Source organism: Cibotium barometz, chromosome 17, assembly GCF_041138505.1.
Source record: "Cibotium barometz isolate CiBa-2024 chromosome 17, ASM4113850v1, whole genome shotgun sequence".
NCBI lineage: Eukaryota > Viridiplantae > Streptophyta > Polypodiopsida > Cyatheales > Cibotiaceae > Cibotium > Cibotium barometz.
Window position 1 is genome coordinate 46,315,898 of NC_141062.1, and position 72,089 is coordinate 46,387,986.

The 72,089-nt window shown below is 42.0% G+C and overlaps 1 protein-coding gene across 1 annotated transcript; it reads right to left on the reverse strand.

The window, feature by feature from the left end:
- Nucleotides 1-19,959: 19,959 nt before the first annotated feature.
- LOC147630078 (uncharacterized) lies at nucleotides 19,960-36,462 on the reverse strand. The gene is made up of 4 exons (XM_086811702.1): nucleotides 36,215-36,462; nucleotides 35,112-35,205; nucleotides 20,448-20,600; nucleotides 19,960-20,360 (listed from the first exon to the last, which is right to left on the reverse strand). Exons 1-4 carry the CDS (start codon nucleotides 36,345-36,347, stop codon nucleotides 20,321-20,323), a joined length of 420 nt encoding a protein of 139 aa, XP_086667828.1. The 5' UTR covers nucleotides 36,348-36,462; the 3' UTR covers nucleotides 19,960-20,320.
- Between the last annotated feature and the right edge of the window lie 35,627 nt (nucleotides 36,463-72,089).

Consider the following 72,089-nt stretch of genomic DNA (forward strand, 5'->3'; position numbering starts at 1 on the left):
ATTGAACTTCCCCACTTTCTACTTCAGAGTTTGGTTGGTTTACTTAAGGCTCAAATTTTTGTGATTTTTGGCTTTGCAAAATGCTCCATGGCGGCTCAAAGGGGTAAAAAATGGCCTGCCTTCCTCTTTCTACATGCACTAGTTGTTAGGTGATGGAATCAAGAAAGTAGATGTCTGCTCCAAAAGGTGAGAGGTTACTCATGTTAACAAACCACATGCATCAATCTTGTAAACGAAAGGTTCTCAGTGGGGGCACCATTTAATGAGGGGGAAAAAATGGACGGGATGGCCTCTACACCACCCCAGCCACTTCCCTAACTCACCACAAGGGCTACTAGGGGAAGGGCTTCCCTATCAACCAAGGAGAAAGGGTCACCACCTAGCCAGACGAGGGCAGGCTAGTACACCTACACAAAGACGTGGTCATTCACAACAATGAGAACAAATGAGCAATAGAGTAGGACATGACCCCAAATGAACATCACCTCAAATACACAACCCCAACTTCCCCAAATGAAATGCTAACAAACACGTGAGAGCCATGAAAGAGGAAAGAAGTGATCTTTTATTCAAGGATTCCTCATGTACAAGCAATGGGAGAGAGTGAGAGTAAGGATACATGGAATTATTAGAACATTGGTGCCAAGTGTAAGATTTCCATGCTGTTTTTATTCACATCCTAAGTGACCTATTAGATGAATCCTTGAGAACTAATGAGGGTGGGATTCATTTGAGTGCTTACACTCCGCAGGAGTGTGTGTTTGTGATGGATATTCCATGAGATACAAGATGAAAATGAGTTGTGGATGAGTTGGGTGTGCTAGGGATGCTCCATGAGATACAAGGTGAAAATGAGTTGTGCATGAGTTGGGTGTGCTAGGGATGCTCCATGAGATGTGCAAATGAGTTGTGGATGCTTGGGTGTGCTAGGGATTCAACTGGGTATGAGGGCTGTGATTTTAGGTGAGATGGGGTGGTATTGGGTGTGGAATTGGGTGCTAGAGGGCTACTTTGGGGTGCCTTTTGGATGCTTGAGAGGGGAAAAGAGGGGGGTATTTATAGTCCATGAAGCTATGCCATAGGCATATTATTCGGCTAAACATAAAAATTCATAAAGGTGGATTGACAAGGCTCTTAAGAGGGAAAGAGTCGATGGCAAGGATACCATGCCCACTTGACCGTCAAGAGCTCCTGAATGGAAGTGACTACAAGTACCCCACCCTAGGCCCTCATAATGGAGCTAGGGTGGTGAGGACAAAGCTAGAGAGAGAAGGAATGGAATATATTTACAAGGGGTGATGCCATAGGCATATTATTCAGCAAAACATAAAAATTCATAAAGGTGGATTTACAAGGCTCTTAAGAGGGAAAGAGTCGTGGGCGAGGATACCGTGACGCTTGACCATCGAGGGCTCCCGAATGGAAGTGACTCTTGGTTCGTAGTTGTGCTGCTATTTCACTTGTTCCCACTACTGAGACAAAGATCCCATTCACCATATCTGCACCATTCACTTGGGTAATATCCCATAGAATCACCATATTTTATGCATGGATGGATGCATAAGCATGTATATACATATGTAAAGCACATATCCATGCATGTCCTTAGGTGTATGCCATAGAACTTAGAGTATATATGCATAGGTGGCTTTATCTTATGCATGGATAGATTATTTACATATATATATATATATATATATATATATATATATATATATATATATATATATATATATATACATACATACATAATACTTGAGCCATATATATATACCCATATATATTTTACATCTTTTGAAATGGTATAAATTAGGGGGTATGGTGAGCATTTACATATATATGTTTATATTTATATAGTGCATCAGTGTGTGTGTGTTTGTGTGTGTGTGTGTGTGTTATGGTGGCCGAGAGAGAGAGAGAGAGAGAGAGAGAGAGAGAGAGAGAGAGAGGAGATGTGTAAGAGGGTGAAAGGGTGGTCATTGTGAACGCCGCCGAAGAGGGGAGGGCCTCAAGGTGGCGGCCCTCCACACTTATGGACTAGCTCTACACGGGTTGCCAACCCGTGGTCTGCACAGGAAGGAGAGGGGGGCCTCTTCATCGTATATGTGGCCTCCCATTAGGCAAGGCCCCTTGATAGTCATAGATCGAATGCCAGGAGATAAGATAGACATGAGGCTGGCATCACAAAGCTACCAATCTTTTTGACTGCATAGGTATCTCCCTCATAGGTCCAGCCTCAATTGCTACCTCTAAACCAAACCTTACGACTTACAGACCATATGATGAAGGAGTTAAGGTTAACTCCACACCTGGTGTACTCTCATCATTGCAAGTAGGGAGCATTCGTGTTGATATCCCTATACATACGGCTCTTGTTCCACCTACTGCAATTGTGAGACCATCGAACCACCCCTTGCACAAGTGCTTATGCCTAATGGTAGGACATTAGAAGTAGTACAGGTTGGTAGATGCACTTATCCATGCTACTAGAGAAAAGGAAGAAGAGATCTTGACAACGATTAGCAGCCCAATACACCCAAAATGAGTCCCAAACTAGAACTAGGCAGGTAGTGCCCAATAGTCCCGATACAAGCAATAACATTGTGTCTACCTCGGGGAAAGAGCTAGGCTTGCAAATCATGCATCAACATCTCCTCAAAAATGATTGGGAGTGACGCATCCACAGAGACTCTTGTGGATTTTGCCACAAGCCAAGCTTATGGTGTTAGTTGAAGGGATTGTCCATATCTGGGGCCATAACAGAGGAGGAACGATTGCAGGGTATATGTGATTGTATATATAGGATCATTGAACATGAAAGGATCCAAAGACCTATGGCACAAGTTGGGATGTCCAAAGCAAGAATGCCCACAATGAGCGAAATGGTAACACCTCATGTGAGCCCAACAGGATCCTACTTTTGTAGTATCACCTAGCTATACCATGGACTAAACCACATCTTCTAACCCACAAGGCCATGTTGCAGGGACTCAAGGGGAGACTAGCATGAGCTTAACCTTCTTAGATCCTAGAGCTGCCCCCACCAAGACCAAAGCCACATGCCCACGATTACCAATGGTAGCCAACACCACTTCACACATGGAGCCCTCTGCACACCTGGCATCTCTAGTATTACCATTCCTAGATGGGTGACACCTGATTCTAGTGCACCTATGAAACATCCTTTTCCTAGAGTGAGTGTGCTACCAACTCCTGCTGTTGCTGTGAGACCAGCTGCACCTAATGCCCACATGACTAGACCACCTATTGGGGCGCAGTAGGACATGTCCCTTATGTAACACATCTACCCCCACCAAGGTTTAGACTAATGCATCCTCATGCAGTACCACATGTTGCACCTCCACTTGCTCCTATCATTTCTCCTATTATGCTAGCACAAGCTCTACCTCCACAGACCCAGTTGCTTTTGAACAGGCCCTGAGAAGAGAAGTTTGGCAGAAACCATAGCACCTATTTTGTGAGATATGTGTTAAAAAACAGGTAGAGGGAGAGGGGACACACACACAAGAGCAAACCCTAATGTATATTACAAACCCTAACCATAGAGAGAAGCCATCTCCCTTCTCACACAATGCATAAAGCCATAATCCATAATACACAAGACACACTATCAGTTGTGTCCACACACATCTAACCCTAGCTAATGTCCACACGCTATGACCAGCTGGACGTGGTCATTTATGTCTCACACATGTTCTTACCTAACATGCCAGCACATAGCACAGCTGGCACACACTGACATCGAGCTTGAATCTCAACAGCCCCTCTCAAGCTCATGATGCACTGCCATAGATGAAGATGTAGATGAGCTTGGGCTATCAAATCTCTCAACACTCCCCCTCAAGCTCATCCCATGTACTCCCAACATAGTACGAAAGTACTCAAACTTCTCCCTGCTAAGTGGCTTTGTAAAGATGTCAGCCACCTACTCTTCAGTCTTCATATACTGTAGATCCACTGTACCATCCAGTACATTCTCTCTGACAAAGTGATAATGGACCTCTATGTGTTTGGTCCGCGCATGAAACACTGGATTCTTGGCCAACTATATACTGCTCATGTTGTCACAATGAATGACAACTTTGCCATCAATAGGCTCACCCAAATTTACCAAGAGACTTTTTAACCATATTCCTTCACAAGTAGCAATGGCTGCACCCCTGTATTCAGCCTCTGTGCTAGATAAAGCAACTGTAGGTTGCTTCTTGCTACTCCAACTCACCACGGCACTTCCAAGTGTAAAGGCATAACCACTAGTAGACCTCCTGTCATATGAGCTACCTGCCCAATCAGCATCTGTGTAGCCATGTATATCCAAGCCTTTACCACTCTCATAAAGAAGACCATAATGTGCAAAGGTCTTTACATATCGCATAATGCGTTTCACTGCATCCAAATGAGGTTTTCTAGGGCTCTGCATAAATTGTCTTACTAGCCCCACAACATAACTCAAATCCGGGCGTGTGATAGTCATGTAAATGAGACTACCAACCATCTTTCTGTACATAGATGGATCATCCAGCTCCTCACCAAAATCAGCCCGCAACTTCACATTCTGCTCCAAAGGTGTACTCATTGGCTTACACCCTGTCATCCCATATTTTGCCAACATATCCAATGCATATTGGCGTTGCACTAACCATGTACCTGAATGGTCTTTGATCACTTCAATTCCAAGAAAGTATCTCAATTCACCCAAGTCTTTCATGTCAAACTGCCCACTCTGACATGCATCACATCTGTACCATGATCACCTGTGATAATCAAGTCATCCACATAGATGACAAGTAAAACAATCCCATGATCTGTTTTCTTCACATAGAGTGAAGAATCTGCTGTAGAAACCTGAAATCTAAGGGAGATAAGATATCTGCTCATCTTATCACTCCAAGCACGAGGTGCTTGCTTCAAACCATATAATATCTTCTTCAATCTACATACATGAGTGGGATACCTTGGGTGTACATACCCTTCTAGCTGTGCCATATATACTTCTTCTTGTAGATCACCATTTAGAAATGCATTTTTCACATCCATTTGATGCATTTCCCAACCATTTGCTGTAGCCATAGCAATGACTGCTCTCACTGTTCCCATCTTTGCCACTGGACTAAATGTTTCATCATAGTCCAATCCTTGGGTTTGTGCATAACCCTTAGCTACCAATCTTGCTTTATGTCGCTCAATGGAACCATCAGACTTGCATTTCACTTTGTAAACCCATTTACAACCAATAACATTTTTGTCTTGTAGTAATGCAACCAAATCCCATGTATCATTATGAACCAATGCGTCCATCTCAACATCCATTGCCTTCTCCCATACATGCTGTCCAATAGCTTCTGTATAGCATGTAGGTTCCACATGCTTCACCAAAGAAGTCATATATGCATAATGCATAGCAAAATCACGATATGTCAACCTGTCAACTAGATACCTGACCCTTTGGGATCTCTGCAATGCATGCGGTTCACTCTGAACACCTGTCACTCTAGCATGTGGTGGCACATATCTATCCTACCTTGCACCAAGTGTGCGTAAAACAGGTATGCCAAGCTCCTCATCCAAACTCTCTGAACTTGACGACTCATAACCTGTAATTCCAATTCCTTCAACCTTCTTCTTTCCTTTATCTAGAGCACTACTCCCAGTGCTCACACTCTCATGCCTCAAGCGTCCTGACCACGAACGTACAGTGCTACTCTCTAACTTTGCTGGCCCAGACATAGAAGTAGAACTAGAACTTGCTTGTGGCAAGTTCACATGCACATCAGCTTCAAGTGAGTCAATAACACCCTCATCCTTTGCTTTGTACCAATTAGCAAGCTCATCAAACACCACATCTCGTGAGATAACCACTTGCCTAGTTTGTGGATTGTAACATTTGTATGCCTTACGATCCTATGCATATCCAACAAACACACACTTTTCTGCCTTAGGATCCAACCTCCTCCTCCTTTCGTCAGGCACATGTACATAAGCTATGCATCCAAATACTTTGAGATGTCCAATGTCTGGCCTAAAACCTGTAAGCCGCATCTCTGGCGTACTTCCATGTATGGCTGCTGTGGGTGTCTTATTCAATATATACACTGCAGTAGCACATGCTTCTGCCCAATAATAATCTGGCATGCTCTTTTCATTGAGCATCGCCCTGGCCACTTCACAAATGACTCTATTCTTTCTCTCAGCAGCAGCGACACCATTTTGCTGAGGTGTATACCTGCAAGTCAACTATCTTCTTATGCCATGCTTTCTCAAGAAATGCTCAAAAGCATGTGAGGTGTATTCACCACCTCCATCTGTCCTCAAACATTTTATCCAAGAGCCATATTGCTTCTCTGCAAAAGCTTTGAAATCCATAAACTTTCCCAACACTTCACTTTTCTCTCTGAGAAAGTATATCCATGTCATTCTGCTGAAATCATCAATGAATGTCACATAATATAAACTGCCTTTAATGGATGGGTTTTGTGCAGGACCCCATACATCGCTATGTACTATCTCAAGTGGCCTTCTACTCATGTTGCCTTCTCTAGGAAACCGCAATCTTGGCTGCTTTCCAAACTGACAGGCTTCACAAACATGCATATTCCCATCATACTTGATAGAAAGCCTGATTTCTGCCATCATCGTGGCTAGTAGATGCATCATGAAAAGAATCACTAAGTTTGATTTCCTCAACCAGCAAGAGTGAAACCAACTCATCAAAGTCAGGTAAACCTGTACTCCAAACCAAAATGGATGTATCAAAAGATTTATACTCCTTGCCAAGACCACGTAAGGTAATGTCTACCAAATCATCATCAGGCATGGGGGCATTGATTGTTGCCAATGCATCTGCATACTTCTTTCTCTCTTGTACATAATCATGGATGCTCCTTCTATTCCATTTCACATTATGAATCTATTGTCGCAATTGTGACTTGCGAGCACTCGTGTCTGTATCAAACAACTTTACCAATGTATCCCATGCATCCTTGGGATCCTCAGCATCATGTATGTGTATGAGTATAGCATCCGAAATACATATAGATAGATAATGCAACACTTTGTATGCTCTTTCTAACCATTGCTTATGAGCAATAACCTGTTGTTGTGTAGGTTGTCAGGGTAGTTCCGGCTCTGGCTTAGCACCTATAATGAGATTCCAAAAACCTTTTCCCTTCTGAAAACTTTTAATCCTGTACTTCCATGCCTGGAAGTTCTTCCGAGCCAACTTTTTACCGACAATTTGTACTGGATTATCCGACATATTTGCTCAATGTAAATGCACCTTCCGCACACGTCCGTCCAAATCTATAAACGAGACTTCCTCAGCTCAACCACACTCCAATGAGTGTTCCAGATACTACAAAGTAGTCAACAAACTTCAATTTTGATGTAGAAAATCAAACTGTATGCATCCAAAATGAACTAGCTCATGCAGTCCAAGATACCCTGCTTTGATGCGCTTTTCGAGGCTCCAAATTGCAATGTAGTGGTTCAATCAAGTGTGGATAACTTGCATTGACACCTAAACAACCTCAATGTTGAGTATCAACACCAACCAACATGCGTACATATCAATTTTGTCAAACCCCCTTCTTTGTTTTGAGAAAAACCAGAAAAACCAGTAGTAAATTTGCTCTAATTTCTTCAATCCTTGTCCAAATTGAGCAACCAGGCATTCATTAGCTTAGCAATGATGTCCACTAACTCTATGTAAAAGGAATTAGACCAATTGTTTAAGACCAATGAGTAATTGATCGATTAATCACACTCTGTTTCTCTGCAACCAGTAGAAAGCTTGTTTAATCAGCTCATTTCCAGCTCCATAGATGATAATTGCTCAATCCAATCATATAGCCTCCTTCTCAAGTGTATATAGAAACCAATTGCTAACCCAATTTTGGAATATGTCATGCACCCAAGTTGAATTATGGCCTCCACTCAGTAAAAGTATCACAAAATGCTCTATTTCTGCATTACAACCTGTGCTGCCTGCTGTAGAGGGATTTAGGAGTGATTATGTTGCTAATTGATGATGCTATCAGATGCCTAACACACCTAGGCAAGTGTGCAATCCATCAATGCTCTGGTTTTTGCCAAAAACTTGGTCCAAATTCATCAAAATTTGACCTCTTTTTCTCTGTTTTGTGAGAGGTCAAAAACCACACGCATTTGCAAACCCTTGCTAATGCTTCTAGGCCTCAACAGTTGGCTTTACCGACTCCATCACAACCCCACAAGCCATAATGCCTACGGCCACATCTCAACCCAATGTTGATCAAATGACCACCGTCAAGGTCCCCATCGAGTTTCAGAATGCCCTCCTCTGAAGTTTCCTCATCTCAACCAAGTAGTGCCCTCAAACATGCCATTGCCCGAGCATTGGCAAATTGTGCCAAATCTTTCCATAGATATGGCACATCACTTGGAACATGTCCTTGCTCACATTCCTTCTACCAATGATGAATCATACATCACTAGCTACATGCAGATCCTTCGATGGTACCAGAGTTGGTGGGGTATACTCTTGCATCCACACTATTTGACGAGCCATGGATATCTAATTACGAGGTGCTCTATTGGGACTTGATGCACTTCATGGCATTACATGTCTTCCCTTATGTCTTCCCTTATGTATTCATTTTACACTAGGATCATATTGATTTTTTCTATCGAGAGTATCGCATATAATTTTTAATTTTTGTTTGGATTCGGGTGGTGGTCCTCTCGCCTCGACATATATTTTGCCCTCTTCATTGGCATGGATTCATCAACGTTTTACTCTAGAGCTATTGATGGAGGTCCTCTTACTTTGACATATATTTTACCCTCTTCATTGGCATGGATTCATCAACATTGTAATCTAGAGCTACTGATGGAGTTTCCCATTTTTATTTGGGATCTAGACGGATTCTGCCATGTCCTTGGAACTTTTTTCCCACAGGGTTTTCCCCCCTTGGACAACCATCTCTCCTTTATACATACCTATATTGTATTCCCCTTTAGCTTATGCTTATCTAGACACCCCTTTATCTCATCTTCATCTACACACTTCGGTCCCATCCCCTTTCACATCCAAGGGATCGGATGTGCTTTCACAAAGGTGGGAGGATGTTAACCCCTATTCTTATCCCTCACCTCACATTTAACTTCTTGTATTCATCCAAGGGCACTTTTTCCCATGAGATTTTTCCCCTTGGATACCCCACATTGCACTCATTTGTGTGCACACATTACACATAATTTGTATTACTTTATGCACATATTTTGTGTGCGCTCATTTGTGTGCACACATTACACACAATTTGTATTACTTTATGCACATATTTTGGATGGTTTGAGGGGTGATGGGTATGACCACACCTTATTGGTTGTAATATGTGGGATCACTCTATGCTTGCCATGTGGCAAGGAGAAGAGCCTCATTTTCCTATATAAAGAAGCATAGGGTGAGAGGCAAGGCATTCCCTCTAGCCCAAGTTGGAATCCACCACATTGGTGTCATTTCGGGAAATCTCTCTAGCTCTTTCTTTCTAGGTGAGGTCTTTCATTATAAGCTCTTACATGTGAGAGATGCTTGCATGCTTGTGTGGATAACATTCTTGGTGGCTTAGGCTACTATTGCTTGCTAGGTTGAGTTTTGAATTGGAGCTATGGTATATGTAAGATGCTTTATTCTCATGTGATGAATGTCCTTAGCTTGCATGTGATACGAGAGATGGGGGTGCATTTCCTTGTACATGGAGAGGGCGCCTAAGTTGAGATGTACCTTTTGAACATTATAAAAAATTGGGTGAGAGAATTGGAGTTTGTCCTTGTTTTGTCTCATAGAATCCTTACATGAGTTATTACTATCTATCCCATTTATGTTATTTCATTCTTCTCTTGTTACCTTATCCATTTCCAAGTTCATTCTTGTTACCTTATCTTCTTGTCATCTTCATCTAGTTACCCTTACCCCCTCTTCCCTCCTCTCCTCCTATTTCCCCCCTGGGGTGTTAGAGTGGCATCAATGGTTGCATAGTTGCCTTCTATGCATCTTCCATCGATGCGTGGACCCTCGGAGTTCTAGTCGCCTAATCAGTTGCTTTAGCTGTAGCCTTAGCCTGTTGTTCCTTCTGTGCGAGTTCACGATTTTGTTTCCTTCTAGCGGAGCGGCTTGGTTTTGGTTCATGAGATACTTCCACCTTAGCTATATCGATTGGGGGGGTGGTCTACAATACTTGACCTTTTATAACTCCTCTCCCCAATCATCTATAAACTTTCAATGTAAGTCAACTACACCCATGTACTGGAACCATTGGGTGGTAGTGGTTCTTTCTTGTAGCCTTTTATAAGATGATTCACTGCATAGTGTTTATGTCTCTGCCATCTTTGGAGATGCTCCTTAGCGTTTTGATGATGAACTTCATAACTTCAAATAAAAAATTGGGAATCTGTATTAGATTTGGAGCTACTCCATGCAGTTTCTTTGCTGGATATTGTGGGCTCTGGTTTTCTTGTGGTGTCTGAGGAGTTGGTGTCACTTTCAGTATCTCTTTCAGACCCCTCATCACTATTGGTGCTTGAGCTTGGGTCATCTCAAGTTCACTATAACCTATCCCCTCGGTAGCAGAAGGTAGAACATAAATCATTCATAGAGGCACGACCTCAGGGAGCTCCTCACCATCAGGTGTAACCCATGTAGATCCTCTAGCTCTTAAGCTATCAATTGTAGCCATCATATGTATCTAGTTTAGATCAACTTTAGGCTCAATAGCTTGTTTGTCAGCATTTCTTTGCTGGATATTGTGGGCTCTGGTTTTCTTGTGTCTGAGGAGTTGGTGTCGCTTTCAGTATCTATTTCAGACCCCTCATCACTATTGATGCTTGAGCTTGGGTCATCCCATGTGTGGACTCAAGTTCACTATAACCTATCCCCTCGGTAGCAGAAGGTAGAACATAAATCATTCATAGGGGCACGACCTCAGGGAGCTCCTCACCATCAGGTGTAACCCATTTAGATCCTCTAGCTCTCTTAAGCTATCAATTGTAGCCATTATATGTATCTAGTTTAGATCAACTTTAGGCTCAATAGCTTGTTTGTCAGCATCCTTGAGATATTTAGCAATAAAGTTACTAAAAGAGAGTGCACCTCACCAACTTATTGACGAAACTCTTTATAGACTAGGTAACGACAATGACATACTAAGATGCTTCCCCAGGGAAGATGAATACTTATACATCATTGAACAATCACACCAAGGGGTGGCTAGTGGACACTTCGCAAGAGACGTTACAATAAGAAAAAATACTCCAATAGAGATATTGGTGGCCCATGCTCTTCAAAGATCGTGCACTATTTATCAAGGGATGTGATGAGTGCCAACGTTGTGTGCAAAGCCACAAAAGAAGGATGTAATGCCACTACATCCTATCAGAGTAAACCAAACTTTTGAGAAATGGGACTTAGATTTCATTGGTCCTATTAGTCCTACTGCACGTGGCACACAAGCACGCTTCATCATTATTGCCACATATTATGTAACCAAATGGGCTGAAGCATATATAGGGTTCACCAAGGGCTAGGGTTGGGCCAACCCTAGATCCCTTTTTCACCCACATGCCCGCTTTATTTGGGGTGTGTTCACACCTACATGATCTCTTTCTCTCACCTTTTATCACTTGTACATCATATAGTTCAACATCAAGAACATACACTCACATTGTCGTGTCTCTCCTACCATAGACTATGATAGTCCTGTCCCATAGCACCTAAATTAAGTTTTATACTGCAACATAAGTAGGACGTTGCGTACAACATGTGACGCCTCTCCTCTAGTGGTGCATAAAAATAGCATGAGTGGGTTTGGAAAGGAGGAATACTTAGCTGCCCGATAGTACCATTCTTGGCAATCCGGGTCTAGGATAGGGTCATTCGTGTCGGTCCACAAAAAGTTCATGCTCATGACATGTAGTCAGCAGAGTCATACTTCATTCTTCTATTTGATATGTGCTCCTTCTCATCATCCTTTTTTAAAATTATTTTTTTAAATTTGTATGATTAGTCGGATTTTTAGTATCATGTGTATAGTTGCTATATTGCTGTACATTTTTGGTTCAAGCTATATTGTCGTGGGTTAGCTTTTTTCCAACATGCTTCCTCTACATGAACTTTATCGGGGAGAAAAACGTGGAGGGTAAAAGTAATGATATTAGCATAAGTCCCCTCTTCTTGCTTTCTATCATAACTTGACCTTGCAAAAGGTATTGTAGGTTTTTTGTAACCATCCCTTTCAACTTTGCTCCATCAATGTTTGCTAGCTAGGAGTACGCTTTGCTCCTTGTTATGGCGGGTCAACTTCCAGCTTTAATGGTGGCAAAGGGTTCTCATAAGACCAGATGGAGCTTATGGGTTCACCCTTATAGTAGATGAGTAATGGAGTTGACACTTACATAGTGGGTTGCTCTAAGGAGACCAATAGGATTGGGGCTTTGATTGCCAACAATGGTTTTGTAACCTTTAGTGATGTAGAGGCTTCACCACATCAATCAACATGTCTCATGTGATAGGGTTTCTCTTTGGGATCCAGACTTTTCTAGGAGTTGGTAGTGAAGGTTCTTTTACAATAGCTTTTTCTTTGTTGGCATTTGAGCTATTGAAGCCTTTATCCATCATTGATGAAGGAGGTTTGGGAATTTGTAACTGCCGGCAGTGAGACTAGTGGTATACTTTTATGTTTTGGTATCCAAACACAATGGTTATTCTCATAGTAGCCTTGAGCTTTTAATAAGCATTTGTTGGGGATCCATTTTGGGATAACTTGTAACATGGACTTCTTGCGCCAATCCTTGTCTTGAGGTCCTCCTTTCTTGAGGAGGTATGGATTGAGAAATCTTGGGAAGCCATTCCAAGGTAGATTTGGGTTACCACTTTGTAGCTCTTCGTATCTGTTCATTCTTTTGATATGTAGGTGTCTTCTATGTGGAGGTAGAATAATCAAGAGTTTTTTGAATAATGGACGCTGAAGTGGAGGGGGTTTCCATAGATTTTGTGGATGTTGAAGGTTTCTCCTCTTTGTGACTCTCGATAATAGTAAGAGGTGGCAAGGGTTTATGCGTAGATTGTTCAATTGTGATTTCACTCACAGAGACACACTATGGACTAGTCAATCATACATCCTGCAGCCTTCATCCATGTATAACCAAGTATTATTGGTTCAGGTAATGTTCTAGGCATAACCAAGAAGTCTCCCACCAGTTGTTGCTGCTTTGCCATCACAATATATCTCTATTTGTAATAGCCCAATAATCTTGGTATTTCTACCATGGATACCTTTCACCTTTAATTAAGGAGGTATCGACGAGTTGGGGCTTTCCCAATTGGTTTCATGCATTGAAGGAAATTAGATTGTGACTAGCATTATAAAGAACTTTACCATAAGGGCTAGGAAATTGAATGGGTGTTCATAGAGGTACTATGTGCTCCTCTGTGTCCCCTTCAACCTCTCCCATAAAGGCTTGTGCAGTAGGTATATGGTTTCCTTCTCGACGTTATTACAATTTTTGCTCATCTTTTTCTTGCCTCCTCTTGGGCTTGGGTCTTCTTTTGAGCAACCCTTTCCTTGGTGACTTTCTTGTCATGAGAAGCAAGTAAGGATTCTTTGGTAAAAGGTCCATAGTATTTTTTAAACTTACTACCATTAAGGAAACCAACAACTCCATCAAGATTCTTAACACGTATAGTATCTTCTTGTGGAGTAACTTCACAAACCCTAAATGGTCCCTTTCCATTATATTTAAGCTTTTTTTTTCACTATGGATCCCATACATAGGTACAAGATCTCCTACCTTGATCTCCTTGTTCTTGAGATTTCTGTCAAACCATTTCTTTCTTCGGTCCTTTTTAGTCAGCATGTTTTACACTACAATTTGTCTCTCCTTGGTGAGTTGTTCTAAAATAAATAGCCGGTCAGCCAATTCATTACCATCAAGATTTTCACTTCGGCTACCCTTAAGCTAGGGATCATGAACTCCCAAGGCATTTCTGCCTCAAGTTCATATATCATCTTAAAAGGTGTGCAACCAATAGAAACTTTATATGATGTGTGATAGGCCCATAAAGCTGTTGTGAGCTTAGACTCCCAACTAGTGTGTTGAGCTTCAACAGTCTTTCTCAGTATTGAAATAAGAACCTTGTTGCTGCTCTTTGCTTGGCCATTTGCATGTGCATAATATGGCGTTGACTTATGGTGGTGACGAGGGATCATGAATGTATTAGTGATATTTTTGATTACATCATTGATGAAATGCTTACCTCACTAGCTCAAACGGACATCCAAAGCATGTAATGATGTTCTCATAGAGAAACTTAGTAGTCACTATGGCATCCGCTTTTGGTGAAGCTCTTGCTTTAACCCATTTGGTTATATAATCTGTGGATTTGGCAAGCTGTGTTTGGCATGTTCCCTTAGTCCTATATCAGAGGGGGGAAACATCATCAACAGGCGAAAATATATATTTCCGGCCATCTTCTGTCTCTGCAATCCGTCGTCGTTTTCGTCGCCGTCTGTCCTTGCGTTTTTCCGTCGTCGTCAACGTTCTATCCAATGGTGATCGCCTTGTATGGTTGTAAGCAAGAGCTTTGCCAGCCTTACAAGGGCTACAACAACACAAGCTAGCCCCAAGTGCATCAATCCAAAAACACAAGGAAGACGGACACCGTCCAACACCTGCCACCATCGTCGGTAGCGTTTCCCATCGTCGTCCATTCAAAAGCACTGCAGCAAGCTTAACCTCATGCCCATTGTGCACAGCAAACACCACGAAACATTCAAGGTTGACGAGTGTGGCCAAAATGACAGCAACGCCGATGTCGTCTCTCCAGTTCCGTCAACAATCTCCGCCCATTCTGCGTTTCAATTGTCGCCGTCCGTCTGTGCCTCTGTCGCATTGTGTATGGTGACTACTGCAGCTTAAGCAACACTCTTGGCTGCTACTACAACACACGAGCAACACATCGTGCATTAACGCACAGTAGCGTTTTCAACAAACAGAAAGGGCGATCCAAAGGTTTCAAAACCTTACACTTTTTTTTTCTCTCATCCAAGTTTTTTTTTTAAGAAAAAAAAAACTCTTTCTAAAGGTTTTTAAACCTTTCTCTAAAGGTTCTTTAAACCTTTCTATGAGGTTTTCTTCAAACCCTTTTCTCTAAGGATTACAAAGCCAACCGATTCACTTGCTCTTGTTTATCAAAATCAAGAGGTGTTCTTTGTTCATCAAATCAAACTTGAATTATTATTTTCCGCCTTGTAAATGGAGTATATGTTGCTCTATCTTGCCATCAACTATTGCTTCCGTTGTGCATACTCTCCATAATTTTGACACCCGAGTGGGAGGACCCTATCAAAATAGACCTACACAGGAACAGCTTGTAGATCAGTGGAGGAGGGCAAGAAATTATGGACTAACGCTGTCACTTTTTGGAGTAACTCATTGTCCCTTCTAGAGCATGGTGAGTGATTTTCGAGATAGGTTAGTTCATGGTAGCTACTTAGCTTACTTACCTATAGTACCCATGCCATTTCACAATGAGGATGCACTCAGACCGTTGCCTAGTATACCAGAGGACAAATATATATATGAAGCACACCCAAGTGAGGAGGGAAATCAACCTAGTGATGAAGAATCGGAGCATGCTTACGCACTATGGTTATCTAACGATGATCTTGCTAGATGAGTATTTAATTATTGAGGTGCAGTTGTGTAGAGCAGATCCAGAATTACAATATGCGATGGATGTGCAACCTCGATATGGATAGGATTTTCCTCATTGCCCAGGTGTATTCTAACCCATCCTCACCTTTTTCTATTGTTTAAATCTTTTTAAGATTCTCTGTTTACTGTTTGTTTCAGTGCTTGCTTGCATTGTTAGTGGTCTATCAATTTTCTAGTTATTACTTGGATAACCATTTAGGCTTTGGTCCTAGTTCAATATTCCTTGAGATCGACCTTAGAGTGTCTATCAATTTTCTAGTTATTACTTGGATAACCATTTAGGCTTTGGTCCTAGTTCAATATTCCTTGAGATCGACCTTAGAGTGTGCCAAAGGAGTATGCCAAGTACTCTACCTTCCTTAGTGTGCCATCTTTAGTTATAATAGAGCCTTCTAACCTCGTGAATGCTTGTGCTACTCAGATTATCGTAGGAGATGATGTTGCCGTGCAGCCACACTCCAAGCTCCACTACGTCGTCGCCCGCTGCACTAAAGTCTTTCTATGGTGCAAGGGCTTCCCAGTCTCACCAAGAAAAAATCGATAACCAAGAGTACCCTAACTAGACAAGGAAGGTGTGATGCCCATGCAAGGATGTGCTGACAGCCACCATTTGGCACGAAGCCTAACCGTGAGCGAAGATATGCCAAACGAATACCCCAAACAACAAAGCTTTACCCAAAGCCCGAGCTCTATTGTATCCCCATTAAGCTGTTAGAAGCCCAAGGATTCTTTAAAGAGAACCCACCTGTCTGCGTCCCAAAAACCTCACCATCCACATAACCTCAAAAGCTAAAAAGACCCAAGCAACAACCTCAATACCTAGTTCCACCCTAGAAGTCTAAGCTTCGTTGGATTCAAATAAAATGGCTAAAAGAACAAGGATTCTACAAAGAAAACCCCCACATCTAAGTGCCAAAATAAAAAAACCCGTACCCCGGACCCTCGCAAACGCACCCTCAAACATCAAATCAAAGTGGGTGTGGAGACTCAAAGCCATGCCTCTAACACAAACCCCAAAGCTTAAGCAAGAGTGGAGAGCAATGACTTCCACCTCAACTCAAGTTCCAACACCAAAAAAGTCGTAAGAGCCCGTGGACTCCGAACAGCAAGAGGTCACACCTTGCCCATGTGCAGTGGCCTCTCTTCAACTCAATGGTTCGTGCTTAAATGAAAATCTGGAAACCTCTATCTCCTGATTTGGTTGCTCAGCCTTGACCAATTTTGAATCAGAGAGGACGAGCTAGTGCACCCACATGGAAAGTTGCAAACTGCAGCTCAAGGTAAAACCCAACAACACATGCTTCGGCAAGGCTAAGGTAAGCTCTTGACTTAAACAAAAGTGTGTGCCCCCCTCAACTTGGTGCCTGTCACGTATTCACAAAAATAACCAAACATCTCCATTCATTGGAAGACAATGGAGGATCTAATATAAGATTCATCGTTGTCCAAACATCATCTATGATTAATTTTCTCATTGATGCTTGAAAGACATCCCAAAAAGTATATAAAGGCTAGCATTGCTTGCTTTGATATCCTTTGTGCACCTCACCTCATACATAGTAAAAGATTGCTAGTTTTCACATGTCATGGGTTGGAAGGCTCTCTTTTGATGCACTACCATCACTACAATATAATGATGAACTTTCCTATGTATGTATATGATTTGTTGAGCTACGACATTTTTAAGAAAAGACGACAGTTTGCAAAGTTTTCTAGAATGATGTTACATCGAATAGAGGGTTTAGTGGTAGTTTGTAAAAGCAACATGAAAATGTCTCATCTTTGTTTCGTTCAAAAGGTGTGATATAGCTATGCAAGAGAATACAATGTGCGGTGTAGAGAACACTCACTAGAAGTAGAATCTTTCACAACACAAAAACTATAACTCAAATTGCACAATAAGAGAGATAGAGAAGAATCTTGTATTACTAAATTTATACAAAAGATGGCAACTCCCCACACCTTGTGCTTCTGTGTGAAGGGAGCTTCAATAGGCTGATCTGGAACTGCTACCGTCCATTGTGTAGACTTGGCCCAAAAAGATATACTACAACTACGTGTTACTCCACCTCCCATAGCCATCTGTGCTCATCTTGGGCCCGGTTTAGGCCCCACAATGTCAAGATGATAGGAAGGGTGTCCAAGAGTAAAGTTACCTACTCCATGTGTGGACCGTTATGAGTTGTAGCATAGTAGCATGTAGCCTATTTGGCAAGTGTGCCATACCTAATCCAAGCCCTCTCTAAACCATGTCTTATAGGCCACCTTCCAATGTGAATACAAGGATGCCGAGCACCTGTGCTGCTCAACCATAGCTACTCCTCATAATGGGGGACCATACACACATAAGCTAGCCAATGCCTAGACAAGGTGGAGAATTGATATCCAACAAGCTACACAAGAAGTTTCCCCATCTATTATTACTAGACTAACCTTGGAGTCAAAGAAGCGTCGTTTGGTATGCACTTGTTAATGTGATGGAAAGGACTATCTCTCTAATGATACTAATGATGCATCTCCTTGAGCTAAACAATTTATAGAGTTTTGGGATTGCAAGTGTGATCTCCTGTATCATCATGAAGTAATTATCCACCACTTGTATTAAAAGCTTGGACTTGGATTTTCCCAAGTTCCGAAAGACATGCGTATCTAAGTATTTATATAAAAAAACATCAAGGCCTCTTCTACTTCATATCCCTCACCTCCAAACCTATCAAGGTGGCTTAGAAACTCATCTATGTCCACGCCAAAGACTTTGGTACCTTACTTCAATTGATTAGTGCTTTGTACCTCGTCTACGAATCCTTGCAATTGTAGGATTTTCCACCTGATCATCTACTCTTATAATGCTTTTGTGGCCTCATCCTCCACCTCTAACTATTTCAACTTATTGATTGTGCGACAATAGTCCACTAAGCAATAATAGTCTTTTATAGATAATTACCTTGAACAATGCTCTCCCCAAGTGAAACATATCCAACTTAGCCTATGAAATTTAATGCATTGTTAATGCCTCACCTTCTTGAAGGGATTGAGAACAAAGATGTCATCTAGTGTAGCATGATCCCGTCTTAAGCCGACTTGGCTCATGGCTCGAACCTCTCAAATACAATACATTACACAACCAAAAATTTAGCCTAGACAAGAAATGCCCAATTATGATAGTATTTTGAGATATTTTCCTTCTAGACACAAGTTTCTTTTTTTTTTTTTCATTCTTACATCTAAAAAGTCTTAAAAGTCCTTTATATTTCATTTCCTTACAATTTTATAGGTTGAGGTTGATAATGGCTAGAGTGGTCCAACATAGTACAAGGAAAGGAACCCTTTGAAATTTTAGAACTATCAACCTACATTGAATTTGCAACCTCAAAAGTGGGAAGGTAAATGACTAACAAAAGCTAAAGTATAAAGTTTACTCATAATTGTGCATCTCTTGCTCCCATTCTTATAAGAAACCAAAATACTCTTGACAAGTCACATGCCAAGAACAAGAACCTATTTCGAAAACAGAGAAAACATGTGACTTAAGCAACCAAGACTATTAACAACTTCATAAATAGGAAGGCAAAGGACCACAAATGGCTACAACCTAGAATACTTGCATGGGATTGTGTTTGAGCTGCATGCAAAGGTTTTCTTAAATTTTGGTTGAAGAACCGCCTAGCATCCATCATCTTCTTAGTGGAGACTATCGAGCTCCCTAGAAACTCTAGAGGTGTCAAGAAGGTTTTTCATCTTACACTTTCAAGATCATGAAAAAAGACATATGGTTATTTGGGAGGAGAGGATTAATGGGCTAAGGAAGCTTGTTAGCTTGAAAGACATGAGAAAATGATCAAGTAAATTCTGCATTTTCCTCTATTAACCGAAATAAATATAAGCGGAGAAAGATTTACACTGCGTAACTATGCTGCCAATCATTATTTGACCTCTCGGCTAGGAAATCATTTTTGTGCAAAGCGGACTTGTCAACTGCAATAACCATAATTGAAGCCACTTTGCCTTGCACGAATGGTTAGGCATTTCCATCTTGATGCGTGCATATGTGTGTGTGTGTGTGTGCGCGCGCGCGCGCGCGTAAGAGAGAGAGAGAGAGAGAGAGAAGGGGGGGGGGGGGGGCAGGGTGTGCAAGTATTTGTTTTGACATTTATTTGCGTTTGTATGACAAAGAAATGGGTAACACTGGAATGATTTGGCAAGCGTCCCATTAGAAATTGGTGGTATACACATAACGTAAGTCACTAGAGAATGGATGCAAATGGGATCTCAATAGCTGCTTCTTTACTACATCTATTCAGCATAAGCGACTATGAGACATGCACTCTGTTTGTTATAATCCATGCCTTCTCTTTCCTCCGAACTTTCAATCCAGTACAAGAGGCTTGACGTGCAGAAAAACATTCTTCAAGTTTCGTTGAATTAGAATACAAACCTTGACATGCTCAGTAGAAAGGGGTTGAGACCAATCTGTATCTAGACATAACACTCAGCATGTTGCAAGACGCAGCTGTCTCTTCACTTTCTACCTGTCAAGTTCTCTTGTTCTATTTCAGTACTCCCCGGTCCGAGACGTCCAATATATCAATCCACTGCATGCCCAACAAAAAGAAAAAAAAGGTGAGGCTGCAATTAACCCTTAAAGAAGGAAGATAAGACTGCTATTTTAAAGTACATGCCTTGCTAGAATAAAAACGCATTGCAAGACACCCGCAACCCCTGTCCAGCTAGATGCACCAGAGTCCACAAGTGCATCTTGGATTAGCAATCCTACAGACCCCGCCAGCGACACAAATGAGATTACATAGGCCAGAAACAGCCACGTCCTTGACCTGCAAAATCCAACACACCCCTCTTATATTCTATGCATGAACTAGCGTGTCGGAGTGCAAATATTTGTTCCAATCCTTCACACCTTAATAAAACAGCCAAAAACAATGCAATGTACATATTGAACCCACTGGTGAGCTATATCATCGGCTTAAAGTGCAAGCTGGCCGAGTGAGCGCCACTGCGAATAGCACAGCCACTCCCCATCCTCCCTTTCTTCCTCTCTGTTTGCGTCCAGCATTCGAGACTCCCATCACCATGGTGAAACCGATCCCGTCAAGTGGGAAGACTCCGTTGGACACCCACACGCTTAATAGCACAACTTTAAAACCACAATTTGAAATGGACAACTTAATACAACTTGAATTTGAAAATGAAATGAAATGGAAAGATGGACACCAGCACTGGGGCCGGAACGGGCCGACCCCCCCCCTCAATATATGATATATTTATTGGGAGTTTTAATAAATACAATGCTCCATGGGTTCCAAGAACCAGATGATGTCCATGTACATATGAAAACAGTACCAAACAAAATAGGCTCGAAGTCGAAATTTGATGTAGATGCTCGAAGCAGAATGACCACTAGTGTGGTCCAGTCTCTACGGTCCTGTGCTTTCACTGGACTCCGCGGAGAGCGCCTCACTGGTGTTCCGAGACCACGCACAAACAGGCGCTCTCGTACTAACGCCTCGCTCTCCCGATCTCAGCACCTTTGGACCGAGGTTCGCCAATAGAGCTTGGACTACCCGGCACCGAACGGGTGTTGGCCGTATAGCGAGTCGGGAATCCCTTAGATTTTTAACACAAAAATGCTGCATCATGTCATAATACCAGTTTTCCTCTACTCCGGATGATGTAACTGTGAACAAGTTGGCATCTGGAAGCTGATCCTCTACACCCTCCAAAGCAGGTTCTCCAGAATCTAGCATTTTCTTTTCCAGGTATGTGTTGAATGGTGAACTCGAATTCTTGAAGTAGAAGCATCCATCTTGCCATTTTCCCTACTAGGAAGGCTTTGTTCACCAGATAGATGAGAGCTTGATGATCCACATGGAGAACAAATTTGTTTCCCGGAAGGTAGTGCCGGAACTTACTCAAGGCGAAGATCATGGAGAGGCCTTCTCTCTCTGTTGTACTGTAATTTCTTTCCGCTCTCGTGAGAGCCTTGCTGGCATAATGTATAAGCTGCATGTACCCTTTTTGTTTCTCTTGCATGAGTGCATTGCCTACTGCTCTATTTGAGGCATCTACATAAACATGAAATATCAAATTCCATTCAGGGTTGATCATTACCGATGCAGAAGACACCATGCACTTCAGCCAGTGAAATGCCTTCTCACATTCTAGGCTCCATTCATATTTAGCATCCTTCTTTGTTAGAGCATATAATGGATATGCTACATGAGCCAACTATTTCAGAAACCTTGTATGCCACTTCACTTTGCCAAGAAATCTTTCAAGCTGCTTTATGTTCTGGGTAGCAGACATTTTGGTTATGGCCTCCACCTTATCTATGGCCAATCCTTGGGCCGACACAATGTTCCGGATTTCACTGCAAATGCACACTTGGCCAGATTCAACTTCAGCCTTGTGTCCCTACATCTCTGCAAACATAACCTTAAGTGATAAATGTGTTTAGCCTTATCCCCGGACACACTGAAATCGTCCACAAAAGCTTTCATAAAATCTGTCAGGTAGTTGTAGAAGATTTCCTGCACCATTCTCTGGATAGTTGCTGGTGCATTCTTCAAGCCAAACATCATGACAGTTGCCACAAAGACCCCCCATTCAATGATGAAGGTAATCTTTTCCCGGTCTTCCGGAGCCATCTTCACTTGATTATATCCACTGAAACCATCTAAGAAGGAATGCATCTCCATTCCGGTAACCTCATCAAGCAGTGAGCTCGTGAAAGGGAGCGGAAAAGGATCTGAATTAGTTGCTGCATTTAGTTTGCGATAATCCACACATATTCTGATCTTCGTGTTCTTTTTGGGAGCTACTACAATCGGAGATATCCATGCAGCTTTTTCTACAGGTACAATGAAACCTGCCCTCAATAGTCTGTCAATTTCTTCTTTTACTTGTTTTGCTTGTTTTGCATAATTTGGGTTCATGCTCTACCTCTGTTGCCTGACTGGTACGGCTCTTTCTTTCAAATTGATGTTGTGCTGGAAGAACTTAGGGTCAATGCCCTCCATGTCTTCATATAACCAAGCAAAGACGTCTTGATACTCCTTTAGCAGTGATACTAGCTCCTGTTTGAATTCATCCTCCAGTTCTAGGCTGATCTTTACATTCTTTTCTTCTCTTCCTTCCCCTAGATTTACTTCCTGTAATATGTCCGGACTCACCTTAGCTATACATTGTTTTCCTAGTTTTCTTTCTGCTTCACTACCAATCCCGAATCTCCAGATTTCTTCTTCATGTTCCAGGTCCGTGCCCACTTAATTTCTTCCGTAGCTTTTTCCTGCAGGGTCTTGCTTAGCTTCGAGCTTTCTACTTGCCGAAAATTTGCTTCTAATTTTATTGATTGATTCCACGTTTCCAGCCGTTGTTTTAGTGTGTTGTCTTATTGCTTCCTCCACATTTACCATGTACAATGGTACTAAGTCTGGGTGTTCACGGAGTATTTTAGTTTCTTCATCAGCATCAAAACCTTCTGACATGTTGTATGTTTCGGCATGGATTGGCCTCTGAGCGGGTTTTAGTGGTCTCTTAGTATCCGTGAGATCAACATATACCTTCCGCTTAGACTTTCTGATGGTAATTCTATTTATGTCCCAATCCTACTTCACCTTTGAAGCAAATATAAAACACAGATGTAGGCCTAGGTACAAGACCTGTAAATGTTAGAAACTGATGTTTATTGCTGAAATCTGAGCACGAGGGAAGCCCGTAGGTGCTGTACAATGGTGAGAAGCAATAGCAGCTGCTAGACCTCAACTGAATGCTGAAAAATGAGATGAATTGAGAGAAAGGGAGCCAGCCCTTATATACTCCCTCAGGATGCTGGTCAACCAGCTGTAGCAAGCCAACAGCATGGCAATAGCATAAAATGCTACATAAAATGCCTAAAAATACCAAAAAATGGTAGAAAAATGCTGAATAACCTCTGCTAAGATATGCCAATGCAGGGCCTCATAAATGGCCAATACAAGCATGAAAAAGATGATGTAGACCCTCTGGAGATGATATAATCCAACACCTCCTCTTCAGCGCCAGAGGGGCGGTCCAATACCAACACGCTGAAGTAACACCTCCATAGTAGCTCTCGGAAGTGGTTTGGTGAAGAGATCAGCCACATTGTCCTTGGTAGAACAGTAGGCCAGTCGAAGAAGGCCCAACTCGATCCAGTCGTGTACAAAATGATAATGCTGCTTTATTACTTTAGAGAGAATGACTGTGGACTGTAGATAAGCCAAACGCAAGATCTCGGAGGATCAGAAGCCTGGCTGAACTGTACACGGCTGTAGAAACACCTCAATGAACTGATCTCAAGCCTATGCACTCTTCCCAAGGGCATGAGGAAGGGCTACACACCTAAGGTTGAGAAAGGACTGTGGTGGACTGTTCTAAGCTATGTAAATATGCTGAAAATGCTTATGAATGATATGTTACCTTCACCAGATGACTGTGGCATGTATGGATGATACACAGAAGGCGGAGGCACTGCTGTAGGGCTGAAACGCAAGGTGGAACTGCTGTAGAACTGTAAACGCAGGGCTGCAGGGAACTGCACACAGGCCGGCTGTGATATATGCAGAAACGCAGAGGTATATGCTGAATTGGGGCCTATGGAGGTACTGAAAGGCTGCGGGTATGGTCTGAAGGGACTGTACTGCTGTATGGCACTGCTGAATCTGCTCCGTTGGAGTACAAGGGATGCTGTACTGCTGCGTTGGACTGCTAGGGCTGGCTGAAGCAGAAACGCAGGTTCTCAAGGGGCTGGAGAAGCAAACGCAGAAGCTCCAAGGGGCTGGATGAGTCTATGGCTGCAGGCGTGGATGCTCCTAAGGCTGAGGATGAGAGGCGCCTGGCTTCTGAAGACTGAATGCTGAACTAAGCTCTATGCAAGCCTATTTATACTAACTAGGGGCTGGTCAAGTTGGCTGGTCATTTATTTAATAAAGTTTATATTTATTAATGACATTAAATGCTAAATAAATACCATAAAATATGGAAAAAATACCTGATAAATCCTAGTAAATTCCCTAAGGTTTCTGGGATGTTCTAAATGATGCACACGCATATGAATGCATATTATGCAGGATACAGAGTGCTTTCTGATGCAAACCCTAAGGCTTCTACTGACTCTACATGCATGAATGATTCTCTTTAAGTGGGTTAAGGGACTTGACTGACTGACAGACCCGCTAAGGCTGAGGAATGACCTACGTAGCTCGTGCCTAACTTATCCTAGACTGAGGATGTACAATGGGGTCACGACGTACAACAAATATCATCCTACTGGGTTCTAATAATGTACAAATGTTGCACTGCTGATGATGAGCCAGTTTGTCACCATGCATTGAGTGCAGAGTGCATGTGACAATCGGCTTCCCTATTTTCAATGTGACGTGACCTTTGATTTACATCATGGCTGCTGCCTCGGTTTAATGAAATTAAGGCGTTTGCGCCATTTTCCCACCTTACCGTTGCGAGTGGAGATTTAATGATGCTATGGCACTTGTCCTTCATGCAATCATCCACGTGGCTCGAGCTGACACATGTCTGGTCACTTGCTCTTTTGTCATTCGGACTGTCATTCGTTGCAGTACCCAAAGACTGGCCACTCTTCTGCAGTCTTGAGATTTATATGATCTTCCGCATTGACTTCTACTAATGAAATCATGCCACAACAATTGCCCCGGACTGTCTCTTGATCTTCCGCTTCTTCTCCTCCTGGCGGAACTTCCACCAGATGGCCTTTGTACTTCCTCATCCTGAAACCATTGACCGTTTTCGTGAAGGGCGTTCCATCTAAGTTCACTAGGGAAAACGCATTTTGGCAGACCATGTCTTTCACTTTGAATGGTCCTATCCACCTGATCTTGAATTTCCCCGGATGGAGCCCCAGTTTGGCATTGTAAACTACCACCACAGAGTCACCTTTTTCAAAAATTCTATGCTTGAGATGTCTGTCTGTCCAAGCCTTCCTTCTTTGCACTATTTCTGCTTTCAAGAAGCTGATTTGTCTTTCTTCTTCTAAGGCTAGGAGTTCCTATATTCTATGCTCCCAAGATTCTTCCATTGGAAGCTTCTCTTAAATTGCTATTCTAAGACTGGGTAACCACGTATTCCATTGGCATGACTACTTCCAGAACATAAACCATTTTGAATGGCGTTTGCCCAATAGCGACCTTGAAAGAATGGATGAGATGTAATGTGATGTGTAACGGGATGTGAATGAATGAGATGTGATGTCATGGGAATCGGGATGTAAATGAATGATATGGGATGTGAATGGATATGAATGTGTACGTGAAAATGGATGTGAATGTGTATGTGAAGAATGGATATGGATGTGTATGTGAAGGAATGGATGTGGATGTGGATGTGGATGTGATGAAAATGGATATGAATGTGTATGTGAAGAATGGATGTGAATGTGTATGTGTGAAGAATGGATATATGTGAAAGAATGTCTTGGTAAGCACCTTGTTGGTGGACTTCGCCTGACCATTGCACTGTGGATAGTAAGGCGAGAACTTCTTGTGATTAATCAAGTATCTTTTCATTAATCCCTTCATCACCTTGTTTATAAAGTGTGATCCTTGGTCACTGACTATTTCTACTAGCAACCCCTCTTTTGCGGAGTTGCTTTTCACAACCTTGGCTTCTGGCCACTTGGTGAGGTAATCTATTGCCATGATGATGTATTCACATCTGCTGCCCTTTGTGGGTGGTTTGATGGGTCCAACAAAATCCAATCCCCATTTCATGAATGGCGCTAGGGACAATATGGGTGTGATGGGCATCCTATCGGAATTTCCAGGTTGGCCCATCAGCTAACAGACACAGAGTTCCTTGCTTCCATGTTGGCATCTCTCATGACAGTTGGCCACCATAGTCCTGCTTGTAATTTCCAGGCTGTTACTTTGCCACCCATGTGTCCTCCGGGGATGCCGCAGTGTGCTTCCCTTAGCACTGTTGGCTGTTCATGATCCAGAACGCATCTTCAAAGAATTTGATCTATGCTTCTTTTGTAGAGTTGCCCGACCGGCGATCATTGTGAAATTTCTGCTTCTTATGGCAATTCTGTTCTTCCTGTCAGCAGTATATCCTTCCTGAAAAGACCCATCTTCCAAAAACTGCATCATGTCATAATACCAGTTTTCCTCTACTCCGGATGATGTGACTGTGAACAAGTTGGCATCTGGAAGCTGATCCTCTACACCCTCCAAAGCAGGTTCTCCAGAATCTAGTCTGGACAGAAAGTCTCCACTGCATTTTCTTTTCCAGGTATGTGTTGAATGGTGAACTCGAATTCTTGAAGTAGAAGCATCCATCTTGCCATTTTCCCTACTAGGAAGGCTTTGTTCACCAGATAGATGAGAGCTTGATGATCCACATGGAGAACAAATTTGTTTCCCGGAAGGTAGTGCCGGAACTTATTCAAGGCGAAGATCATGGAGAGGCCTTCTCTCTCTGTTGTACTGTAACTTCTTTCTGCTCTCGTGAGAGCCTTGCTGGCATAATGTATAAGCTGCATGTACCCTTTTTGTTTCTCTTGCATGAGTGCATTGCCTACTGCTCTATTTGAGGCATCTACATAAACATGAAATATCAAATTCCATTCAGGGTTGATCATTACCGATGCAGAAGACACCATGCACTTCAGCCAGTGAAATGCCTTCTCACATTCTAGGCTCCATTCATATTTAGCATCCTTCTTTGTTAGAGCATATAATGGATATGCTACATGAGCCAACTATTTCAGAAACCTTGTATGCCACTTCACTTTGCCAAGAAATCTTTCAAGCTGCTTTATGTTCTGGGTAGCGGACATTTTGGTTATGGCCTCCACCTTATCTATGGCCAATCCTTGGGCCGACACAATGTTCCGGATTTCACTGCAAATGCACACTTGGCCAGATTCAACTTCAGCCTTGTGTCCCTACATCTCTGCAAACATAACCTTAAGTGATAAATGTGTTTAGCCTTATCCCCGGACACACTGAAATCGTCCACAAAAGCTTTCATAAAATCTGTCAGGTAGTCGTAGAAGATTTCCTGCACCATTCTCTGGATAGTTGCTGGTGCATTCTTCAAGCCAAACATCATGACAGTTGCCACAAAGACCCCCCATTCAGTGATGAAGGTAGTCTTTTCCCGGTCTTCCGGAGCCATCTTCACTTGATTATATCCACTGAAACCATCTAAGAAGGAATGCATCTCCATTCCGGTAACCTCATCAAGCAGTGAGCTCGTGAAAGGGAGCGGAAAAGGATCTGAATTAGTTGCTGCATTTAGTTTGCGATAATCCACACATATTCTGATCTTCATGTTCTTTTTGGGGACTACTACAATCGGAGATATCCATGCAGCTTTTTCTACAGGTACAATGAAACCTACCCTCAATAGTCTGTCAATTTCTTCTTTTACTTGTTTTGCTTGTTTTGCATAATTTGGGTTCATGCTCTACCTCTGTTGCCTGACTGGTATGGCTCTTTCTTTCAAATTGATGTTGTGCTGGAAGAACTTAGGATCAATGCCCTCCATGTCTTCATATAACCAAGCAAAGACGTCTTGATACTCCTTTAGCAGTGATACTAGCTCCTGTTTGAATTCATCCTCCAGTTCTAGGCTGATCTTTACATTCTTTTCTTCTCTTCCTTCCCCTAGATTTACTTCCTGTAATATGTCCGGACTCACCTTAGCTACATTGTTTTCCTAGTTTTCTTTCTGCTTCACTACCAATCCCGAATCTCCTAGATTTCTTCTTCATGTTCCAGGTCCGTGCCCACTTAATTTCTTCCATAGCCTTTTCCTGCAGGGTCTTGCTTAGCTTCGAGCTTTCTACTTGCCGAAAATTTGCTTCTAATTTTATTGATTGATTCCGCGTTTCCAGCCTTTGTTTTAGTGTGTTGCCTTATTGCTTTCTCCACATTTACCATGTACAATGGTACTAAGTCTGGGTGTTCACGGAGTATTTTAGTTTCTTCATCAGCATCAAAACCTTCTGACACCATCGGGACAGCAGCCCACTCTCTGTTGCACCACCACCACTCGGGACGGCAGCCCTCTCTGCTTCTTACCACTCCAAGTACGCAGCACCCATGTCACCAGAGCTTGCACCACTCAGGACGGCAGCCGTCTCTGCTGCTTACCACTTCAGGTAGGCAGCACCCGTGTCACCAAAGCTTGCACCACTCGGTACGGCAGCACTCTCTGCTTCTCTCCACCCCTCAGGTCAAAGCACTCTTGTCGCTAGAGCTTGCACCCTTCAGGTACACAGCACCCTTGTCACCAGAGCATGCACCCTTCAAGTCTTGCAGCACCCTTGTCATCAAAGCTTGCACCACCACCACCACTCCGGACGGTAGCCCTCTCTGCTCTTCATCTACCACCTCAGGTACAGCAACACCCTTGTCACCAGAGCCTGCATCACCTCATCTTCCGCTGCCACTACCACCTTGGAGTGCCTCTGCATCCTCTGACGTGAGCCTTCGACACCAACCACCTCTCGGAGTGCTTTGCCTCGCATCAATGCGAGCCTTCGACATCGACCGTGCTTCAGCTCCAACGTCATCTCTACTTCTGCACCGGTCTTTCTACTCAGAGTTACCTCACATCAGAGGACTCTTGTCACATATGTTCACTCACCATTATATATAGACTCACTCACATATTTCATGCTGTGTTGTTTTGCTCTGAATTCTCGTACATCCGGTCCTCTCGTCCTCTTGCCCTCACATGGTATCAGAGCTATCGTGAGCAAAGGGATTGAAGACCTCGAGAGCACACAGCATGGTTCGTCTACCCGCACTCTCGGAGGACCAATTCTTCTCACCCGAAGTTGTTTCTCTAAACTCTGATCTATACCATAGGGAATGGGACTTCTTACTCACTGGAGAGCCCCATTCAAGATCTTACTTTGGGAGACAATCAACCCAAGTACAACCACTCATCTTCACCACCTTTGCCATCAATATCGCCCTCTCTGACTTTATCAGATTTTGTTTCTAGAGGGGGATACATTCCTTCTACCAGTGTGTCAGTGGGACCTTGGCATCCATCATCTTCTCTCATGGTCCCCTTTTTGACTTGAGAGGAGGTGTTTGAAAACAGTATTTTTCCTAGCCCTAAAAAGGAAATTTTTCTAGGTATTTTTGGATTTATTTGGGGATTTTTGTCTTTGCTGCCATCACCCTGGATGTGGAACCAACCCCAGTGAGCTGGAGTGCTGCCGGAGCATAGCCTGAGGTAGAGACTTCGTAAAGACGTCCGCCGCATTGTCCTCCATCGAACAATAAACAAGCAAGATGCCACTAGCCAAAATCTTCTCACAAACAAAGTGATATTGTATCTCTATGTGCTTGGTCCGAGCAATAGCTATACAGCTTTGGCTATCGCACTGGATGACCGTGGGTTCCTTCTCTAGAAACCCAATCTCGCCAAGCAACCTCCGCAGCCACACAACCTCCCAAGCAGCACCACAAGCAGCCTAGTACTTTGCCTCTATAGACAACACAATAGTTGGCTACCTCTTGCTACTCCATGAAATAGCTCCTGAGCCAAGGGTAAATCCGTAACTTGATGTAGATCTCCTCGTGTCTGGATCTCCTCCCCAATTTGAGTCACTCCAACCTTGGAGTGAGACTCCATCTGTCGTTCCCCCTCTAGTGTCATAGAAGAGTCCAAGATCCTTCGTACCCTGCAGATACCGAAAGATCCGTAATCCTGCGTCCCAATGAGTCTTCAAAGGCGTCTACATGAATGAGCTCAACAGCCCCACGAGAAAGCTTAAGTCCAATCTGGTGTTCAGCAACCAAATTAATGAACCCACAAGCTTCCGATACAGAGAGGCATCAACCTGCTCACAAGGATCATTCACTGTAAGTTTGGTGTTTGGGTCCATCGGTGAAGTGATAGGCTTGTAGTTCTCTGTCCTAAAGGTCTCCAGCAACTCATGAACATACCGCTGTGGTTTGCCAAATCTCCAATCCCAAGAAGAAATGGAGTAAGCCTAAGTCGATCATCTCAAACTCTTTTGACAAGTCAACCATTGTCACTGCTATGTGCTCCACATGACCGCCAATGAGAATGAGATCATCCACATAAAGAATAATCAACGTGACCAAACGACGTTCCCGAAAGAGATACAAGTTAGGATCTGCATTTGATCTTTGAAATCCTGTCCGTAGAAAGAAGGAATCAATCTTCTGATTCCAAGCCTCGAGAGCTTGCTTAAGACCATACAAGGCCTTCCGCAACCTGTAAACCATCCCCTTTGATCCCGGAACCTCAAAGCCTAGAGGATACTCAACATACACCTCCTCCTGCAAGTCACCATTAAGGAACGTAGATTTTACATCCATCTGATATACGAGCCACTGCTGAGAAGAGACAAGGGAAAGAACTGTCCGAATCGTGGTCATCCTTGCTGTCAGTGCAAAGGTATCCTCATAGTCGATGCCAAGCCGCTGAGCATAGCCCTTAGCCACAAGTCTGGCTTTGTGCTTGTCCACCAACCCATCTGACGTATACTTGGTCTTAAAGACCCACTTGACACCAATGATTGACCGTTTTGACGGCCTCGAAACCAACTCCCAATTTTATTCTTCTCTATGGCATCCAGTTCCACTTACATGGTTTTCCTCCAAGTCTCCTAAGAAAGAGCTTCCTTTACGGAAGTGGGCTCTTTGTCCCGAATGATACAAGACATCAAAGCATAGTTCACCTGTAACAGCTCCTCTGAATGACTTTTGTCACGAACTCTGTGCGATCTTCAAGGTCCATCCTCTGTGGTCCACTCGGAGGGAAGCTCCGTAACACATGACTCCCGAATGGTGTTTAACAACCACTTAGGTACTTGAACAGAACGCAGAGCCTCCTGCTGCTGCTAGGGCGCATCTCCATCAACCTCTACAACTGACTGAGGCTATCTAGTTGGAACAATAGATTGGGAATCATCCTCATACTCATCTGGTTCTCCAAGAAGTGGCGGCTCATCAACAATGGAAGCTGGAACATGCTCATCAAAGACAACATCTCTGCTGACGACAACCTCGTTCCGCTCCGGGTCATACAACTTGTAGCCTTTGGAAAGAGAATTATATCCCACAAACACAAGCTTCTGGGACTTGGAGTCAAGCTTTCCCCTTTACTTCTTTGGAATGTGAACATAGGCATCACTCCCAAACACACGGAAATGGGAGACATCTCGTTTCCTGCCAAAATAAGCCTCAAATGGAGTCATATTTGGTACTGAAGTCGTCGGAGATCAGTTGAGGATATGGACAACCGTAGCCATAGCCTCTCCCTAAAGTGGACAAGGAAGATCACGATGCTCCAGCATCGTCCTCGCCATCTCCACCACAGTCCAGTTCTTACGCTCAACTACTCTATTCTCTGAAGGCAAACCTGTATTGGCCATCTTCATGCCATTTTCCGCACAAAACCGCACAAAAGCATTGGAAGAGAATTCTCCTCCTTTGTCAGCCCGAAGAGTCTTTATCTGCAATTCAGACATTTCTCCACCATCACATGCCGCTCCTTGAACCGAGCAAAAGCTTGGTCCTTATGGGAAAGGAAATAAACCCATGTGAATCTGCTACAATTATCAACAAGCAAAATACAAAGAACCTCCCCAGGATGGGGTCTGCATAGGTCCACACAAATCAGTGTGTACCAACTCCAAAGGTTTCGAAGCCCGCTTGGAAGCCTGCTTCGGAAAAGATTCCCTGTGTTGCTTACTACGAATGCAAGAACTACAGCGTCCCTGCCTGCTGCCAACATCTGGCAAGTCATCCACCATCTGGTCCCGAAAAGCCCGCCGCAACGCATCCACATTCAAGTGGTCAAAACGGAAGTGCCACAAGTCACCGATCTAAGTGCCTGTCAGAGAGGAGAGTGCTGAGAGTTTGTAGATACCGTTCTCCACTCCGCCTTCCCATACAACCTAGCCTGTTTCTCTATCCCATAGAGCAACAGAATGCTCCTCAAACTCCACCCGGAAGCCAGTCTTGCAAACCTCATACAATGACAATAGATGAAAACAAAGTGCAGGGATGTAAAGAACACGAGAGAAATGCTTTCCCCCTCTGCCATCGGGAATAATCTCCATCCTACCCTCACTATGAATCAGTATAGTGGAATTGTCACCAATGAAAATGCGACTTGACTGCCGTTTAAGATCCTATAAGAACTCACGGACAATAGTCATGTGCCTGGAAGCACCATTATCAAGAATCCACTCCCGAGTATCCCTGGCGGTAAAGCCAACTGCCTCCTCGCTCGAAGAAGATGAAGCATCTGTGTCCAAAATCTCCAAGTGCACAAAGGCTGAAGCCTTTGCAGCTAAAGCTAAAGAATCAGCACTCTTCCCGGTATTCTGCTTGGGACACTTTCTCCAATAGTTGTCTTTCTTGCCACAATCGTTTATAGGTCTACTCGGCCTTCAATTTCTCACGGTCTGAATTGGGCTTCTTCTCAGAAGACTTCTCCAATAAAGACTTCCCTTTGCCCATATTGTTGTTGTTACGGCCTTTCGACCGCTAGCTAGTCAAGGCCTCAGAACCTCCGCCCTGTGGAGGGTTCGTAAAACGCTCTTCTTAGTCCAAGACCATAGGCACAAGCTCCTCCCACGTGATGGTGCTGAGCCTACTACTGGTGATCAAAGAGGAGTAAAATGCTCAGTACTGAGAGGGCAAATGAGACAACAACGTGATGGCCATGTCCTCTGAGATATCTCTTTCCCTGCCTGAAGAACCTCCTACTGAAGAGCCTGCAACTTGTTGATGTGCTTCCGCATCGTCGAAGACTTTGCTGCAGGATTCATCACCCGCATATGCACTTCCAAGGAGATCCACTTCATGGGTGATACCCTGTTACACAGAGAAGCCAAATGTTGCTAAATCCCTCTGGCCAGCGTCATATGTTCTATATGGTTAATCACTTGTGGTGTGCAATTTAGGAAGATGAAAGAACGCACACGGGCATTGACACAATCCCATAACTGTGCCTGAGTCTCCTGTTCTTTCCGTATAGAGGGTAACTCCCCGTCTTCCAACTCTGGCCGTGGAACACCAACTACAATGAAATCAGCCAAGTCATAAGATCCCAAAACGGACTCCATCATTACCTTCCATATGCCGTAGTTGTTCTCGTCCAACTGTTAGTCCACCGGGAACATGGGGAGTGTAGGGATCTTCACGTGCTTCTTAGCCATCTCAAGCAAGTCTACCATCTCAGGGGTTCACAAGGTCTTGTGAAGGGAGGGTAGGTGGGAAAAAAGAAGAAGAAGAGGCTACAAATAATATGCAAGGTGGATGTCCAACGGTGATGGTGGCCGCCTTCTACCCGATCTCCAAGTCCCGAACAACCCAAGCAATCTCCAATCAACACCTCAAATCAGCAAACCCTCAAGGTCCCACTGTCTCCAAGCTTCAAGCCACACCTGGGACTCTGATACCGTGTCAGAATGCACGGCGGAAATGAAGACAACTGCTATAGAGAGCAAAACGCAGATGAGAGAGGGAGAGAGAAACTATATAAACTCTATATATACACTAGAAAAATCCCGGAATGGTACAATGACAAGTGTGGGAGACAAGGGCCATTTTATATGGCCCCAGGCTGCTGGTCAGCCAGCCCAAAACAGGCCGACAGCAGCATATATGCTCACGACCAGCAATAAGCATAGTCGGCCAGGTGAAAAACCAGTCGGCCACTACTGCAGGTCAGGTCGGGTAGCACAGTCCAGTCGGCCAGCACCTAATACAGCTGCCAGGCAGAAAACAGCCTCCCACACCTAGCAAAAAATGAGAAAAATACATGGAAAGTGAGGAAAAATGGGGGAACACCAAAAATGGGCGGGCACACCCACAACAGAGGCCCTGGTGTAATGTATAGACAGGAGATGACTGCTAACGCCCAACACCACAACAACAAACAACCACCACCCTTATTTTGAGCATCGAGGTCACAAAAGCCAACTAAGTGCTCCACCCTTCCTTGCAAACCCGCTGACAGCAGATGGAAATCCGGCAACAGTGCAATGACGCCCCCCGCAGTTTGCTGATGTGGCAAAATTCTCTTGCTTTAGATGCTGCTGAAGTGGCACTTTTAAATTGATGGTGCATTCAAATATTACTGATGTGTCAAAATCTGCTTACTTTTACCTTAATATTAAAGGTATCTCTTTGTAAGGCTGAGATTTGCGTGGTGACCGTGAAGAACAGTTACGGGAATTTGTGTGGGCAGTATAGTTCAACCCTTAACAATAAGCTCAATAAGGAAGGACTCCCACATTCAAACAGAAAGATATGAAGGATTGAAGGTACCTGCACCCTTCGCCTTCGTCATACGGTGAATAATCCTGAATCTCATCCCTCCTCACACAGTTGAACATCAGTGCTGCAAATGATGCAAAAATGCCTGGAGAAAAAAAAACAGTAAAACATAATACAACAGACACACCTGGCTTAGAACTTCAATGTTGTGCACAAAGGCAGACCCTGTGCTTTGTTTGATGCCCTAAGAGAGTATATCTATGGCCCCAAGTGGTATAGAGGCATTGACTTTTATCTTTTAAGGTTTATATAACCACATGAAAACAGAGGATCCATTGTAATATATAAGGAAACAAAAGAAAGCTCTACCAAAGATTTTTATAAAGGTCTATATAGCTACATTAAAGCAGGGGATCCATCCTAATATGCAAGGATAGAAGATCGTGACGATGATGGTGATTACGATGGGTAAGGGAACTGGGGCACAGCTCTTTCTGTGATATGGACTGAGGATACTATTTCCCAATCCAGAGAACTCGCTTGGCCTGTGCAACATCCGTTGATGGAGGTTCAAACTTTCATTTGGCAGTAATTGGCTAGCAAATCAGGTGACGGTGACCATGAGGTCAATGATGATGATTTATGCTGGTGACGTCAGTGACTATAATGGTAGTGTTGACGGTGACTAAGGCGATGCTAATGACGATGGCAATTATCAGGATATGCTGATAACTATTGGGATGATAATAATATTTGTGGTGATGATGAGGGTAATGACGGTGGTAGTGTCGATGTTTTGACGATGGTGATAAATAAGATGACAACTTTGACTATGGTGATGATGATTATAATTGTGATGATTTATGGTGATGATGATGGTACCATAATGACGGATGATGATAATGAGGATGCTCATGCTATTGGTGACTAATGGTGATGGTGGTGATGACCCTCAGTCAGGTAGCGGCCAGGATCAGCAGCAGGCACGTGAAGATGGTGATGGTGGTGGTGGTGATCAGCAGCAGGCACATGGTGATGGTATGATGGTGATGGTGATGGTATGATGGTGATGGTGGTGGTGGTGATGATGGGCATGGTGATCGTTTGCTTCTTTATTATAAGGGACGTGAAAGGAGGAAGGTGATTGTACGGACCTGGAAGGTAGTGCAGGAAGGAGACAGAGGAGGAACTGCAGGCGACTGCGTCCACCCAGAACCACCATCCAGCTCCGAAGAAAGCCCCAGCGAGGCCCGGACCGAAGATGGCCCACAGCTCCGCCCACTCCATAGCTTTGTGGTTATGATCCAGATGAATGAATCGCTCTGATTTGAGAAGATCAAAGAGCTCCCTCTTTCTCTGCTAACCTTCGAAAGCAAGAAATAGCGTATGTACACTAATTTTAAAGTACTTATTTTTTAGTTTGCCAGGGTTCGAACCCAGGACTCAGGCCATTAATTTCACCCAATACCAAAATGAATAAATAAAACCTTTGCAATTAACTTGTGAGAGACATGGATGCCCCAAGACATGATTCTCACACTCATCAAAGACATGAGAAGCATAGACATGCAATGTCTTTACAAGTTGGATAGGTATGATCAATTGGCATATAATGCTTGTTTAGTTATTACCACATTACTCTAAGCACACCTAGGTGTATCCATTTTGAAGGTAAAGTCAAAGGTTTTTATAAGCTTTAGACACTTTGTTTCTATGGTGGCTGAAAATGTGTATGTATGTAACGTTGGCACCCTTCGTAGAGTTTGAGGGGGGGAATATATATAAAAGGAGTGTATATATGAATGAAAGAGGCATAAAATAGATTGTGCTGTAGAAAGGACTTGCAACCCTTCTCGCCAGGCCTAACCAAAAGCTTTGTTGCACTACAAAGAACATGGAATGGGATGAGAGAGATTGCACACAGTCCTTGTTAAAGGCATGGACAAGGCAGGCATGCTTAAACTCCTGGAGGTGATAGTGCAATCGACTTGCATGATTCATATAATGATTGATTTTTGCTAAATATGCCAAAGCCATCTAATCTTTAATTTTGTTTTCCAGGGGGGGCATTGTGTGGGTTACGTTCACTACATTACTAATTAGAATAAGTTTACCCTACATGTCCATTGGATATGACATTTTGTTCTTGCCCCTCCTCCTTCATTTATGTTTGTAGTGAGCTCTTTTGTTATCCACATCTTTGTGCCCTTCAAGGTTTTCAATTGTTCAAGAATTTTAAGCTCATGTGATTTGGATTTGTGGGCGGTTTCCTTTTCTTTCAATCTTCACTAAATAAGTTTTTGTAGCTACAATTATGTTGTTTAGATGGAGAGAGAGAGAGAGAGAGAGAGAGAGAGAGAGAGAGAGAGAGGAGGAACTTCACCTAAAAAGAATGGATACAATCTGAGTTAGGGTAGGGGCCTACCCATTTTTTATAATGTAGAAAAATGATAGGGCAGGGTATTAGGGGGAATCACCAAGGTAGAGAAAGAGGAGGCTTTATACAAGGATTAGTTTTATTGAAATGTTTGTTTCTTGTCTTTGTTTCAACCATAGCTAGCTAGTCTTTCAACTATCCATAGGCATAAGACTTTTCCTTAGGAAAATGCACACAAATCTTCCTAATGTTATCAATTAAAAAGAGAAAATTGGAAGAGCCTCTAAGAGCAATTAGTTTAACTTCCCATATACACAAGCTTCATATACATTAAACTTCTTATGGACATGCTAGTAGTCACTTAAGTAACTTATCTTATTGTAATTTTAGAAGAGTAAATTTTTGTGTTCTTGAAGTAATCATGGTGTAATTTTCTATCTCCCACTTTTGCTTGGCATTAAAGGCTAAGAGCTGATATAAGGTTTTGTGCCAAATTCCTTAGTAATGACCTTTACATTGTTGTTCAAAATGAAAACTCTATTTTGATCAATCTGAACGTGCTAGTGGCTACATAGATACAAGGTTTGTTCTAAGTTTTGGTACTTAGAGAAGATTTAACAATGTTTTGGCAAAACCCTTTTTAGATATAAGAGAAGTTATATGTGTTTTCTTTTCATAAACATTTGGTGTAAGTTTTCAAAACCCTTTTTAGATATGAGAGAAAGTATACGTATTTTCTTTTGATTAAACATTTGGTGTATGTTTTCAACATGTTATCTCCCATAAGCTTTACAGAAAATAAAACAATCCAAATTTCATAGCATGGCATAAGCTCGTCTTTGATATGTACATGTTATTATGCCACGAAGCCATTTTTTTCTTCAACGTTATGCCTATTTGTAATGCTAGATGCTCATGATGGCATAAGTCTATGCCTAAGGATGTGCGTAGGCCAACATTTTGTATGGTTTAAGAGTTAAACAATGATATGGTTGGGATTCTTTGGCTGACATTAACTTGACGTGACCAGCTACTCATTGTGGTCCTATATGATATGTCATGTATTGGTTGTTAAGGAGCCCTATCTCGTTAGCATCTGATAGTACATGTACTTAAGATGGTGATACTAGTTCAGCAGATCTAACTATGGCATCCCCCTCTGCACCTCCAAAGTGGAACAAGCCATGTGGGATGGCATCAATACATAGGCACATGCATTGGTGGAGCTTTCCATGAAAAGGACCATTATTTCTCATATTCAGTCATGTAAAAGTGCAAACTAGTCTTGGGATGTGCTTGTTGTGCACTTTACCAGGTGCATAACAAGCGTGCCTACTTACGCAAGCAGTTAGAGTACACACTTCGGCTTCTATTGAAGAGTGACCCCAATGCCATTACATTTAATGAGTTAGTTGTAGTGCTCTTGTAAATAAGAGTAATCTCAGTAAAACCAAACTATTGTGCATGTGCAAGATTAGGCATTTGTTGCCAATCATAAAAAAGATAAAGGCAATGCCTTCAGTCAAGTGGCTAAGAGAAAGGCAGAATCATCTTCTAACAAGGATGCCAGGAAGGGGAGTCGTGGGCATGAGAAGAAAGACAAATGCAACTATTGTTTGAAGCCAGGAATCTACACCAAGTGCTAAAAAGAAGGAGTTAGCAAACTATGTACAGGATGGTTGGGCAATCATTATGCATTGGAGTTATGACCCTTCTATCCATGATGTATATGCATTGGAGTTATGACCCTTCTATCCATGATGTATATGCAAGTCAGTGACATATTAACATGTCTGGTATTTTGATAGTGGTGCTAGTAGAAAGTAAATTACTTCTAAACATGATTTGTTTTCCTCCCTTGAGTTTGCTTCTAAGGAGGCATAGTCACATGTGCACACAACTCTCATATTCAGTGAAATGAGTTGGTAAGGTTATGCTTACTTCTACGAATGGTGGGAGAATTACCCCTTAGAATTATTGTTTGTGCTAGGCGTTAGAAAGAACTTATTATCAGCCTCTGCTCCATTGCTAGGGTAGGCTTAGTGGTGAGTACATGACTAGAGTGGTTAGATTTGTTGTCAGCCTCTACCATTACTAAGGCAGGCCTAGTGGTTAGATTTGTTGATGGAACTGTATGGTACATTACAAGAGTGATGGAGCCATCATTGTGGTATTTTGTACTCTAAGCCATTGTCTTTACAAGTTGGATAGGTATGAGAGATTGGCATATAATGCTTGTTTAGTTACTACCACACGTGCTATAAGTGATGCGCAACTATGGCATGCCAACTTTGCTTACTTCAATTTTGGCAATTTGTTGCATCTTAAAAGGCAAGAGATGTTAATTTTTCTAAAACTTGAGGCCCTTGTCAAATGTGTATGTGAGGGATACACTTTGGGTAAGATTTGGGCTAAGATGCAACAGGTATCATTCCTGAAAGATTGATCAATAAGGGTTGTCTAGAAATTGCAGCATATATATAATGATGTATGTGGTCCTATGATGAGGACACAATCGATTAGGGGATGTCTCTACTTTGTGAATTTTATTGATGACTACTCAAGGCACACCTGTATGTATCTATTGATGATGGTAAAGTCGGAGGTTTTTATAAGCTTTAGACACTTTGTTTCTATGGTTGAAAATGTGTATACATGTAAAGTTGGCACCCTTCATATAGATCGAGGGGGGAGTATATATAAAAGGAGTGCATATATGGGTGAAAGAGGCATAAAATAGATCCACCCACCAGAGACCTCAGCGAAACTTTGCAGCCCTGTCGTACAAAGGACCTGCAACCCCTGCTCCCTTTTGCTAGGCATGACCAAGAGCTTTGTTGTGCTACAAGGAACATGTGATGGGATGAGAGAGATTGCACACAGTCCTTGTTAAAGGTATGGACAATGTAGGCATGCTTGAACTCCTAGAGGCGATAGTGTAGTCAGCTTATCATGATTCATATAATGATTTTTGCTAAATACATCAAAGCTATCCAACCTTTACATCAAAGTCAGAATAAGTATACCCTATATGTCCATTGGCTATGACCTTTGGTTCTTGCCCCTCCTTTTTCATTTGCAACTTTTTTTTGCTATCCACAACTTTGTGCCCTTCAAGGTTTTCAATTGTTAAAGAATTTGAAGCTCATGTGCTTTGGTTTGTGGCATTTTCCTTTTCTTTCGATCTTCACTCAATAAGTTGATGATGTAACTTCAATTATGTTGTTGAGAGAGAGAGAGAGAGAGAGAGAGAGAGAGAGAGGGGGGGGGGGGGGGAGGAAGTTCCACCTAAAAAGAATGGATAGAATTTGAGAGTAGGGGCCTACCCATTTTTTATATTGGAGAAAATGATAGGGAAAGGTATTAGGGGGAATCACAAAGGCAGAGAAAGAGGAGACTTTATGCAAGGATTAGCTTTTTTTTTTAAACTTTTGTTTCTTTTCTTTATTTCAACCATAGTAGCCACTCTTTCTTTCAACTAGCCAAAAGCATGACTTTTCCTTAGGGAAATGCACACAAATCTTCCTATAGTAATCAACATGTAAAGGTTAAAGAGAAGCATATGCCTTGAAACTACCCTCTTGTGGAAAGGTTCCTAGTGCTACCATACAACCTTTATATACATAAGACTTCTTATGAACAAGGTAGCAGTCACCAGTCAAGTAGCTTACCTTATTGTCATTTTAGAAGAGTTACCTTTTGTGTCCTTTAAGTAATTGTGGCGTAATTTGCTATCTCCCACATTGGCTTGGCATCAAAGGCGAAGAGTTCATATAAGGTCTTGTGCAAAATTCCTTAGTATTGACCTTTACACTGTTGTTTAAAATGAGAACTCTACTTTGATCAATCTGAACGTGTAAGTGGCTGTATAGATACAAGGTTCATTCTAAGATTTGGTCCTTAGAGAAGATGTAACAATGTTTTGGCAAAACCCTTTTTAGATAGAGAAATTATATGTGTTTTCTTTGATTAAACATCTGGTGTAAGTCTTTAAAACCCTTTTTAGATATTAGAGAAATCATAAGTGTTCTCCTTTATTAAACATTTGGTGTAAGTTTTCAACATATCTCCCACAAGCTTTACAAAAAATAAGACAATCCAAATTTCACAACATTACATAAGCTCATCTTTGATATGTATGTGTTATTATACTAGGAAGCCATTTTGGCTTAGAGCTTCAACATAATGCGTATTTGTAATGCTAGGTGCTCATGATGGAATAAGTCTATGCCCAAGGATGTACCTAGGCCAACATGTTGTATGGTCTAAGAGTTAAACAATGATATATTTGGGATGCTTTTGGATGTAAGCTTGATAGGACCAACTACCCATTATGGTCCTATATGATACATCATGTATTAGTTGTTAAAGAGCTTTGCAATGTTATTATTTGCATTATTGAGGCATGCTTTGTCTCATTAGCATGGGAAAGTACATGTACTTTGGATGGTGATAATAGTTCAACAGATCTAACTATAGCATCCCTCTCTGCACCTCTAAAGTGCAACAAGCCATGTGAGATGGCATGGATACATATGCACATGCATTTGTGGCACTTTCCATGAAAAGGAGCACTATTTCTCATATTTAGTCATGTAAAATTGTTAGGTAGTCTTAGGATGTGCTTATTGCACTTTACCAGGTGCATAACAAGCATGCCTACTTACGCAAGCAGTTAGAGTACACACTTCATGGCTTATGCCAAAAGGGTGACCCCAATGCCATTACATTTGATGAGTTAGTTGTAGTGATCTTGCAAGAAGATTAATCTCAGCAAAACCAAACAATTATGCATGTGCAAGATAAGGCATTTGTTGCCACTCGTCAAAAAGGTAAACGCAATGCCTTCTCTCAAGGTGGCTACTATAAGACAAAGGCAAAATCAAATTCTAGCAAGGATGCCGAGAAGGGGATTCATAAGCCTAAGAAGAAAGGCAAATGTAACTATTGATCAAAGCCAGGTCATTGACACCAAGTGCTAAAAACTATGTGCACGATGGTTGGGCATTCATTATGCACTTTAGTTATGGCCCTTCTTTCCATGATGTATATGCAGGTTAGTGACATATTAGCATGTTTGGTATTTTGATAGTGGTGCTAGTAAGTAATTTACTTCTCAACGTGATTTTTTTTCCTCCCTTGAGTCTGCTTCTAAGGAGGCACAATCACATGTGCAAAGAACTCACTTACATACAATGAGATGAGTTGGTAAGGTTGTGCTCACTTCTATAAATGGTGGGATAATTACTCTCTTATAAGTCTTGTTTGTGCTAGGCATTAGAAAGAACTTATTGTCAGTATCTTCCATTGCTAGTACATGCCTAGTAGTCAGTACATAACCAAAGTGGTTAGATTTATTGTTAGCCTCTACCATTGCTAGGGCAGGCCTAGTGGTCAGATTTGTTGATGGAAGTGTATAGTACATTACAAGAGTGATGGAGACATCATTGTGGTATTCCGTACTCTAACCATTATCTTTACAAGTTGGATAGGTATGAGAGATTGGCATATAATGCTTGTTCAGTTACTACCACACGTGCTATGAGTGACGGGGAGGTATGGCATGCCGGCTTTGCTCACTTAAACTTTGGTAGTTTTTGCACCTTGAAAAGCAAGAGATGGTGTCAAGTTTGTTAAAGCTTGAGGCCCTTTCTAATTGTGTATGTGAACGATATATTTTGGGAAAGATTTGGGTAATATTAAACAGGTATAATTCCTAAAAGATGGATCAATAAGGGCTATGTAGAAATTATAGCTTATATATAACGATGTATACAATCCTATGATGATTGAGAACACCATCGATTGGGGATATCTCTACTTTGTGAGTCTTATTGATGAATACTTCATGCACACCTGAGTGCATCCATTGAAGGTAAAGTTAGAGGTTTTTACAAGCTGTAGACATTTTGTTTCTATGGCTGAAAATGTGTATGTAAAGTTGGCACCCTTTGTATAGATCTAGGGGGGGAGTATATATAAAAGGAGTGCATATATGTGTGAAAGAGGCATAAAATAGAAGCGCTCCCTCTCCTCCATGGCCACAACATCTCCTCTCAATAATCTTTCACCTTTGTGGCTGCAGCCACCCAACACAGGCCTTAGTGGAACGTTGTTGTGTTGATGTAGGAAGGACCTACAACCCTTCTGCTAGGCTTGACTAAGAGTTTTGTTGCGCTACAAAGAACATGATGCGATGGGATGAGAGAAACTGCACACAATCCTTGTTAAAGGCATGGACAAGGCAAGCATGCTTGATCTCCCGAAGGCAATAGTGTGCAGCTGGCTTGCCATGATTCATATAATGATTTTTGCTAAATAAGTCAAAGCCATCCAATCTTTAATTTTATTTTAAGGGGTGTATTTGGTGTGTTACTTTCACTATATAACTAATCAGAATAAGTTTACCCTACATGTCCATTGGACCTTTGGTTCTCGCCCCTCCTCCCTCATTTGCGTTTGTAGTGAGCTCTTTTGTTATCCAAAACTTTGTGCCCTTCAAGGTTTTCAATTGTTCAAGAATTTTAAGCTTATGTGCTTTGGTTTTGTGGTGATTTCCTCTTTTAATCTTGACTTGATAAGTTGGTGTAACTTCAATTATGTTGGGGAGAGAGAGAGAGAGAGAGAGAGAGAGAGAGAGAGAGAGGAGGAACTTGCACCCTAAAAAAAAATGGATAAAATATAAGGGTAGGGGCCTATCCATTTTTTATAATGGAGAAAAGTGATAGGACAAGGTACTAGGGGAAATCATCAAGGTAGAGAAAGAGGAGGCTTTATCCAAGGAATTGCTTTTTTTTAAAATGTTTGTAAATCTTCCTATAGTAGTCAATAAAAAAGAGAAGATTGGAAGAGCCTCTAAAAGCAATCATTTTAACTTCCCATATAGAGCAACATGTAAAAGTTAAAGAGAAGCATATGCCATGAAACTACCCTCTTTTGGAAAGGTTCCTAGTGCTACCATACAAGCTTCATATACATTGGACATCTTATGAACATGGTAGGAGTCTACCTTATTATAATTTTAGAAGAGTGAATTTTTGTGTTCTTTAAGTAATCGTGGCATAATTTGCTATCTACCACATTGGCTTGGCATTAAAGGCTAAGAGCTCATATAAGGTTTTGTGCCAAATTCCTTAGCAATGACCTTTACATTGTTTTTCAAAATGAAAACTCTATTTTGATCAATCTAAATGTGTAAGTGGTTGCATAGATATAAGATTCGTTCTAAGATTTTGTACTTGGAGAAGATTTAACAGTGTTTTGGCAAAACCCTTTTTAGATACAAAAGTTATACGTGTTTTCTTTTGATTAAACATTTGGCTTAAGTTTTCAAGAACCTTTTTAAATATGAGAGAAATTATATGTGTTTCCTTTGATTAAACATTTGGTGTAAGTTTTTAACATATCTCCCATAAGCTTTATGAAAAACAAACCAGTCCAAATTTCACAATATGCATAAGCTCATCTTTGATATGTACATGTTATTATACCAGGAAACCACTTTTGGCTTAGAGTTTCAACATAATGTGTATTTGTAATGCTAGATTCTCATGATGGCACATGCCCAAGGATGTGCCTAGGCCAACATTTTGTATGGTTTAGGAGAGTTAGACAATGATATATTTGGGATGCTTTTGGATGACGGTAGGCTCGACGGGCCAACTACCCATTGTGGTCCTATATGATACGTCATGTATTGGTTGTTACTATAGGGCTTTGGAATGTTATTATTTGCATTGAGGCATGCCCTGTCTCGTTAGCATGGGATAGTACATGTACTTCAGATGGTGATACTAGTTCAACAGATCTAACTATGGCATCCTTCTTTGCACCTCCATGCCATGTGGGATGGCATGGATACATAGGCACATGCATTGGTGGCACTTTCCATGAGAAGGTCATTATTTCTCATATTTAGTCATGTGGGATGGCATGGATACATAGGCACATGCATTGGTGGCACTTTCCATGAGAAGGTCATTATTTCTTATATTTAGTCATGTAAAATTGCCAAGTAGTCTTGGGATGTGCCTGTTGCACTTCATCGGGTGTGTAATGAGCGTGCCTACTTGCACAAGAAGTTAGAGTACACACTTCAGCTTATGCTGAAGGGTGATCCCAATGCCATTACATGTGTTTTAGACATTGATCATCCACCTGGGTTTCGTACTTGCCATTAGCATGGTTGGTGAGATTATGGTTGATATGCTGCGAGTGGATGACAGGCTGTGTGACAGCCACTTTGGAGTACTATAGTTATGGCATAGTTATAGCACCAGCTCATATAGTCGAGTTCACACTCCGACCATTCTATGTTATTGTACTCTTATCTTTTTAGTTATATGGTTGTAGAGGATAGAAGAAGTTTTAGCCACCATTAATCTCTCTCTTATGTCTTTCTCTCTCTTGTGTGTGTGTGTGTGTGTGTGTGTGTGTGTTTGCTTATAAGGAACTCAAGCTCTCCCTCTCCCTCTCCCTCGCATTATCTTTATGGCATCAGAAGAGTTGGAATGGCCATGGCAGTTTCAGTGAATGTTGGTGCGACGGCCGTGGTAAATTCATAATGGCTAGAGCAAATTCATAATGGCTAGAGCAAATTTGAAGTCCTAAAGGTGGCCGTGGCAAATGGAAAATTCTAATGGTACGGCCATGGCATATGTGGAATTCTAATGGTACGGGTGTGGCGTATTTGGTACGGTTGTGGCACTTCATTCATCCTTTTTTTTTAAAGGGCACCCTGAATCAGGTTTTGTACCCATGGGCTATGTTTCTAGCAACCCAAGGTTTTGTACTGAGGCGGCGTGCCCAATTTGCCAAAGTTAGGAGCTAGTTCCAATTTGGTGATGACAAGGTGGGGACGTTCTATTCTTAGAGGCAAGCAGAGGCAGATGACAAGAGAGTACCTAAAACTAAAGAGGTTGACAATGGCTTTGGAGTGCTCCGAGTTAGCCTTACCATAATGGGGGGAGGAGTTGCTGACGTTGAGGGTATATCATGGGTAAGGTTTGTCGGTGGTGGCAGAATGGGGGTTAGAGTGTCATTGTGAAGCTTTGTCCTGGTGGGTAGTCTTTGTGGCAGAGGCTTTTGCTTACCTTTGTCCTGGGTAGTCTTTGTGTGTGGCGGCAGAGGCCACCTTGGGTTTCCATTGGAAGGGCGATGACTGTTGAGTGACATGAGGTGGGAGTTGGGGTTGGGGTGATTTGGGGATTCAAATATGTCGATTGCCCTCTCATAGAAGTGTTGGGCTTGCAGTAGAGGTTTGAGAATCCACCTAAAGGTTGGTTTTGGGCACGATGGAGGTTTGGATGATGGGGATGCCATGGAGAATGTTTGGGTTGGCATCTATCCTATACCTTCTAGGCTTGTGGTTGGCGAATTGGTTGCCTACGAGGTAGACGAGGAGCTTTGGGTGCTGGTGGATGAGGGTGAGAGTGAGATCGTCAGGGGATCCATAATGTAGATGTGCCCTCATAAAAACCCTATGTAGTTAGGAGCTTCTTAGGCAACCAAGTTGGAGAAGGCGTGCATGTGCGTATGTTAGTATGGTTAGAAGTGTTAGTGCACTTAGTTTTCGATGGTGGATTGGGAGCTTGTGTGATTGGAAGGATGTTGGAGTGGGTTGCTGTTGAGTGGAGGCCAGTTGTAAGGTTGCTGTCATTGCGTCCCAATCGATGTTGTCTGATATGTCCCATCCAACCCCATCCAAGGAGTATTTTCTTGTGCATCGTTCTTGCAGACATTACATAGAACTTCCCTTCCAAGGGATTATTTCCAATGTGAAATAAAAGCGTGACTGTGCCTAAGTAGTGAACATGCTGTGATGCCACTGTTGTGACTGTTGGTGGCAGGGGTATCTTTCAGTGAGTTCCCCGAGGGAAATCCATGTTTCGTGAGACATTAAATTGTAATTAGCCCGTGTGTCTACAATAGATAATTTTTGGATGAAGCTTGTTGGGGTGGTCATTCCTAACCCCACAAGCTTCACCTCCCATTCTTCCTCTTCAAGGTTGACCACTTGGGCCATGTTGACCGTGATTTGTCTCTGCCAAAGCTTGGATTGCCTTTCTTTGGCCTCTTGTTGGGCAGCTTGTTTCATATTCTCATGGTCCTTTTTGCATTGTTTTTTAATCATGGATGGCTGTTATTGCAAATGGTTCAGGAATTGTTGTAGACACAGACATTTGGCATAATAGAATTGGACATGTGAATGTGCAGAGAAGCATTATATGCACGCGATGTGAGGTGGACCTTGATACGTCCAACCTCGGTCCTCACCTAGATAGTACTATATTACCCCTTGGAGAATCTATCTCGCAGAGACCGTTGCTTTGGTCAAGGAAACTGTGGTGAGACTGCGGAGCAAGCCCTAGTTCTAGAGGAGGAATTCACAACCTTACAAGACAAGCTAGAGGCTGAAAAGGATACCCTTGCTGCTGCTGGAGTGATGGAGGAGACCAAAGCACCAAAAAAGGATGAGGCTAAGTCCTTGATTGACCTCTTTGCCCCCACCAGCACTTTGGCAAAAGAAGACATTGAGCAAGAGGTAATAATCGACCTTTTACAACCTAGAAACATTTGTAATTATGTATAGGAAAATATTTTGATTTTTCCTTTGATTGCAGAGGGCGGTTGAAATTGACGCATTTGCTGGGAGAGGCGGCAGCAGCAGAGCAGCAGAGACCAGGCCAAGGTCCATGGACATGATGCTGCGTTGGTGCACTATCTTGGTCGACTTCCTGTGGATGGCATGGCCTTTTTGAAAGCCCTCTCTAAGGTGCTCTGTGTAGCCTCTATGGCATAGAGCACCAAAAGTATAGTTTTGATTAAAAAATCCCTTGCCTTTGATGTTTTTGGTTGTGGATTTAGGGGTAAGCTTCTTACTCGTATAGGTATAACCAAAAGCATAGGCATAGAGGATTCTCAAGAAATAGCCCAATCACTCCTTGAGCACACTCTGCCCAATAACAAGAGAAGGAAGCTCAATATTGTAAGAAAGCTTTTGTAAAGATGATGTATCACTTCTTATTTATGAATACAATACAATTTTTGCAAACTTATTTTCATCAAGTATATCATTGTTTTTTCTAGTTTGTACCATCAATGTTTTTGTGAATGCATCAGAAATGACCTTGGGAGCCTGGGGGAGCACTGCCAGAACAGTGCGAATTTTGAGCCTGCACCGCTGCTGTAGAGCCCAAATTCACACTGGTTTGGCACAGCTTCCCCAGCCCTTTAGGAGCAATTCTGATGCATTAGATGACAAATAATGTATTTTTACATATGATTAAAGGTATTTTTATCTTGTAAATTACTATTTCTCATAATCAATGTACTCAACTTGATTATAAATGCATCGAAAATGATTCTGAGTGGCTGGGGGAGCAGTGCCAGAATAGTGCAAATTTTGAGCCTACATTGCTACTGTAGAGTCCAAATTCACACTGTTTTGGCATAGCTTTCCCAGCCCTCTAGGAGCAATTCTGATGCATTGGATGACAAATAATGTATTTTTATACATGATTAAAGTATTTTTATTTTATAAATTATTGCTTTTATAATTAATGTATGCAACTTCATTATAAATGCATCAGAAATGATCCTGAGTGGCTGGGGGAGCAATGCCAGAAAAATGTGAATTTTGAGCCTGCACCGCCGCTGCAGAGCCTAAATTAGCTTTCCCAATCCTCCAGGAGCAATTCTGATGCATTGAATGACAAACAATGTAATTTTACACATGATTAGAGCTGTTTTTATCTTATAAACTATTGTTTCTCACAAATTAGTGTACTCAACTTTATTATAAATGCATCAGAAATGATCCATGAGTGGCTGGGGGAGCAGTGCCAGAACAGTGCAAATTTTGAGCCTGCACCGCCACTGCAGAGCCTAAATTTGACATAGCTTCCCTAATCCTCCAGGAGCAATTCTGATGCATTGGATGATAAACAATATATTTTTACACATGATTAAAGGTGTTTTTATCTTATAAACTACCGTTTCTCACAATTAGTGTGCTCAACTTCATTATAAATGCATCAGAAATGATCCTGAGTGGCTAGGGAAGAAGTGCCAGAACAGTGCGAATTTTGAGCCTACATCGCCATTACAGAGGCCAAATTCGCATTGTTCTGGCACAGCTTTCTTAGTCCTCCAGGAGCATTTCTGATGCCTTGGGGGGTGACAAACTGGCACATGATAGACACTCCATGTTAAACAAACATGATGACACCGAGACATTGTAAGAGAAACTTAAAATTTTAATTATCAGAAGGTTACAAATGAGAGCCAGATAGGCTTGTTACAAAGGGGGGTTTGAAACAAAAGAGTTGCTTCAAAAAAAAGGTTAACATCTAAGATCTCTAGATCGTGTCTCGCTCGCCTCGAATGCGCCGAGCTAGTTGCATGTCCTTGGCAGATATGGTAATCCTCTTTGCATGTATTGGAAGGAGGTTGGTGTCTTCAAAAAGCCCAACAAGGTAAGCCTCAGAGGCTTCTTGCAATGCTTCAAGGGCAATCCCCTGCACACGAAACTCTGTTCTATATCATTGGAGAATCTCCTTCACTGTGCAAGCGAAAGGGGCTCTTCTGATCAGCAACTCAGTGTTCCTTTGATAAAAGTTGATTTCTTGTAGAGTCCTATACCCTTTGTGCATCCTTCTCCTTGGAGCTCTCTGTGTTGTGTTAATGCATTGTGGCGAGGTTGGGACTTCCTTGGCTTGAAGAGCTTGACTTTTCTATGCTTGCACGCACTTGCATGAACCTCCTCTTGGTCTCTCTCATAGTCTGAATCCTCCTCCTCTTGTTGCTGTGGTACCTGTGTAGTATCAAGTTCTTCTCGGGTAGGTAGGGGATCCTGTCCTGGTAGTAGGGTCTTGCCACCTATGGTGCTGCGCAATGTAGGAATGTTTCACCAACCCAGTCGAACTGCTCATCATCGACCTCTCTGTCTTGATCTCTGGGGTGGCTGCATTGTGGGGTCTTCTTCACACGCTTGCTCGCAATAGAAGGGCCTGCATGTGTATGCGCTCGTGTTGATGTGGGAGGAGGGTGGACTCTGGTGATCCCATTGGGCATGTCCTAGAATCCAAGGGGTCACTCTCTTCCGTGGTGTCGCCAGTATGTGGTCGTTGGGTGCCTTGCACTGTGTTTTGTGAAGGCATGGTAACACGTGCAGTGTTCTTGATGCGTGCCATATCCATGTAGTACGACTATGCTAACGTGGTGATGTGCTAGTGTCCTTATGTGGGTGTCTACGTAGATCTTGAGCTCAAGCTCTAAAAAAGTGAAATGAAAATGAAGTGAGAGAAGGAACTATTAATAGTTTTTTTTAAGGGAAGAGAAAAAAACCTAAACTTATTTTCTTAGCCTTATTACATCTAGATTTATGCTGGTGTGTGCACAACCCAATGCCTCCCTTGTCTCCTCATTTCGTGCACGCCAAGCACCATGCCTATGGGGAGCATTGGTCTGCAACCATTCAAGCCGAGCATGACTTTTTGCAGCCTTGCGTGCCTCTTGCGCAAGGAATATGAATGTGTAAATCAACCTTCCGTTTTCTAGCTTCACAAGGGGCTACACACACAGCTTGCAAAGGCTCCATAGCTAAGCAGAGGAAGAAGCTAAAGCACAGAGATCCTCATTAGGGAGGGGGGAGAGAGAGAGAGAGAGAGAGAGAGAGAGAGAGAGAGAGAGAGAGAGAGGGAGTGAGAGAGAGAGACTGTTAAAACTTTGCTGTTGCATGTTTCTAAGTTACAGAAAATGATTTTTTTGATATACAAATATACTGACATGGAGTTTTTCATCAATAAATTATATTTATGAGAAAAATTAAAAAATAATAATTTTTGGGGTCTCCACAATTTCGGGATCTCATGGATGTAGTGGTTCCTGACAGTTAGTTATGTTTATGGGGTTGTGGGGACCTGACACAGTTAGTTATGGATGTACTGGCTCCGCACAGGCTTCTGACGTGACCCTTGAATTACAAACTTTTTGGAGGGAAAAAATTATTTTCATCATACATATTGGTTGGGTGGTGTTTTTTCCACCTCAAAATGTAAAAAAATAAAAAATATTTTTTTTTAACTTTTTGGGACCCACCTAAACACGAGAATGTTTTGCTGATGTGGAAGGGAGTTAATGAGAACGGAGATTTCAAACTGACAAGAAAGATTCAATTTGTAGAGAGTGAAGATAAAAAATTCAAAAAGTAAGAGAGAAAGTATAAGAAAAGTCAAAAAGTAAGAGAGAGAGTATGAGAATATTCCCTTTAAAAAGTGAAACTAGGGGGTATGGCTGATGTGGCAAGGCAAAAAATAGGGGTCATCATAGCCTTTGTCTCCCTTAAGCCCAGCATTTTAAGCTCTAATCCCTTAAAATTAGGAATCCTTTAGGAGGCCCTGTTTGGGTCCAAAAAATTTCCTAATGAATTGTTTGTTGGTTCTACGGATTCTAGTGGTAGGGTGGTGGCTAACCCATGGGCCGAGGCTGGAATCAGTAGAGTTTTAATAATAAAATTGAACAATAGGAATACGCTTAGAATTCAAATAGTTAAATAATAACCTGAAGACTTCTCAAATGAATAGATCAACGGTTGTGCCGCCTGATTCAATTAGGAAAAAAGCATTGATTTCTTCAAGTTAAGTCTGTAATAGTTTTCCTTCTATTTGGTTTAATCAGATGAAGAATAGTTTAGTCTCTTGACCCCGTTAGAAAATTCGTCAAGAAATTCAAAAAGGTGGAATCGTCCCCATTTTTCGGGCAAGGAAAATTTTTGCGGTTTCGGTTTCGGATTGATCACCAGATTAGTCTCGTGCCCGGACATTCAAGGACGAGGCCCCGAGTGGGAAACCCTACCCCGCACAAGAGGAATCTACTTCCGCTGTGCCAACCGGGAATCCGGTGCACAGAGGGGGCAGTGGATCTCACAGTTGGTATCAGAGCACTGTTGTAAACTTATGAAACAGCAGCAGAAATCGCCTAAAATTCTAAAGTAAATCCACGAAAAAAATATTTTCACTTGCTAAGATTATGTTTGAAATAAATTCATAAATTGAATTAGATTTTTAGATGGATACCCCAAATCTGTCTAGCATTCCTAGACTTTCCCAGAGTCAGGATATGATCGCCTTTGCCTTCGAACATCTCGTTAACTCCGCTACAACCCGTGTAAGCAGAGTGAGGCTTGCCCGTCACTTTGAGGATCTATACTTTCCTGATCCTATAGAGCGACGTCGGTATATGTGGTTCTCTAGAGGAAGATGTATTAATATCAATATCAGTGTCAGAGACTCAGGCAAAATATTTCCTTAGCCATGATCTTGATAAGGCTAGGGGTTGTTCATTATGTACAACTCTTTAATCATTCACCCAGGAATTTTAGAATTTCTTGTCGAGTTTTTAGGCTTCTTAGCTGCTTTATCCCTAGAAGTAGAATTATAGCACCTCTTTCAGTGATGAATCATGTTTATCATGGCATGTCTCCTTAGCAGTTTCGCTTCTTTATGTGTACGCGATTGAGGCAATGACTTTGGAGCCTTGATGCTGTATGTACATATCTCAAACTTTTGATAATAAACGATGTTTTGTAAAAAAAATCTAAATTATTTTCATGATTATGAATATGATTAATAAAATTATCTGAGTAAATCTTGTTTGAAGAAGTATGATGAAATAATTATCTGTTTAAAGAATAAATCATAAAAATTAAATAATCATAAATCTGTTGTCAAAGTTAAGTTGATGAAAATCTTTTTTTGTTAGAATCATGAGGCGCACGGCTGGTGCAAGGCAACTGATGATGAGGAAGAGTTAGATCCGCATGTTCGTAAAGCCCTGCATAAATCCCAACCTGGTCCCTTCAAGGGTGAAGGGGAGCAGTTAGGTGAAGTAGTGGAAAAGTGGATTGAGGCAATAGAAGAATACTTTGATGTAATTGGCTATAATGAGAGAAGCAAGATGGCTCTCGCCAGATTAAAGATTGTGGAAACAGCCAGGGTCGCATGGAGGAACCATTGCGAGACAAACCGTCTCGACAGAAATACCCAGACCTGGTCAGATCTTAAAGCATACCTCAGGAAAAGGTTCTGTCCTCCGGGCTTCCTTGAAACCAAAATGAATGAGTTCTTAGAACTAAAGCAGGATAGCCGGACAATTGAAGAGTACCATCAAGCCTTTGCCCTTCTCCTCGAATATTCCCTACAATTGGATGAAGAGCAGCTGATGGCCAGAATCGTTCGAGGAATGAACGAGCCATTGGACACCTTAGTGAAGAATGCCAAACCTATCTCAATGGCCGAAGCTGTAAGAATGGACTTTACCAAAGCCTTTGTTGTTAAGATTCCGCCGAAGCCTGCACCCTCTAACTTTAAAAGATTCCAAACCCCGGGAAGTACTTCAAACTTTTCACCCCCCAAAGAGGCAACAAGGCCCAAATCAGAATCAGGATACTGGGAGATTCAGAAGTGAAGGAAGACCCTTCCCACAGAATACTTTCTCAAGAGCCCCTCCTATTTCAAGGATTCAAAGGGATGATCTCTGAAGTGAGAACCGGTGTTTTGGATGTCAAGGTTTTGGTCACCAGCTGAAAGACTGCCCAAATCCTGCCATGTCAAGGGGACAGGGAAGTCAAGGACCGAGAGTGCAAAGACTAACCCCTTCGTATCAGTCAAAGACCAACCCCTTCGTATCAGTCAAATCACCATCTCGCCAAAATCAAGGCAATCCCAGGAGAAATCTAGCCTAGCCATCTGCCTCTGTTCAGAGTAGTCTCAGAACTCCTTCCCAGAACTGGGGTAACCAAATAGAAAGAGTTCCACCCCAATTTGCAGCAGCAGCAGCTAGAGCAGTCACAATAGCAGAAGTAGTGGAAGAGGAAAGAGGACAGATTTATGCAACAATTGAAAACCAAGGGCCAAATCATCAATTCTCCGTCATCCATACTCCAGCTGAGTATCAGGGTAAGCCGAGACAGATCGTATTCAATTCAATCTAAATGGTAATATAGTTCAATCTAAATGGTAATATAACTGACTGTCAGTTCAATCTAAATGGTAATATAACTGATTGTCAGTTTAGAGTCATACCTTTGGGAGTTTTCGACGGGATCCTTGGAATGGATTGGCTCCACAAAAATCAAGCTGACATTCACTGTCATAATGGAACTATTTCCTTCCGTGACCTTCACGGAAACAAAGTTCAAGGAACCGGTTTGCAATTAGTAAAAGCTTCTAAGTTGCTAAAAGGACTTAGAAAGAAGCAGCTCATTTATGTTGTCAAAATGAATCCGGTAGTCACAAAGTTAAAGGCTAAAGAGCTAGAATGGTTAAGTGAATATGATGATTTATTCCCAGCAGAGCTAACTGAGATGCCTCCGATTTGGGACGTAGATCATGTGGTAGATTTGACCCCGGAGCTCAGCCGCCCCAATAGCCCAGCGCATGTACAAAATGCTAGTCCTGAAGCCATCAAACTCAAGGAACAGCTTAGACAGCTGTTAGAACAAGGGTTTGTAAGACCCAGTGTTTCACCTTGGGGAGCGCCAGTTCTCTTTCAGAAAAATAAGGATGGAACGTTAAGACTCTGTGTGGATTACATAGGTCTCAACCAGCTGACAGTTAAGAATAAATATCCTATCCCCAGAATTGATGAGCTTCTGGACCGGCTAAGTGGAGCCCACATCTTCACAAAGATAGATCTCAAATCAGGGTATTACCAGATCAGGATTAATGATCAAGATATCTCAAAGACTGCCATCAATACCCGCTATGGGCATTATGAATTCACTGTCATGCCATTTGGATTGACAAATGCCCCAGCTACATTCAATCGCCTAATGCAGGACATTCTCAGGGAAAACTTGGATGATTTTGTTCTTGTTTTCTTTGATGATATTCTGATTTACTCAAAGAATGCAACTGACCACCATGAAGCTCATGTCTGCCGAAAAGTTCTTGAGATTCTAAGGAAGCACCAACTCTTTGCAAAAAAGAGCAAATGCACTTTCTCTGTCGAGACCATGTTGAATACTTGGGCTTTCTGGTATCTAAAGATGGAAATTCTCCAGATTCCACAAAAGTCCAAGCAGTCATAGGTTGGCCTGAACCAAAGACAGTGAAAGAAGTCAGGGGATTCTTGGGATTGACTGGTTGGTATATAATTTTTATACCAAAGTATGCTCTCATAGCTTCCCCCCCTGACTAATCTTCTCAAGAAGAATACCTCGTTTCAATGGTCTGCCAGGTGCCAGAGTGCTTTTGATAAGCTGAAGACCACCTTGGTAATAACCAATCCCATTTTGAAGTTGCCAGATTTTTCTCTACCCTTTGAGGTAGTAACTGATGCCAGTGGTTTTGCCCTAGGAGGCGCACTCATGCAGGAAGGTCATGCAGTGGCCTATGAATCCCGAAAACTCAGAACACATGAGAGGAACTATGCTGTCCACGACCTGGAGCTACTTTCAGTAGTATATGCCCTGAAGTTGTGGAGACATTACCTACTGGGTCAAAGATTCACTTTGATGTGACAGATCATTAGAGCTTAAAGTGGATCTTCACTCATAAGGATCTCGACATGCGCCAAAGAAGGTGGATGCAGACCCTACAGGAATTTGATTTTGAAATCAATTATCGCCCAGGCAAAGAAAATGTGGTAGCAGATGCCCTTAGCAGAAAAGCCTCCTTGCTTGCAATTACTGTAGTGTCAAATCCTTCGATTATTGAAGCAAGAGAGAAGATCATGCAGGCCCTAGATTCTTTGGTCCTATTGCTACCCTACTTATATAGAAAAGCAAAACTCCGCAAGAGTTGAACCGAGCTCAAGGGTACAGTCTGGATGATGGAATTATGTATTATAATCGCAAGCTATAGATTCCCAATGATGAGGGGACTAAGGGTCAAATTCTGAATGAAGCCCATGACAACCTTATTCTAGGTTTCATCAAGACCTACATGTCTGTAAAGAAAAGTTTTTTTTTGGCCTGGTCTAAAAAAGCATGTACTTAATCATGTACATCAATGTCTGAAATGTCAGAAAGTCAAAGCCAAGAGAGTAAAAATGCCTGGGAAGTTACATCCATTAGACATCCCCCAGAATGTATCAGTATGGATTTTATTACTGGATTACCTTCAGTGCAATGAGGTTACAACTCCATCTTCGTTGTAGTTGATAGACTAACCAAAGTTGCCCATCTGATTCTAGTAAAAGAAACCTACACTGCAGTGGATGTGGCCAAAGTGTTCCTCAAAGAAATCTTCAGATTGCATGGCCTACCAAGAAGAATAGTAAGTGATCAAGATCCCAAATCCACGTCAAGATTCTGGACTGCATTTTTCGAAGCAGTTGGAACTTTCTTGGATCTCAGCTCAGCTTACCACCCCGAGACCGACGGTCAAACAGAAAGGGAAAGCAAGTGACAGGCAGAGAAGTTATGCAAATCTGTGTCGCTTACTTAGAAGTTTCAAGGAAGGAGATAAAGTGATTTTTTAAGGGTCACACCTCATTATTTCTTGAAAAGTCTCTTAAGGGATTTGAAATTGAATAGAATAGAGTGTGCTGCCTGAATCAATCAAAAGCTTGAATTGCTTACCCTGGTACTCTGCTAGAGTCTGGAAGACTGAGAATTGACGGTTAGTCCTTTGATGCTCTATTGCTGCATAGATTTGTCCTTTCTCTTCCTCCACTTCTTCAGCAATAGTGATAGCTCCGGCTGCTGCAGTAGTCTGAGGCAGAACTCTGTCTCTTTGGTTATTCCAATTCTGGGAGGGAGTTGGGAGACTGCTTTGCGTGGAGGCTGCAGGTTGAGCTGGCACTCTTCTGGGGTTACCCTGATTCTGGTCCCTGATTCTGGTGCGGGGACCCTGATTGGGCTGATACGAAGGAGTCTATCTTTGAATTTTGGGTCCCTAGCTTCCTTGGCCCACAGAAGGAGATGGGCAATCCTTGAGCTGGTGCCCAAATCCCTGACACATCCAAAGCATCTGTTCTCACTTCGAAGCTCTTCCCTTTGCATTCTTGAGAGAGCCGGAGTTCTTGAGAATGTACTTCCTTCATTCTTGAAGCTTCCTGTCTCCACATTCTGGTTAGGACCTTGGTGTCTCTTTGGAGGTGGAAGGTTGGAAGAACTCCCCGGTGTGAAATCTCTAGAAGGATGAGGGAGCTGGCTTTGGTGGGACTTTTATGATGAAAGCTTTGGCAAAGTCTTTCACCATCCTGATGACAGCTTCTACCATAGATATTGGCTTGGAATTTTTGACCAGTGTGTCTAAGGGTTCGTTCATTCCCCGAATGAACCTGGCCATGAGTTGCTCTTCGTCTAGAGGTGGTGAATGTTTGAGTAGAAGAGCGAATGCCTGGTGATATTCTTCGATGGTTTTGCTCCCCTGATTCAGCTCCTCTAAGAATTCATTCATTTTGGTTTCTAAGAATTCGGGGAGACAAAATCTCTTCCTCAAATAGGTTTTGAGATCGTTCTAAGACTGAGTATTTCTGTCCAGATGGTTGGTGTCACAATGGTTCCTCAAATAGGTTTTGAGATCGTTCTAAGATCGTTCCTCAAATAGGTTTTGAGATCGTTCTAAGACAGTATTTCTGTCCAGATGGTTGGTGTCACAATGGTTCCTCCATGCCACCCTGGCTGTTTCCACTATTTTTAGCCTGGCAAGAGCCATTTTGCTTCGCTCATTGTAGCCTATGACGTCAAAATATTCTTCCATACTTCCACCCATTTCTCCACAGCCTCGCCCAGGTTCTCCCCTTCACCTTTGAAGGGTCCTAGCTAAGTTCTGTGAAGAGCCTTACGAACGTCGGGGTCAAGCTCTTCATCTTCAAAGGTCTGGCTGACGGCCACGGTTTCCTCGTCTCATGATTTTGTAAAAAATGATATATCATTAAATTTTTATTTTGATATCATCCACGACATCCTAAGGCTTAGGAGGTTTCGAAAATATTTTATAAATGATCTTATTGGAGATCTATGACCGGTAACAAATTTTTCTTTATCAGTTCGTCCATAAACAATCACTTATGCAATAGGGAATTTTTCTCCAAAAAACGTTTCTTTATTTATATAAAAGTTGCAATATTATGTACATAGAGTAGCTCGGCTCCAGAAATCAAAATCTCCTCGGGAGATGCATAAGACGGCGGTACTAGGGCCATAGCCTAGGGCCATAGCCATGCCCTGATACAAATGTTCCCTTACTGCCAAGGGAGCTACTATCTTCTCCTTAGGAATAAAGCGACTAAGGAGTCTATAGATTTGGCATGAAAGTCTGAAATTCTGAGGCGTTGAATGATATAAAATAACGCCATGTATCACCTTCAGCTTCATCAGACTCATTGTCAATGAGAGATTCTGCCTCAGCATTTCACACTGGGCGCAACAACAAGAGGCATGGACATACTGCCCTACAAACCTTTTGTGTTGCCATCTCTCCGCTGGGTCAGGAAAATATAGATCCTCGAAATGGCGTGCGAGTCTTGCTCGGCTTGTTCGAGTTGTAGTGGAAGAGATGAGATGCTCGAAGGCGAACGCAGTCATGTCTTGACTGGGTGAGATCGGGAATACCAGATAAGTGTGGAACTTCCATCTATAAAAATAATTTCTTTGATTAAAAGTTCTTCATTAATGAAGCTTACGGAATGAAAATACAATATAAAAATGCTTTTTCTGAGTTTTTATTATCAATTTATGATAAGAATTCGTTTGTCCTTATTAGCTTTCAATAAAGCTATGATACCAGCTACTGTGAGACCCCTGCCCCCTCTGGGGCTCCTGCCGGCCGGCGGAAGCGGTGTTGGCCTCTCGCGCGGGGTAGGGATCCACACTCGGGACCTCGTCCACGGATGTCCAGACGAGAGGCTAGCTGGGGCGGTTCCTCCCGAGCCTGGAAAGACTCCCCTCACCCGGAAGGCACGGGCGATTTCGCCATGGGAAAAATCTTCTAACACGGAATTATTCTAACAAGTCAAAGTCTTAACTAGGTAAATTGATATGACTGAACCTAAAGTCACATGGTCAGATCAAGAAGAGACTTGCACTTGGTCCGTAGAATCACCGCTTTTTTCCTCATTTACGAGGCACAGTCGCCGCCGCTAATCCCCTCCCATAGAACAAGGTCTTTTTAGGATTTAATTTAATTAACGTAACTAATCATATCTAATTGTTTCACAGGAATCCTCTGATCTAGCCTATGGGTTAGCCAACCACCCGACCACTGTATTGGTGGGATTCCTTTATAAAGATTAGGTTATGTTTTTTCTCGGGTACCGAGGAAAAGAGTTCCCTCGTCCCCAAGCAGGCGATTCATGCAAAATTTAAGATAGGCACGTACACACCCAATATGAAATTGCCATTTATAACAGATTCGACTGGCTTTAAAACAATCCTTCAATAGAAATCATAATATTTATGATCATCATTTTTCAAAATTCTGAGTCCATTGTATTACAAAATGACTCTTCATTGAAGACCAGCTAGCCAACCAATGAGATCCAGTATCAAAATTTGGTTCCCAAAAATCTTTCCTTTTAGTCCATCCGAAATCTTCCTTGATGTACGCATGGGTGTCCTAGCAACCGCGAGCCCGTGCATAGTGTGGTCAGAACCCTCTAGGATCCTCCTTAGGTGTCCTAGCATTTCACTCAGGGACCGCTTTGTCGATCCTCACCCATCGTACCAGAAGCGCACCATTTTAACCGTACTGAGGCTGGTCAAGACCTCGGCAGGCTTTGCCACGAGCGACGCCCCTTGTTGATGACTCCGCGCCAGCTGTTTTAACGAACCTGCTCTTAGTAAAACATATGCCAAATGCTTCCTCCAGCATTCTGGCAAAAATAGTCCTTTGAATGAAAAACAAAGATTCTAATGCAAGTAAAATTCCCGGTTTGAGATTGGTTCCACAAAACCCTTTTCTCCATAATTCCCGGTTTCATAATGAGGATCCTTGATCTCTCATGAGGGTAATCTACCCATCATTGTCTGTTTGTCCAACTAGATTCTTGGTGAGTTCGGTCAAAGGAAAAACTATTTTAGTTTCGGTAGTCTATTCTTTGTATTTAGGAACTAGAATTGGTCACGAAGTTTTTTGCTTGATTCAGTTCGAGAGATGGACAAGTAGGTTTACTGTCCGTCCCTCTCATAGTCTAACCAAATTCATTCAGTTTAGTTCTAACAAGGATTTCCTTCAGATAAACATCTAGTTTTGGGTAAAGATCAATTTAGTGATTTTTCCAATTTAAATATCCAAAGATATTCTTTATGCCACATAATTTCTCGACCTTAATTCATTAGGTAGAATTATGGTAGAAATTCAATTCAAATCCATCTTTTCTTAATTATCATGAAAATTCTTCTTTTGACTAAATACCAATATCTAATTTTCTTGAATAAACTTGAAATACCTCTTTTTCTCATTTAATGATTGCAATCTAAATATCATGGGAATTTCTCTTTTATCACATAAATTAAATCTATCCATGCATAAAATAATTTCTCTTAAACATTACATAAAAATATCCATTAATTCCATTAAACTAGAAATTCCACTTTTCTCATTCAAATGATTGGACTCCAAATATGATGGGAATTCCTCTTTCATCATTTAAATTTATCTATGCAAAAAGATAAATTTAACTAAATTTTCTCTTAAAAATTAAATAAAAATCTCCATTAAGTTCTTTACACTAGAATTTCCACTTTTCTCATTCAAATGATTGAATTCAAATTATGGTGGGAATTCCTCTTTCATCATTTAAATTTATCTATGCAAAAATATGAATTTAACTAAAATTTCTCTAAAAATTTAAATTGATTTCTTTACACTAGAAATTCCATTTTTCTCATTTGAATGGTTGAATTCCAATTATGGTGGAAATTCCTCTTTCATCATTTAAATTTATCTATGCAAAAAGATAAATTTAACTAAAATACTTCTTTAATTTTTAAGTAAAATATACATTATTTTAATATTCCAAATTTTCTCTTACTTCATTGGAATACATGGATTTCCATTGTCATGGGGATTTCTCTTTTATCATAAAATGAATTACTAGAAATTTCTCTTTTTCCTAATTAACTAATTATGCATAAACATAAAAATTAATTTTTTCATGGTTATGATGAGAATTATTCAATTAATCTAGGATGATTAACCCTAGAATATAGTAGGAAGTCCTCTTTTCATATTATGTATGAAAATGATTTATGTGTTAATTTTTTTAAAATTTTACCATAGCTCCGCTGCTATTATTGATAATTTTTAATAATTTTGAAAGCATAAAGTTTTAATAATACAATATGATAGAATAACTATCATTAGGATCAATATCCAATTATGGACTTCATTCCTAAGTTTTTCATAAATTAAATAACATAAAAGCATTAAAAAGCCACTTCTTTGGTCTCCAATTTGACAAGCATAGAGTTTACTCTTAGAATTAAGAATTGCTCCATGAGAAGCATCATTTGAATATAGAATAGGTCATAGGAATGACCATTCTTTGGGGGAGAGAGAGATATGCTTAAAAAACATTTTAATTTAAGCATAAATGTAAAATTTATAAGATTTATCACTAGAATTCATTAGAGAGTTCAATTGCATTAAAGAGCCATTCAATTGAATGCTTCTCAAGCTTGAGAGGGGTTGAGAAGTGAGAAACATTTTGAGATTTAAGAAGAAAGACCATAAACCACACTGTACCCCTTAATTTGCTTAATTCTTTAGTCAATGGAGAGGCCCCCAACCAATCAATTGGTTTGGTATGTTGATGAAGGCTCCAAGGAAGGTTGAAGAGAGAGAGAGAGAAGCTCCAATCTCTTCAATTTGTAGAGGATTTTTAGAGGATAATAGAAAATAAGCTTATCTTAGAGTAATACCGACATAGTTTAGTTCACATATGAGAATACAAAAGAATGAGGGTCTATTTATAGGTGAGGCAGGCCACTAACTAAGTCCAACTAAGTTTTAGAATTTTCTAGCTTCAGTTTGGCTGAATTTGGACAAGATTTGGACCAGTTTGGCTCCCTTTTTTATTTGGTTCCAGGTGAGAGGAGAGGTAAAAATATCTTATTATTTTTTAGTTTAAAACTCCTCCACATGTGAAATAGGTGCCTCCTTGAAGGCCCCCCTTTTCCTTACCAAGGTGTCAAAAATGAATGATTACTCCAAAATATCTCATTTTTTTAGTAATATTTCATAATTTTTAACTAATAAATCTTGTACTCAGTCAACTCTTCATCTTATGTGGGCATTTACTCATTTTTTGGTATTTTCTTTTATTCATTGGATTTATCTCATTCCAACACTTGGATTAATCTTATTGGTCCATATAAGAACCTTAATTGGACCATAATCTAAAATTTTCAAAAAATCTTGACCCTTAGGCGGCTAAGGTCTTCTAAATTATTTTTAATTAATTCCAATTGCTCCTTGGAAAATTTATTTTGATTTTCTATTTCAAGGAAATATATTTTTGATATTTGTAGACTTTATATGTCTAAAAATATCCCAATATTGAATTACCACTCTCTAGAAATTTTTATCTCACTAGGCAAAACAAGGAAAAATAATATTTTCTTGTATTCAGAATAGGGAATGATTGAAGTAAAGGCTTATTCATTATTCAGGGGGGCTGAGGAGGAATCTTACAAAAGCCGATCAAGTGCAAGTGACTTGAATGTCGAACTTGGCATACTTGATTATTGTGAAATCATTCAGAACATCATCAAGGTTGCTTTTAGATGGTTTGACATGTTTATCTTTGATGTGAAGTGGTTGAAGGTAGTAACAAATGAACCAAATGCAACCGTATAAGGAAAGACAAGAGTGGGTTTGTTCAAGTTGACTCCATGAAGTTTTAGACCAACTAGAGGGACACCTTTGTACTAAAAGAACATTGTGTGAAAGTCATCTTTAAAGCAGATCGGAAGGATCCAAAATGGTTGTTTGTAGTCCAAGTTTCTCCTCATAGTATTAAACAAATTTTTGAAGGGAAACAACTAGAAAAGAACCATAGAATCATAATGATGGAGTTGATATTATTGAAACTCAAGAGCTATATGATAGAGTTGATGTTGAAATCCAAGAGCCAATTGCGATAAAGTAGCTATGGATACTAGGCTTGAGAGACAGATACAAGAGCATGTGGAAGAAAGGTCATCAAGTTCTAATAGAGATCCATTACATCCGATGAAGGGGAGAAAATAGATGATCTTGATCCTATAGAAGAGGTAGACATTGACCAATTGGTTCAAAATTCTTTATGTGACATTGAAGAGGATGCAAAAGCGTTCCTTGAAATTGATCTTTTTGGGACCATGGATCTAGCATAGGATGATAGAATAGATAATGACCTATGACTTTGCAATATTCATTGATTTTAGTATACATATGCAAGGTTTCACTACTGTCTCATCCTTGGTACTCTTGCACAACATCTTTTATTGACAGTCATGGCGTATAAATATTAGAATATAATGATATTTTTATTTTTCACATTGAAATACACATTTTAATATTGTAAATGAGCTCAAAAGGACCAAATCTGGTAATTTTGACTGTAAATATGACCACACTTGTTTATTTTTATAATTTTTCCTATATTATTACCAACATTTATACCGGCACCCGTAACTCACACCCTTTGCCATGATTTACCAATGTCACATGCACTCTGCACTTAGTGCATGGTGACAAGATGGCTCATCATCAGAAGAAGTGCAACAGTTGTACAGTATTAGAACCCACTAGCATGATATTTATCGTACGCCGTGACCCCATTGTACATCCTCAGTCTAGGATAAGTCAGGCACAAGCTACGTAGGTCATTCTTCAGCCTTAGTGGGTCAGTCAGTCAGTCAAGTCCCTTAACCCACTTGGAGAGAATCATTCATGCATGTAGAGTCAGTAGAAGCCTTCGAGTTTGCATCAAAAAGTACTCTGCATCCTGCATAATATGCATTCATATGCCTGTGCATCATTTAGAACATCCCAGAAGCCTTAGGGAATTTACTAGGATTTATCTGGTATTTTTTTCATATTTTATAGTATTTATTTAGCATTTATTATCATTTATAAATATAAACTTTATTAAATGACCAGCCAACTTGACCAACCTCTAGTTAGTATAAATAGGCTTGCATAGGGCTTAGTTTATCATTCAGTCTTCAGTGTGCTAAGAGCTTTCCTCCTCAGTCCTAGGAGTTCCCTTGCCTTCAGCACTAGACTAATCTCATCCAGCCCTTGGAGTGCTTGAGGTTGAAAAAGACAAGCGGAGCAAGCCTCCAAATGCCTTTTTCCACAGTTGCCGCAGTATCCCCTGCTCCTCTAGACCTTCTTGCTACCACCAATGCGGTTCAAATCTTACCTTCTACACATTCCATGCCATCCATGGTACTTGATGCTAAGCAGGAGGGTGAGGCAACAACCACACAGAAAAGCCTGATCCGACCTTATGGCTCTGCCAAGGGCCAACAGTTCATAATCCTTTTTGACATGGGCAGTTTTGAGGACGCCATCTCTCCCCAGTTAGCTACCAACATGCGTTGTACCTTAGTGCCCTATCATTTGGAGGTAGACGGCACATGGTCTCCGCACCCACATCTCTCAGAAGGCACAACAGTTTTCTGTTCAAGTTCAAAAGGCCTCATTCCAGCAAGATTTCATTGTCTCTCCTCTTTTGGGATGTGACATGATCTTAGGAATCCAGTGGTTTTGTGAGCCTATTCCCAATTGGGGGTAGGACACCTTTATCATCTCTAAAGGTTTTCCTGAGCCTGTCATGATTCGGGGGGATAGGAGCATTCTTGGCGTTCCTATGATTTCTCATCTCCAGGCCCGAGGAGCTATGTGCAAGGGAGCAGAAGGAGCATTAATTTATGCTCAGACAGCTTCTATCTCATCAATAACCCCGCTGTCTCATCATCTTCAGTCCCTCAGTTAGCAGATCTCCTTTCTCATTCAGACATTTTTACGGAAGATCTCCTACCCAGTATTAGTTAGCAGAACCTCCTAGAAAGTTTCCCTCTTGTATTTCCAAGACTTTCAAGGGCAAGCTAGAACAGCTGTCAGTTCTCAAACATTTGAAACATGTTCCTTATGAACACATTTTCATAGTCACCATAGACCACCAAGCACTTAAGTGGCTCCCGACGATGCCAAGTGCCCAGTGGAGTGCTCAGCACACTAGAGAGGGTCAGCTCTTCCAACAAGTTGGAGGAATGATTAAGTACATCCCTGGTCAGCATAACCTAGTAGAAGCAAATGTTCTTAGTAGAGAAAGACCAGCATCCCGACCAGCTAGGAGTCTACCATTCTCAACATCTCTGGAAAAGACTTAGAAGATCAGTATGTCGATTCCGTAGAGTTTGGTACTCAACCCAATTTGGCCCTCAATTTTGAGCCTGGCCATCATTCAGTTCACAGATAGGCATGTAAGTTTAGACGAGATGTCCACTTCAAGGAAGGGGATTGGGTCTATTTGCGTATCATGAATTAGACCAAAAGGATGATATTTGTCATACGTCGTGACCCCTTTATACATCCTCAATCCAGGATAAGTCAGGCACGAGCTACGTAGGTCATTCTTCAGCCTTAGCGGGCCAGTCAGTCATTCAAGTCCCTTAACCCACTTGGAGAGAATCATTCATGCATGTAGAGTCAATAGAAGCCTTAGGGTTTGCATCAGAAAGCACTCTGCACTCTGCATAATATGCATTCATATGCCTGTGCATCATTTAGAACATCCCAGAAGCCTTAGGGAATTTACTAGGATTTATCTGGTATTTTTTCCATATTTTATAGTATTTATTTAGCATTTATTGTCATTTATAAATATAAACTTTATTAAATGACCAGCCAACTTGACCAACCTCTAGTTAGTATAAATAGGCTTGCATAGGGCTTAGTTTATCATTCAGTCTTCAGTGTGCTAAGAGCTTTCCTCCTCAGCCCTAGGAGTTCCCTTGCCTTCAGCACTAGACTAATCTCATCCAGCCTTTGGAGTGCTTGAGGTTGCTTCAACCAACCTTGTTCATCCAATGCTTGCAGTTCAGCAGTCCCTACAGCCCTAGGCGCCTACATCCAGCATCCAATCAGCCCCTGATTCAGCATACAGTCCACAATGCCAGAATTCAGCCACAGTTTTTTCTGCATCATGTGAACTAGCTGTACAGTCAGCCTGCATTTCTATCTAGCCGTACACCTCTGCATTTATAGTTCTGTCCCCAGCAGCAGCAGTACAACCTGCGTTTTAGTCCTGTCCCAGCAGCAGTACAGCCTGTGTTTCAGTCTTATAGCCTGCGTTTTCAGTCTTGCATCAGTTCTATAGCAGTACCCCGCCTTCTGTGCATCGTCCATACATGCAACAGTCATCTGGTGAAGCTAACATAGCATTCATAAGCATTTACAGCATTCTAACATAGCTTAGAACACTCCACCATCTCCTTTTCTCAGCCTCACGTGTGCAGCCCTTCCTCATGCCCTTGGGAAGAGTGCATAGGCTAGAGATCAGGTCATCGAGGTGTTTCTACAGCCGTGTACAGTTCAGCCAATCTCTAATCCTCCGAGGTCTTGCGTTTGGCTTATCTGCAGTCCACATTCATTCTCTCTAAAGAAATAAAGCAAATACTATCTCGTTATCGGGATAGGGGGCCCTTGAGTGGGTAATTCGGGACCCAATCTGGTGTACAGTTCTCATATCTCTTTAAAGTTTGAAGTATTAAAGTGGATTGCTAAACTCACGAAACTCAGGATACAGAAGACGGTGTGAGCATTTGTGTAACAAGATCTTCTAATATACAAAGACTTCCGCTGCATATCACATTCAGGGGTTGATTGGATGCTGGATGCAGGCATGGATGCAGGCACCTAGGGCTGTACAGACTGCTGAACTGCAGGCGCTGGATGAACAAGGTTGGTTGAAGCAACCTCAAGCACTCCAAGGGCTGGATGGGATTAGTCTAGTGCTGAAGGCAAGGCCCAACTCCTAGGGCTGAGGAGGAAAGCTCTTAGCACACTGAAGACTGAATGAGAAACTAAGCCCTATGCAAGCCTATTTATACTAACTGGAGGTTGGTCAAGTTGGCTAGTCATTTAATAAAGTTTATATTTATAAATGATAATAAATGCTAAATAAATACTATAAAATATGGAAAAAATACCAGATAAATCCTAGTAAATTCCCTAAGGCTTTTGGGATGTTCTAAACGATACACATGCATATGAATGCATATTATGCAGGATGCAGAGTGCTTTCTGATGCAAACCCTAAGGCTTCTACTAACTCTACATGCATGAATGATTCTCTCCAAGTGGGTTAAGGGACTTGACTGACTGACTGACCCGCTAAGGCTGAGGAATGACCTACGTAGCTCGTGCCTGACTTATCCTGGACTAAGGATGTACAATGGGGTCACGGCGTACAATAATTATCATCCTACTGGGTTCTAATAACTGTACAACTGCTGCACTTCTTATGACGAGCGAGTGATGAGCCATCTTGTCACCATGCACTGAGTGGTGCAAAGTGCATGTGACATTCCCTCCTGATTAGCTTGGCGGTAGGTTTTATGGCTTCCAAGTAGTCCGCCATAACTGGGGGTACTCCTGGAAGAACTCCTCGTCGAGCCATACGGCTTCGTGGGTGCCTCGATCTCAGAATTTTGTATAGAATTGACAAATCCATTGACCAGAACCATGCTTCCATCGATGAAGAAGGATCTGCTCAGGCTCAATAACTTCTGCCTCGTCTACCACGTCTGGTTGCTGTTCATCTGAAACATCAAACACTTCTGGACCAACATATGGTTTTAGCCAAGAAACATGGAAAACATCATGCATTGTCCAACTGGCAGGCAACTTTAGCTTCATGGAGACATCACTTAACTTCTTAACTATCGAAAAAGGGCCAAAACTACGGAATGAAAGCTTGGGACAACGTTTGCCCACTTGTTTCAATCTCTATTTCATAATATGCAAATAGACCCAATCCCCTTCCTTGAAGTGGACATCTCGTCTAGACTTATTTGCATGTCTGCTATATGCTTCATGAGCTTTGGTCAAGCGGTCCTTGACTGACTCAATGATCTCAGAAAATGCTTCCGTGGTTTTATTAGCCTCTAAAGATGGAGACACCATTCTCGTCAAAAGAAGAAAAACGGCGACCAAAGGTTGCTTCATATGGAGTCCGTCCGACACTGGATGAATGAGTGTCGTTCAAGATAGCTTGAACCAATGGAAGATAATGTTCCCATTTGGATTGCTGGTCATGACAGTATGACTTGAGAACATCAAAAGCCAACTGGTTATAAATTTCTGTTTGGCCATCTGTCTTTGGGGGGATGGAATGCACTAGACAACTACAACTGAGTTCCAAAGTTTTCAAATAATGCCCTCCAGAAATGAGAGGTAAACTTGGAATCTCTATCTGATGTTATGGTGCTAGGCAAACCACAAATTGGATACCAATGCTTGAGAAACAGTCCGTCTACGTCCTCAGCTGTGGCTGTATGCTTGCATGGGATGAGCATGTAGAATTTACTAAAGCGATCCACAATGGTAAAGCGGTCCACATAATTTACTAAAGCGATCCAGGCAAAGGTTGAAGTAAATCTGCCTTCTTTGTATGGGGAACCTTGACTTTTTGACAAATCTTACAGGCTTGTACATGTGCATAGACATCACGCCTCATCTTTGGCCAATAAAAGGACCGTTCTAATTTCTCGAGGGTACTGTTGATACCCCTATGTCCTCCAACTAAGGAGTCATGGGCATCGTGGAGAAGAGCAGAACGCTTTTCCCGAGTAAGACAGAGACAACCAACCGTTCTGTACTGAATGGCCAGGCTCAGAAGTGAGGGCCAAACTATACTGAGTACCAAACTCAGGGGAGTCAACATATTGGTCTTTCATACTATCCAAGTCCTTTCCCGTGATTTCGAGAATGGTAAATTCTTGGACTGCCTAGAGATGCGAAATCAATGGGATGCCAAGAATGCTTCTATCCCCACGAATCATGACAGGCTCAGGAAAACCTTTACAAATAGTAAAAGTGTCCTGCCCCCAATCGGGAATAGGCTCATACTGATGGAACCATTGAATTCCTAAGATCATGTCACACCCCAACAGAGGTAAGACGATGAAATCTCGTTGAAATGAGGCCTTCTGAACTTCAAAGGCAAATTGCTGTGCCTTCTGGGAAATGTGGGTGCGAAGAGACCAGGTGTAAACCTGTCCACATCTAGATGATATGGGACTAATGTGCAGTTCAATTTATTAGCCAACTGGGGAGAGATGGCGTCTTCAGAACTACCCATATCAAAAAGGACTATAAACTATCGGCCCGGGCCCTGGGCAGAGCCATAAGATCGGATGAGGCTCTTCTGTGAGCAGCATCACTCTCACCCTCCTGCTTAGCATCAAATAGCACGGATGGCATAGGATGCATGGAAGGTAAAAGTTGAACTGCATTTGAGGTAGTAGGCGGGGCTGGAGGAGCTAGGGAGGCTGTGGCAATTGTGGCAGAAGGAGATTTGGTGGCTTGTGCCGTGCTTGCCATTTGTGGCAAACCTTCTTACCATGCCTTATAATATGACAGAAAAAACATTATCCTTCTTACCTCTTGAAAACTGGAGCTATTACTGCTGTCCTTCTTAGCATCTCTAGAAGATGCGTTACCTTTCCCTGTCTGTGCAGCTGATTGCTGCTGCTGGGGTTTGGTACTGGACTGAGATGACTGCTTGGGCTTGCCCCCGTTAAGCTTCATTTCTTCATTCTGAGCGAGAGTCAGAGCCCGATCATATGTACTTGGTTCAAAGTTACAAACTATGAACCGAAAGTTAGAGTCCAATCCACGAATGAATTGCTCCATCTTAGCCTGCTCAGATAACCCTAACTGCTATGCTAAAGTAATAACCTTACCGAAAAACTAAATCACTGGGGATCCGTTCTGCATGAGTCCATAGAACTCGTCTTTCAGACCGGTCATGTACTAGGGCGAGAGAAATCTGGTCTTCAGGTCATGGACAAAGATCTGTATGAATACTAGACCAATGCTGCCACCAAGTGACTGCCTCCCCAGTGAGATGGGGATCGCTAAGTGGACTTTGTCTTGAGGGTCTGTGATCCTACCTAATGGAAAATGAGCATTAAACTGATGAATAAATTGATTAACTGATGAATGATCACACTTACCATCATACTTACTGAAGTTTGGTTGACTGCGAATGATCACACTTACCATCATACTTACTGAAGTTTGGTTGACTGCTAACTACGAATGATGGTGGTTGATGCTGCTGCTGTGCGGATTGCTGGGGGTGGTGACACTTATGACTGGGGAGACTGAGGAGAGCTGCTGATACCTCAAGTGTATGGCCTCCTTTTCCCGTTGGTGCTCGAGTAACATATACGTTCTCGATCAAGCTCATGTTGGTGTTCCCGAGCGCAGCGAGTTCAGCGCGTGACACCGGTCTTCGTCGATCCTGCGTTGGGCTTCCTCGTAGTCCCATATTTCTGCTTTTTCTCTTTTCCTTCGGGCCTCATCATGTCTCTTTTACTATTTCATCTGAAAGAAGAGGGAGATGTAGTCGGGTGCTGCTGGAGGTGTAGAAGGACGTGCTGCTACTACTGCCTCCAAGAGTTGGAGACGCTCCATGAGCAGCTGGTCATGAGCTCTAAGAAGAGCTATGGTGTCTACTGTAGGCGGAAGAACATGGTCTCCTTTAGGGGATACGTCTTCTGGGGCTGATGAGTACTATCTTCTGTAGACATGATGCTGAAATCGGTGGTCGTGCCAGAATGCAATCTAACCATCCAAGAATGCCCCCACGCTAGGATACGGTGTGTGTGGACAATCTGAATCTGATACCAATGTGACATGTGAGGTCTTTGACCGTCGTAAACACAACCTTAGTCTAACTAAATTGCACTTAATAATGCTTAAGAAAGACAGATAGTGTCAATGCAATGCAATGCAGCTATATTAGATGAATGAGTTACAAGGAGATCTGAATAGATCTATGATGCGGTCCTAGATGACTATCCTTCTCACGATGAGAGGAATAGGCTGAATGCTGATGCGCTGAGGACTGTTCCCTGCTCCAATGCTGAGGTCCACCCTTCGATGCCGGCTTCCCTCTATGTAGGAGATAGGAATGATGAACTATATGCTGAATATGCTGCCTATATGTTGAATATGCTGCCTATATGCTGAATATACTGATATGCTGAATATACTGCTGTCTCAATGTCTTTCCCTTGTCTCCTGGGAAGGAAATGCTGAAGGGGATGGCTCGAAACTGATGCTGAACTACTGAACTGAAACGCAGATGCTCTCCAGCTGGAGATGATGCTCTATGCATTTGCTATTCAGATGGACTGATGCGCTGGGATGTGATGCTGGATTGAATGCTGAAAACGCTTTGGTGAGATGCGTTGATGGACTAGATGCTGAATTAGGGGCTGATTGGATGCTGGATGCAGGCACCTAGGGCTGTAGGGATTGCTGAACTACAGGCGTTGGATGAACAAGGTTGGTTGAAGCAACCTCAAGCACTCCAAGGGCTGGATGGGATTAGTCTAGTGCTGAAGGCAAGGGAAAGCTGAGGAGGAAAGCTCTTAGCACACTAAAGAATGAATGAGAAACTAAGCCCTATGC

Excerpts from the sequence above, each read along its gene's own strand:
- LOC147630078 (XM_086811702.1), bottom strand. The coding sequence starts at position 36,347 with ATGGAGTGGGCGGAGCTGTGGGCCATCTTCGGTCCGGGCCTCGCTGGG. Across the intron at positions 35,206-36,214 it reads CTTCCTGCACTACCTTCCAG|GCATTTTTGCATCATTTGCA; the intron begins GTCCGTACAATC and ends TTTTTTCTCCAG. Across the intron at positions 20,361-20,447 it reads TGCGTTTTTATTCTAGCAAG|TGGATTGATATATTGGACGT; the intron begins GCATGTACTTTA and ends TTGGGCATGCAG.